The sequence below is a fragment of the Erithacus rubecula genome, assembly GCF_903797595.1.
Source record: "Erithacus rubecula genome assembly, chromosome: 2".
NCBI lineage: Eukaryota > Metazoa > Chordata > Aves > Passeriformes > Muscicapidae > Erithacus > Erithacus rubecula.
In genome coordinates, this window is record NC_136685.1 from 57,477,272 (window position 1) to 57,549,360 (window position 72,089).

A 72,089-nucleotide genomic window follows, 5' to 3' on the forward strand; every position below is an offset into this window, starting at 1 on the left:
AATGGCCCTGAGATCTGTAAAATTGCAAGCAGGAAATACAGCAATATCTTTATAGTATCACAGAATCATTTAGGCTGGAAGGAAGCTGTTGAGATAATCTAGATCTGTGTTTCAGTTTATGGCCATTTTCTCTTGTCCTGTTACTAGGAACCACTGAGAAGAGCTTGGATCTCGTTTTCTTCATTTTCTCTCATCACCTACTAAAGACACTGATAAGATCCATCTGAACCTTTTCTTCTCCAGGCTGTTTTGTCCTATTCTCTCATGCTCCAGATCAGTAATTATTTTAGTGGTCCTGTGCTGGATTCAGCAAGTGAATGTTCTGTGTTGTAAGCTGTATCTCTCTCACTCTGGGTAATGCAGTGCTGGACCCACCACTCCAGATGTGTCTCACTGGTGCTGAGTAGAGGGGAAGGATTGCCTCCTTCAACCTCTTCTTCTGAATGCTGCCCCAGAAGCTATTGCAATTAAAAGGTCATGTTTTAATTGAATCAAGGTTGGTGGTGGAAGTTCTGATAACTGCATTCTGTGCTGTTGTTAGGATATCTGCCTTTTAGTGGGGATCCTATAAGGAATAAACTGGCATCTTGTTTGCTGGTCGTCTCTGGAGTGAACTAAGTAATGTGAACTAAGCTCTTGGAATTTTTCCTGCCCCAGAAACACAGGTGCTTTCCAAGCCAACCTGAAGAGACTTCCAGCATACATCACTCTCCTCCATTCTGGACATGATTTTCATTGTTTTGAACTGGTAAGTGGAAAGTACTTTTTTCTTCTAGGCAGCTACAGAAGTGCACATAACTTGATTATTGATCCATAAAAGACAGGCTATAAGTAGACTTTCTCAAGTCTAAACCTCCATGCACTATGGTCACCACTGTTTGCCACCATCACCTTATCTGGGTCAGTATCAGTGTCTCTATGGCCTCATGGTAGGATCCACAGCTGCATCCAGTAAACCTGCCTTGGGTCTGTTACTCAGCTTTGGGAGTTCTGACTTGTCTGGTACCTGTGTATTTCCACTGTAATTCTAGCAGGTCTTTATCAAACTTTGAGATACAGCTACTGCTGCTAATCAACATGAGGATCCATAGACATTAGTTGTTGACTGCTCACAGCAGAATCTATTAAAGACCTCACCCTTCTGCCAAGGTCACCTCTCCTGAATCACTTTTAATATCTGCCATGATTCCCAGTGTGTTCAGACAGAAAAAACTAGGTCCAGCTTAGAAGGAGGAGCAGCCTAGAAGTTCAGGAGGGGTTGACAAAAAGCAGCTCAAGACCTTAGGTTTTTGACTCCTTTGGTTGTCTTGAAGCCCCAGTCAAAATTTCTATCAATTTTCTGTGTGTTATATCATTTTTCCAGAACTAGGGACATTGCCAGAAGCAAAACTTTCCTTTGTGTGATAAAAAACTATTTTGAAATCAATGATTCAATGCTTAAATTATCAGTAGACATCTGCAATGACTTTTCTACAGCAGTCATGGCACCTTCTGTGCCCTGTGTTGTGCACAGAAACAACCCATTTGCATCTGGGACATTTATGGAGACCAGAGATTACTCTGAAACATCTGTAAAGGAGCTACTGCCATGTTAATATTCCCTCTCTTTTTGTGACGTATTTGAAAAAGAACTATTGCTAGGGTCTCCAGCTACTTTACAGCCTTCTGCAGCTCATATTGCCCTACCATCCATTCTGCCACTGACCAAGGCCTTGTTGTCCATGTTTCCTCCACCAAGGGACTGATCTTCATCTCTTCTGACTATGACAGAGGATTGCCAAAGCCATGCTTGTTTGAATCTCTTAAGCTGGCTCAGTTTGCATGTCACACCAAATGCAAACACCAGGAACAAGACAATAATCCCACTTCAAGGCAGCCTGAGTAAGCTTTCCAGCTACTCCTGGTCGAAGAAAGAACTGTGCTTCAATGAACAATGGTCTCTAGAAATGCTGTGCCCCCCCTTGCAGTTCCTCTGCCCATCCCTTTCCTTTGACATCTTCAAAATTCCAGTGTGCTGGTTCCCAACACAGTTAAAGCCCTCATGCCTTTGAGATGGTTTAGTATTGAAAATACTAATCTATATATATCACATATTTATGTCACATGGATGCCTGCATCACATTGAAAGTCAATGTGATTTAGTCTCTTAACTCAATTCCTTTTGAAATGTTACCTTTGATAATCCCATGTATTTGATGAAAAAATCCAATTCTAAATATAATTTTGATGTAGTTGATAACCTAGACAACTAAATGTTCAGCAGCTGTAGCATCATTTAGAGACATTAGCAGATGTGGGTTTTATAGCCATATTAATCTGATCATCTTCTCCCAGCCTGAACACACACTGAAATCTTAACTCTTGTCTATTTCAGAAAGCAAAGTATCCAAACAAGAGTATCAAATGATTGTGAAAGCACTGTCATGGACAATGGCCCAAGTTAAAGGCATTTTGCTAAATGTGGAAATAACTTGCAAATATTTTAGGTTCATAGTCATCTTAAGAGTGATCTATGCTTTTTCCTACTCCTAAGGTGAAGGGATCTGCCCAGTCTAGCCTTGGTTTTTATTTTAATATTTTCATATTTATATTCTTGCAGACATCTACACACAAAAATTATTCTGCTTAAAAAATGGCATAGTTCACACTGTCAGTGCTGTCATTGGGCTTTGATACTTAGCTATTCAAGTCCTTTACTGAAGCAGCTATGTAAGGCTGAGAAGACAAAGGTACCTTTTCTAGAGCTTCTAAAAAGAGATGTACAAGGAGTAACACGTTGAAGATAATTAAAGATGTTTTTTTCAGAAAGTGCTTTTGCAATATAAAGTCATTCTGTATTTAAATATCTTAGGTAATCTCTGGGTTTAGGGAGATTTTTACTTTAATTGTTAATTTTTTCCCTTCCCATATCACAGTTTAATCACGTGCTCCATCCTTTTAAAGTGACTGGGTGGAATTTTAAGTGGCAGCATACTAAAAAAGTAATTCAGCTGTGGAGCTGCTATAATTCTGATGGTTTGGGTTCAACCCTACATGCGAGCATTAATTAGCTTCAGTTCATGAAGCAGGCTTTCAATGACTGAATTTCTAGATTGAAATTGTCTTTTAGAATAGTTTTCATTCCTCATCTTAACAGCATGCTCCAGTGCTTTGTAGTGCTGGCAACTACTGGAGTTGAACTTAACATAGTAAGGTATGAATTACATTTCCCCCCCCCTTAAATTTATATTATTAAAAGGGAATTTTGATAATGCATAAATTCCTTTCCTCTGATGAGCCTTGGATCTTTGTACACTAGTTAACACCAATCAAAAGAAATAGGATAAAATCAGCATAATAAAATGCCTTCTGTTCTGTTCTTCCCATTACAACTGCAAATGTTCATAAATGTTTTCTGATTACTTCTGTGGAGGGTGAAGTGTTCTAAATTCTTCTTTTCCTAGTATTCATATAATAGAAAATACTAGAGAATAGAATGAGAAGGAATGAATTTACTCTTGTAAATAGTATTATTGCAGACACAGTTTTAATATACCTTTAAGTTCAGCAATAACCAAATAATCTGAGTGACTATGGAGCCAATAAGTGAAATGATAAAGAGTCAAGATGAAGACTTCACATCTGGCTATTTTAGAATTTATTTTAAGCTGTCAGTGGATGATAGACATAAGAAATAACCAGGTACCCCTTTGCAATCTTAGAAAATTTTAGAAGTACAGGCTAGATGACAGAAATCAGAAAGCAAGTAAATGTGGTGTTGGTTGCCTCAAATGGTCATAAAAATGATGAGTGCATACCAGGAAGCTGAAGCAGAATGTTGCTTATTTACCTAACTTTATTATTTTTATTGCATATTCTTGACAAGAATTGCTTAAAGAGGAAGTTTAATACTTGAACATTTTCTGATATGCCCTACCTGAAAATGAAATCTTGGCTTTCCTGACGGTGTAATGCTGTCCTACCTGGTATTTAGCTGGACCCTGTTATGGGAGGCAACAAGAATTTTCTCAGAGTAGGATCAGGCTCAAGTCCAGCATCAAAACCTGTGTTCAGATATTTAATAATATTCCTTTGTAATAACCCCAAACCTTGTTTGTTTTCTGATAAATATTATTTTTGTTTGTTTTAAATATTTGAACACAGAAATCATTAAATGTCTACCAGAGGATCTACTTTTCATGTGCATTCTTTATATCATAGATAGAATTCTAGGAGTAACAAGTATGAATCATACTGGTCCTGAGAATCAAAACACTTGTCTTTCAAACCATGCTTCTCAATAACAATGAAACAGAAAATAATTCAAATCAGTTTTGTGTTCATTCAGAAACCTCACAGATATTTTTAAGGGTCATGTTAAATATGTGCGAAATGAGTCTATAGGAGAGGGAGATTGCTGTAACAGTTCAAGCTATAGCCCTTGTCCTGAAAGCCTTTTGAATCCTTGTCCTGACATTCTTTTGAGAGCTTGAGGCAAACCACTTAGCATTCCTGTGACTCAGTTCCTCATCTAAAACTGGAAGTAATGAATTTTCCACCTGACAGTGTCATTATGAGAAAACATACATTCAAAGCATTTTGAACTCCACTTAGATTTTATTCATGGCTATCTATATGTATAGCAATAGGACAACCAGCATGTACCAAAGAAATGGCTATTTCATTATAAACAAGTCAGACAGTTTTATTTTTTTTTTCTTTGAAGTTCAATATTCAATATTTGCAATATATCATTCAGCACCAGTATTGACTAATATTCAAATTCTACTGTCCTCATTTTGGCAAAAACTCTGTTTAATTTTGTTGTCTGAACTCCAGAGTTCTGATTCTGCAGAATGCTGAGCAGATACAGTTTATTTTAGTTTTGCTAAAAGCTCTTTCAGTTCAGCACCTCCCAGCAGCAGACCATTTTTAAAGTGTTTTCAGGCTCCTTTATGAAAGCACAATGTTATAGAAGGATGATGGGCTTGCTCAGATAGATGTAGGATGGCCAGAATTTATTATTATGCTTGATATTTCTTACTATTGATACATCTTTGTAATGCCAAACACATAATAAAATAGTTGATGTACATTCCTGTTAGAGAAATTGTACTTGGGCATGTTTGTATTACACAAAGTCCAGTTCAGTGAAATCTATGTTCTCCCCATGATTTGTATTTGAAGTAACTTCAGTGTTGACCAGTATCACAGAATACATTTGTTTGTTTCATCCTCAAACCTTTGATATTAAATTCAAAGTTGTCCAACTGTGCCTCTTAACTATCTTCCTCTTGCCAGCATGGTAAGGAATCTAAAAATGAGTGATCTTAAATGGCTAACTCTGCATTGGTATGCGTTCTGCATAGCCCTCTGAATTTTCTTAGCAGCACACAGACTCAGAAAATTAAATGGATATTTTACTAATATTAATGAGCAAATAGTGGGCATTCTTCAATCTAAACATTTTTATATAAATGTAATGTAATTGTATGGTAATGTGTAATTAATGAGTGTGATATGTTGCAGGTCGATTATGTGCCTGACATCTTTTGAATTTTAGTTTGAATTTTATTTTTTTAACCTTGATGAATTCCTAGAAACATGAGAACAAATACTTTGTATACTTGTTACAGTAAGAGGGAACTGTGTGTGTGATATCTAAAGCAGATAGGTATCTGCAAATTTCCTGTGTGCATCCACACTGCAAACTACCATGTGTTAAATTGGGCTCGTGCACACATCCTTATCTTTGCTCACAAAGTCCCATTTAGTTCAGTTTTTTGACAGTAATGATTTCTGTGAAGGTTTTTGCAGCCTTAGACAGCAGGAGGAGGAAAAATGTTGCTTTTTTGCAGAGCCTGTCTCGAGCAAGGGCAGAGGAGGTTCAGCATTTAAGGCAGTGATACTGGGGAATGGTCAGCAGTATGCTGGAGACCAGGAGTTCTGTCTCAGAGGACAGGCTCTTACCTGCCCCCTCTCCTCCTTATATGCATATATCCACAGAATAAAATGTTCAGATCTGCATATTCATCATTTGGCCAAAATTAAAAAGTATGAGAGCTCTCCCCAAGCACACTTTTTTTTTTCCCTTTTTTTTTTTTCTTTTTTTTTTTTTCCCCTAATAAAAGCTGTAAGACCATTAAAAACTAAGCCTTTTATTAGAGTGTATAAATGCAATCTTATCTGTGTACCTTAAGGCGAGCGTGACTGTAAGTTATCTTTCATATTCAGAATTACTGTACCAGAGAAATGGTCTCTAGACAAGTATCAAGACAGTCTGGTAGTGCAATAGCTGAATAATAGAGATCAGCCTTCAGGACCAAGCCTTGAGCCAGACATCAGTCCTCTGTGCATGAGCTTCAAAGGAAACCATATTTAGTCCTCTAGGACAGTAAAAAGATTGTTTGAAGTTAGTAAAGCACATGTGTAAGTATTGGCAGGCTCAGGGCTTTTATCCTCAATGAATACAAATGTCTTACCATGTTAGAAGTCATTATTGTTTAGAAATAATAGATGCAAATATTTGAAGCAGATAGCCTTTGAAAAAAATATGCTGGTTTGAGTTGTTCGTTATACTCTACAACTTTCTTATCTTTTAAAGAATTTAAGCTTTTTTTGTCCTTTCTTGCTTTGGAGAAAAAAAGTGTGTTTCCATGTCAACTAACACATTTGTTCCCATATATTAAGACCCATTGTGTAATTGAGATTTTTTTCACTGCAAGATATGACTTATTGAAGGATGAGTAGACTCCTGTTAAATAGACCTAACTGGTTAGAGTTTTAAAACGCTAATCATCAACCAACTCTCATTTGAACATATTCAGCAACATGCAAGTAGACATTCCTGGAAAATGTGGCTGCAGCTTTAATGAAATGGACACCCAGTTTTTTTCTGTAGAAATGCAGAATTTCTCAGACAATTAAGAGATCACACAGGAGGAGTCAGAGTTGCTGCTGCAGAGCAGAGGATCTGACTGAGGTGGGAAAGCCTTAACTCAGTCATGTTCCAGCCTAGGAAAGGTTAGGCCAGTCAGTCCTTAATAGGGTGTCCTCCACTTTGAAAGTGGTCACCAAGGTGACTTCATGCCTGGTACATGATTGTCTGGGAAGTGTCAGGAGACACCATGAAGTATTTAATGCACCTTCCAGCCCATCACCTGCTGTGCTGCCTTGACCCTCACAGGTTTGCATTCCTCATTACTTGGCTGACTATGCATCTTCCAATTAAGCTTTTTGTATTTACACAGAGAGCTGAGTGTCAATTTTTCTTTTTTCAATTCTCAGTTCCTGAAGAAATTCAGGTAATTTTCCATCAAAAAAAAAAAAAAAAAAAAAAAAGAAAAGTCACTGAAATTGTTGACCAGTTGAGATTATAAATCTACCGTGTCATTTAGTTTGTTACTTTTCAGAAGGCAACTAAGCTGCCTTTAAGGCAGTTCTTATAAAATCTCCTGCTAATCATAAGTACTCTAACCTTTGAAAAGTTTGTCACTTTTTTTGCAGTTAACAGTATTTCCACTAAGCCATTTGATTGCACCTAAAAGCAAGAAAGAAGCAGGAGAGTCCAAGAGTCCTTGTAATAGTGTTGATATGGCACAGACATCCTATGATGGATTTTTTGTTAAGAGTGGCAGTTTCTCTTCAATATTTTAGTGTAAACTACAGAACAAATTTACTAAAGTAATTTCTACTGCATACGACTTAGGAGAAGGGGGAGAGGGGGGGAAAGCCAGAACATAAAAGCCTGCGTATTTCAATTTACAATTCCTAGTGAATAAACTTAAATTATCATAACAAAATTTCAATCATTATAATAGCATTCTTTTTATTGTAAGAGCCAAAGTAATTAATCTGTATATTTATGATCCTTGTCTATGATTAGTTTGCTGTCACAGGATGTGGTGAGTCTGTGCTGTTATGACTATATTTTATTTAATAATATTTTCCTACACAGGGCTGAACACTTCCTGCTGAAGCAGCTGAATGGACAAATCCATGAAGATATCTTTCATTTTCTCTGACAGTGAATGATGTTTCCATATATAAACATAATAATAGAGTCGTTACATATGCACTCACATTATCATAGCTGCTGTGTGCTCAGTGTTATTCAAAACAAGGCAGGAAGCCAAGTTTTCCTAGTTCCCATTTTGATTCAAATTGTATTTGTAATAAAGGGATTTTCATTCAACCTAAATGCAGTTTCATCCTCGTCCAACAAACCTCCCCACTTTTTTTTTATTATTATTATTATTTTTCCTTTATTCTAGGTCACTCAGTCTTGATGCAAGAGAAATTCTCCTCTGGTGGTGATAACAGCAGTGCGACTCAATGAACTATAACAAGGGCTCTAAATGCATCTCCTGTAGCATACCACAGTGATTTGCAAAAGTGGGAATAAATCAAAGCAGTGAAGAGATGCCATGTTGAGCCAGAAGCTAAATGTTACATCTTGTTGCATGAGGCTGGGGGGAGAACAGATCCTGTTTTTCTGGCAGCACAATATCTTTGTGCTTGTTACCTCCGATCCAACCCCATTAAGACAATCATTCAGAATCTGCAGGAAATTGTCACCTCTTTCTTTCATGCAATGGCAGCTGGTATTGGTGCCTACACACATTTCTCATTTCCTTCAAGATTTTCAACACACATAAAAAAAAAGAAGCTTAATTTATATTAGAAAATGTGTCAGCTTACCCTGAGGCTCAGCATGGGCACCAGGGGAAAAAATAAAAGATAAATGCCTCTAGGTGAACTGGCAGAGGCTCTAATTCTCTTCTCACTCTACTGCTAACACAGTATGCTCTGAATTAATCATTTCACATAGGCAGGCATTTAAAAAAACTACAACTATTTTAAAACAAAGATGTGTTGCCCTAAACTTAACAATAATACAACTGTATATTGTGGAATAATTTCAGTTCACCCATACAATATCCCCTAGTAGAAGACATATAAAATAATATTGGAGTCTTCCCTGTCATAATTTTTATTGTTGTGTTTCTTTTGTCTATACAGTTATGTCCCCTCTAGTGGGATTTTTTTGTCTGTGGGTAAGGATACATATGTAATGTTGTCATCTGTTTGTCATTCAAATGCTGACATACACAGGATGTTTCCTATCTCCTATTTTTATCATGTGGCTGGATAAATTAATTATGTGATTCTAGTGAACTGTTACACTGAGTCCAACTCAAATATGGGGTGTTCTTACTCTCTGTGCTGGGATAGAGGGAAATATTTTTTCTCCCTTTTGTAGCTTATGGGAATGTTGCGTGATAGGGAGTGAGTGGATAAACAACAATCAAATCAGAAGGTGACTAGATCAACAAATGAAGTGTGCAGGATGATGTGAACAGGAGAGATGTCAACCAAAAAACAGGGCAGAAGAAGACCTACTCCAAGATATCCACACAAACTAAAAAGTGCCTATGGAAAATCAGGGTGGGGAAAGCTCTAACACCTCTTTTGGAAAACAGATGGCTGGATTCCTTTCTGAAGTGCATGTACACTAATACACATAGCATGGAAAGGACACAGGAGGAATTGAATGCCCAGAAGTTTCCCATTCAGTGTGGTCCTAGAGAGAAGAGGGGTCCAGGGGAGCTGGAGGATTTTCAAGAATCACCTTGTCCAGGTTCAAATATGATCCCTCTTGCTATGGACTAAGCTGGTCAAAAGTGGTAGGAGATCCATATGGTTGAACAGATGCCTCCTGACAGAACTGAAGCACAAAAGGAGGCACAAAAGAGGTGGAAGCAAGGACAGATGATGCAGGGAATATAGAGACAATGAGTGTGCAGTGATAGGGTCAGGAAAGCCAAAGACCATTGGGAGTTAAATCTGGTGAGGGAAGTGAAGGGCAAGAAGAGCTGCTGTGCATGCATCAGTAGCAAAAGAAAGGCTAGAAAAATGCTGCTTTGCTGCTGAATGGGGTGGGGAACTTGGCACCCAAGGCCACAGAGAAAGGTAAAGGTGTTCAATTCCTGTTTTGCCTCAGTCTTTACAGATAAGGCTGACATTCAGAGATCCCTGGCTTTCAGGCAGGTGGGAAGATCTGAAAAAATTCATGCTTACCCTCAGCGGAGAAGAGGTTAGTGATATTTTAAACAAGTCCATGGAAACTGATGGGATGCATCCACAAGTGCTGAGGGAACTTGCCAGTCTTTGTTTTTGAATAGTCATGGTGATGGGAGAAGGTTCCTGAGGAATGGAAGAATGCTGATGTCACTCCTCTCTTCACAGAATCAGCTCTGAGCAAGAGGTTTGGAGGAGAAGCCAGGGGTGCCTTCCCACCTCAGTTACTCTGTCATGAAACTTTTTCTGCAGTTTCAGTTGTATGACTCATGGGATCCATTTGCTGAGTGCAAAAATTTCTGGAGTTCCCTTAGCCTATTAAACCTAAGTGTGTATTTGTCCATGGGATACACAGACACCATTCCCATGGAAATCTCAGGTTTAAATGGTGCATAGCTTGGTAGGGAAAAGCAAATTTGCTCCTTTGGAATTTGACACAGTATAATGAAATAGTATTGATGTGGCACAAAAGGTATTGTGGATATGTATGCGTGTGCACTGGGAGTGTAAAATCAGAAATCCAGGAAGGAAATGCTTTCAATGGGCAGGATTTAAACAGCAGAAATGTATTGACCTGCAATCATACACAACAGCAAAGTACAGTTCTAAATGTCCATTTTACTCATGCCTTTTTCTTCAAAGGTTAGGTTTGTGTGTGTTTTCACACAGGTGTAGAGGGATTCACAACATCATTAATAAGCAATGAAAAGGCTAAGGAGAGGGTCCAGATCTTTAGCTGGCATAGGATGGCATTTTTCTACTGAAGTCAATACACTTTTTTCAATTTGCAACTCTTAATATCTGGCCTTAATGCTGCAGAATGAGTAGAGGATGGGACAGGATGGGGAAAATTTAGTCTGGTAATATCTATGATACAGTTAAGGAGTAAAGCCTAGAAACTTTCTTTGTTGTAATGAAATTGAACTCCTCTTGGATCAACAGACGAATATGAGTTGCATGTCTTCTGCAGGATCTTAGAGAGAGCCTTGGGTCCACAGAAGAATACACCAATGCTGTTGCTGTAATCACAATAACAACAAAAAACATGAGAGTAGCAGGGGAAATGGATACACTGTACTTTTTGGCTGCCTCCTGCTTTGCATCTTTTCAAATGGCTTTTGGAGAAACACATTTGAAAAATCTTGTTTTACCATATAGTTTGTGTTCTGTACTGTGTAATTTGTGTTGCTATATTAGAGTGTAATAATTCCACTTTCATGTTTATTATGTCTTATTACATTATTTATTAGATTACTATATTAGAGGTCACAAAATATTTTAAATGGTAACTCTTTGGTTTTGATCTTCACAGCTTTTTCAATCAGAGAGCCAAAGATAATGTTTGAGCTGAAAATTTTAAGTGCTTTTTCTCCAGCTGAGTTAATTCTTTCCTAAAAAAAAAAATACTAAATGCTGAATTACTTCTGAGTTTTGTTCTTTTCTCCCCCATGCCCCCCTGCCCCTCAGCCTAACACTTTTCTGCCTATGACAATTTAAAAATGTCTGATTCAATAGCAACATTTGTAAATAGGTACTTCTTATAAAATAAGAACATGACAAATGTAACAAACAATTGTGTTCATACATGCACCAGCACTTAGGGTGCTGGTAACCTTGTTGCCTGCTAAAAACTGCCTAAAATGTTTGCCTCCACATATACTACACATATTGTCTTAAAGCATATATGCAGATTCACGTGTGCTGTGCTGCTGGGGAAAGCTCAATCTGCAGAAATGCAGAGGAAGTGATGACAAGTGAAGCATGGGTTTGAAGAGGTTTGCTCCCATAAAGGAGGAGCTGTGGATATGAGTTTGGTGCCCAAGCCATAGCCCCCAGAAGTCGTGCCCATATTGCTCTGCTGCTCAATTGCACCAGCTTTAACCTGAAGTGGTGAATTCCTGCTAATCTGCTAAAAGATGCTGTTCCAGCCAGAGGGAATTCTCTCAGTTCAGGCACAGGAACCCAAAATCTACTCAGATCCTAAGAGCTGATTGCTTCATCACACAGTAGAAACTCTTCTGTTTGACTCTTGATCTTCTGTAACTCAGAGTGAGAAAAACCACCGTATCCTTTTCTCAGAACAAATCCTTATTTCATGCAAGGTTTTCTTTAAAAACTTCAACATTGACCACAAAAAAAATGGATATTTTTCTGTCAGTTTAGGACAAGCTTTCAATGGAACTACCTCAAGTTCCAGTATAGAAAGCTAATGCCCATATCCCCCTTGGGCAGCAGAAAAACATTTTTATCTCATCTGTACTTGCAGTTGCAAAAGTAACCAACAAAAAGTAATGTTTCAACTATAACTTTAAAAGCTCTGTTTATGTAGTAGAATCCCTATGAAAGGTCTTTCAAAAGTCATATTTTCTATTCTTGACTTTTTATGCTTTTAATCTTTCATATTTCCTGATTGTATTTATTTTGACCTCCATCAAGTGAATTCTCTATTACTGTTATTTTTGCAATTTTATGGTATTCTTGTAGCTTACTGTATTCTCTTTGATCTCCTCCCTTTCAGCTTTTTCTTGGGTCTTTTTCATCTTTTAAAACAAGTTTTCTCCTTTTTCTTTTCGTATCTCTGTCTCCCAAGTGCAAGCCTTTATTTTGCATTAGCAGGTAAATGTTTGGAAATCACAAAGTCACAAAGATTCTGGAATTTTCTACTGCTGAACACAAAATATCTCAAATTCTTGCTTCAAAGGCTTTCAAGAACAAAGAAGCTTTTCTCTGACCACTAGCAAATCCACCAAGTTCAAATGAACTGTCTTTGCCAGCAGAGATGAACTAATAACAGAACAGCATAGTCTTGCAAGAGCGGCCAAATATGTTAGGGGAACAAACATATCCTTGACATCGTAAGAAAAAAATCACAGTTTATCTCTTTAATAACCATCTTCAAGGGAAATTAATGCTACTTTGTCCTTTGTGCAGAACAGTAATTGGATTGTGTGTTTCAATTATTTCTGGACAAAGGCCAGGATATTGAAATACTTCTAAATATTAGATTTTCTTGTCCAAAAATTAGATTTTATTGGCATTCTCTTTCCGAGATTTCTTCATTAAAATCTTCATTAAGCATAAATCTTCTTTCCACACAGCAAAAAAGAAGAAATTGTTTTAAAAGGGTCATTTAGAAAGGTTTGCTCTCCCCTCCTCCCACTGTTTATGCTGAGAGAAGAGTTACTTACCTAACAAGGTTAGAAACCAGCCTGCCTTACCTAGGATGGTTTTCAGCTAGTTGCTTGAACTCATTGTCCCAGTTTGGCCTTCCATAACAGGTTTTCTGTCTCAAACCAGTAATTACATCCATCTTGTCATCACAATGTAGGGCTATGTGAGTAGCCTAAAGGCAAATTTACAGGATAATAATTTTAGTCAAAAACATATATTCCAAGTAAGAGGCAAAACTAATAATGCTTCTTTGCTGGGAAGGATGGAATGAAGGGAAAGAAACTTGCAATTATCAAATGGGAGGAGAGGGAGAGGGAAGGAGATAAGTATTTGAGAGCTCACAATATTACTAGAATTGTAAAAAGCATTTCCAAAAGTACCTAAGAGCCAATTCCAGAGCATTCTGGTGCTGATGGAAAACACAGTGGGTATACCAGCTCAGCAGGGGTAAAAAGAGGGTTCAGCAGAGGACCACAAAGATGATGAGAGGTCTGGAGCATCTCTCTTACAGGAGACTGTGGGAGCTGGGGCTGTTTAGTCTTGAGAAGGAAGAGAAGACTGAGAGGGGGATCTCATTAATGCATGTAAATATCTCAAGGGCAGCTGTCAGGAGGATGGTGCCAGATTGTTTTCAGTGGTGACAGGTTTTCAGTGACAGGATGAGGAGCAATGGCCATAAACTATAGCACAAGAAGTTTCACCTCAACTCAACAAGGAAGAAATTCTTTACACTGAGGGCAGCAGAGCACTGGAAGAGGCTGCCCAGGGAGGTTGTGGAGTCTCTTTCTGGGGATATTCCAAACACACCTGGGTGAGTCCTTGTGTTACTTGTTCTAGACGACCCTGCCTTGGCAGGGAAGGTTGGACTGGAGTATCTCCAGAAGTCACTTCCATCCCTAACTGTTCTGTGACTCTGTGTAAAACCCTCCATGTTTTGATTTTTCTCCTCAGGTAGAGGCAGGTGCAGAAAGTAGATCACCTTGGGGGAAGCACTGAACCAAGTGAGCTTCTCAGCTCCCAAGTGCCAGGAAAAAATTCCTGATTTTCATGGGCATTTACTGTCCTTCAGCTCCTATACTACACCCATTACCATGCTGAGTATTTCTCAGGTGCATTTAAAAACAAAAACCACTGTCACTCCTAATTGTACTGCTCCTGTGTAGCAGTAATATGCTTGTTTCCACTACGGGCTATCATCATTGCTGTCAAGAAATTAACAGAGGAAAGTGAGTTTAAAAAAGGACTTTGCATTTAGTGCAGGCCCTAGCATGAACTCAGTATCATTATCATCTTTTGCAGAAGTGGTTGCTGAAATTTAGATCCATTTCCTAGGAATACTATATACTTCTACTTCTAAGGAGTCTTCCATGTTCCTTACCAATTATTCTTGTCAAGTAAAGTTGTCACAAGAGGTCATGTTTCTAAAAGCTTGTCGTTGATTTGACCCACTCTCATGAAGGACTTGGAATAGTCTAAGAAAGAACTTAAAGTGTTTGGTAAGAGTGGGAGGTAGAAAACAGCAAAAATTTTGAATTGTTTGCAGCAAAATTGTCTCATTAAGAAGGAAGATGATCTGTTCTCATGAAGTGGAAGTTTCCTAGGATTTTTGATATTAGCCTTTGCAATAGCTCACAGTGTTAAGGTTGCCTAGGAATCTCAGGGCATTGCAGGGAGCTTGTCCAAGCAGAGGCAGACCATGTGCCTTATCTGCTTGACCATCTGTTGCCAACATGGAATCTGGAAAGAGCTCAAGGCATTGAACAAACATGTCTGAGGAGCAGACATGTGTCAGTAAAGGAGGGTGTACTAGCTTTAAAATTCCTATCCTCCTTGATTCAACATCACTTGACTACTGGTCATCTATATGGTGAGACAGGGAGAGAATGCAGAGAATGTTGTTTTGTTTTTTGCTGGGGGAGAAGTAAAATATAATTCAAATATTGCTGGGGGTGAAGCTCAAACTTTGAGAAGTGACAAACAGGAATTTACTAAAAAATAAGTAATTCCTGTAAGATTAGGGAGCTTTCTGTGTATCTGAAGAAGATGATGTTACTGAGTAGTTTCTGTAACTGCCATATACTTCACAATGGGAGACTTTTCTGAATACATCTTTATGCACATACCTCATTACTTGACAGAAACTCTAGGGAAAGGAGAAAGAAACAATGGGGGTTTTACATCAGCAGAGGCAAAAAAGGGAAAGCTCTATAAAATCTGTATTTTTTTTTTCATCTCTACTAGGCAGTCCTTCATTCAACAAAGACAGTATAGCAAAGACTTCCCTGCAAGAGTTTTTCTGGCAGGTGTCTAACTTATCACTACATGATCAGAGTGATCCATTAAAAACAGAAGAGAGAGAGAAAACCAACACATTTGTATTTAGGTAAAGACTAAAGAAGTTGAATAATATATTGACCCAGTCTAAGAATTAAGTGCTTGAGGCGTTATGATCCAATGAAATTATGAGATGGCAAATTTAAAGTCAATCAGAGAAAATGGCTTTTCAAACAACATTAACTAGACCATGGAGTTGGTTGCCAAAATGTTCCAAGTGCAATACTTCTCAAAAATGCACTGGAGATCCATACATATATATATTTGGATGTGAACAACAGAAGTTACAGTAAATAATAAGAGTGAATTAAACCTACACTTTTTAGAAAACCCTCCACATTTCAGCACAAAAATGACAGAATCTAATGAAAGTATGTTCATAAGACATAGATAAAATGTCCCTTGATGAGCTCCAGAAAGCTCTATGCACTTTTCTGTGAGACACCTGGTGACTATCCTTGCCCAAGACAAGATTCAGGACTGGAGGAATCATTGGCTTGATTTCTCCATTCCTGTTTTCCAAAATGTGAGATGTAAACAGACATCTTAGTATCTTCATATTTACAGTTCTTTGTCTCTCTGCTTCATCCATCATTTATTCAGCTGTTCCTGTTCCATATGTTGCCAAGGTACATTAACTCTAACTTGTAACAGTTTCATTATTACCTGACTTTCATCCCAGCCAGTAAGAAATATATGATAGCTTAGAAAATCATTTTTCCATTTTTCAGTCAATTTTGTTTCCAAATGGAACAGAAGATCAGCAAACCACTCAAATGCTGATGGGTCTCGACAAATCCAGTAAAAATAAACCTGTCAAATAAGGAAAAGAGATTTAACAAAATGCAAACTTTCAATAAAACTTCATAATTATTGGCTCAACTAATTTACCATTACTCATTGTGTGATTCTTCTCCACAATAAATTTATAATAAACATAATTTAAAATTTTGATTTTCATCTTAAAAAAGGAGTGAATATATTAATGTGCTAGTGAAAGTATGCAATGGACAGACTTCCCATGTATCCCTGCCAGTGCATCTCTTTTTTGATTTCTAATACCTAGTCCTTCATTTCTTGTGAATAATTTGATGATTATTTGAAATTTTGAATTTATTTAATTTCAATTTTATTCAACACCAAAGCAAGGATTCCTTGTTTCTCCAGACCTTATGCCATAGGCTAGCTCTTGATGTTGCCAAAAGTACTTATGTTCTTCAAGTCATATACTCTGTACAAAGACAGGTGAGAAATAGTCCCTATTCCTTTCTCAAAAAATATATTTAAAGTTTAAATTGGAGCATCTAGTTCCTAGAGAAACCTGGAACTAAATTTACAGTTGCCAAAGAGGTAAAATAACCACTATCCCATGATAGTTTTCTATTGTTTGAAACCCTGTTCTCTATCAAAAATTGACAAAATTTCTCTCATCCAGATTTCACTAGTTTCACTTTTCCCATCTGGGATCAAGTCATCCCATGTCTATGGCAAGCCAAACATTCCTGGGGTGTGTCACTGAGAGGTGTCCTTTAGTCATTCCTATAGCTTATTTTCCCTACTCTACTGCAGTAAATCACAAACATAGCAGAGTTTGTTTGTTTGATTTTTTAAAGAAAGAAGCTAATTTATCAATATCTTGGTGTAAGGTAATACTTGCATAGCAAAGACATCTTTCAAACAAGAAGGTTACTCATTTTCCATAGGATGATGAGTTTCTATTTAAAGAGTCCTTCCTCTGGCATCTTCAGGCGGAGCTGTGGGGGTCCACAAGAACCTTTTTCTGCACAGCTTTTACAACCAGCTGGCCCAGGGATCATTGTGACCACTCCTGCCTGTGCATGATCTATTCTGATCTGTTGTCCTAACTGCATATAGAGCATCTTTTAACTAATTAGCTATTTCTAGAAGGCTGTCCTATATGACCACTTCTGCAGGAACAGTTTCTGAGGACCATTTGCAAATGTCTTGCCTGTGTTCAAGTTAATAAAGTTAATAAAGTTGCAACAGCAACTGCCTCAGGACTGATGAAATTCCCTTATCAGGATCTTATCAATGCACTGAAACTCAGACACTCCTAGGCCCATCAGGAATTACCTTAGGGAGCCTTCAGCACCATCATGAATTCCCAGTTGGAAATCTCCTCTAGCAATGCTGTGCTGTGTAGAGGACTGGGACCAGTCTGTCCCCCAGTTTCAGCTTAGTGCCTTGCATGAAGCCAATACAGATGTGGAGACAACTCAGCTGTGAGTTCCTGTACTTCCCAGAGGATGAATGTCTGAAATTCCCAGGCTGTCTGCCCAGGCACTAACCTGATGGCAGTCTGAAGCACAATTACAATATAAATCTGATTGCAATTCTTATTACTTGAATTCTGTAGCTCTTGCCACACACCCTACCATTATTTTGTCTAGAGGGTGCTAAACCTCGAATGGGCCTCTGCAGGCTGTGTATTTTCATAATTTATCCAAAGAATAAATTCACAAACATGGAGGAAGTCTAACAATACAGTTTCAGATGTGAAAGGAACAGCATGAAAGACAATGTATAAGCTTACAAAAACTGGATGATTGGAAATTATTTTATTGTGACTGTGATTTTTATTTTGTTACAAAATCCCTTAGCTACCTTCAACCCATCTCCTTTTCTGCTCACCAGTCCCTCTGTCTTTTACTGTACTGCAATATCAAAGGTGATCTGGAAGGAATGTCCCCAAGGCAATTGCTGTGGTGACTCCAGTGTTTTGTAAATTGTAGCCCTTTTCCACAGGATCAATGAGGTAAAAATGCATATTGGACACTTGTGAAATGAAAAACCAGAGAAAGAAACCAGAAAGCTATAAAGAGATTTCCCGAAGATTTAATATACTGGGCTGTCAGACTTCTGGTAAGGTGGTGGGAGAAAAATGTGGTAATACCATGCTTTAGTGGAGATTTGGTGAAAGACACTAACAGTAATTTGAGATGTTTCCTAGATCTGAGTATACTGTAAGGGACCATCTGTGGTTTATGCAAGAAATATAAATGATGTATGATCCCAGAAACAGAGATAAGGCATTCAGGGTTAAGTAGGGTATTTTTGCAGCCCAGGAATAAGACTGTCTGTGGAACTTTAGTACTAACCATCTTGGCTGTTTGCTTTTTCCCCTTCTGTTTCAATATTTTGCCTTAAATATGACCTCATTGCTTTATGGAAGGAGATTGCTGCTTGTTTACACTGGCATAGGTTACGAAGAAAAAGCCAGCTCACTGACTTTATAGAATTTCATATTTGTGGCCAACAACAGCATTATTTTAAATTACCAAAACCAGGTAAGATTTATAGCCTTAACCTTTATGTAGCTTTTTTGTGTCTGACTCCTAAAATCCCCACTTGTTCTAGATATTCAGCACCTCAAAAATCAGCCCACTGAGTGCTGTCAGTCTGTATCACACCATAGCTGTTGATTTGTAGTGAGAAATTTCTTCCCCCAGACTCTACTTGATCAGCTTATTTCTCAAGTTTTTTCAGTATTTCATTTTATGAAAATTTATATTTAGTATGTGTGTATGGAGAGGAGATACTTATTTCTAAATGAATAAGGAATTGTTCATGGGGTAGCAACTGGGAGCATGTGGGCAGGACTGGGTGATAAGCACTTTCAGGGAAGAAGGAAGGAAAGCTAGCCAATGAGTTGAGACAGTGTGGTCTTCAAATTGGGGAACTGGTTTCCAGAACATCAGATTATGGATCTTGGAGGAATGCTTTTAGCTGTTTGCTGGCCTGGCTGTCACAATAACAGCCAGCCCAGCTGGTTGGATCAAGCCACCTCTGGCAGTCCTCTAAGGAGAGGATGCAACTTTCTGAAGCTGCAAAAATTCCTAAAGCTCATCCTGCAGTATCCATTACATTGCCTCTGATTTTCACATTAGAGGTGGCAGACATTTGGTGATGAAGAAAGTCTGTCATTATTTGAAGTATTTTTAACTGTGATTATAATCTTAAAAAGAAAAGAGATAGTGAAGAGGGATGGCCTATGGGTAAAAGGAATTAGTTTCCCTTAGATCAAAGAGGACTTCTAGTCTAATATCTTAAAATAAATGGTGTTTACAGAAAAGTCTTCCCTTCTTTACACTGGCTGCCTATAGCATAGCACAACATATTATATATATAATTAAAATACAATAAATGCACCAAAAAATTAATCCTTATTAAAACAGTAGACTAAAGTAGCTTCAGTGCATTTCTATAATTAAAACTTATTCTGGATCCTGTTTTTTTTCTTGTAAGCCTCATACTATTAACTGACTGCAATTATTTAGAGCCATTAAAAATCTGGTTAGATTTATGTTTCATTAGTCTCCACCCACCCTACTGGCATCAATTGCATTCATCAGCTTGATGGCTTTTCCAAGTAAACTGTCTTAAATTTTCCAAGTGCTCTTTTTGCAAATTGAGTTAGATGCAGTATTGCTATTAATCAGATCAAAGCAGGGGTTTGAATAGTTGCTTATTTCTGTAGTGCTCTGCTCCCTTGCAATTCATGGATATTTATTCCTCAGTTTCCCACATCCTGAACTTTGTACAAAGGACAAGAGCAGGAGCTGTGTTACCCCTTTCTTGTAAGGTGAAAGAACATTCTTTGTAAATCAGCTTGCATCATGAGGAAAGTCATTAATAATCATCTGTTGATGAGCATCCGTCTGTTTCTTCCTGCTCCCTGAAGGCAGAGTTGGAGCTGCAGCTCTGGGCAAAGCCAGCTTTTCACTAAAAGGGTGTTCAAGGAGGACACCCCTCATCCCTGACTCTTGCTGCTCTCTCTTAGGAAAGAATTTCCCTGCAAAAACCTCACCAACAGGTGGGACATCCCTGCAAGTATCCAGTCCTCCCTGATCTTGAGTTTACTACATTACCTGTGGGCTGTAGCATATTAAAAAACCCCAAAAAAACAACCTAAAAAAACCCCAGAGGTGTTCCTTTGAGTAATTAATTCAGGAAGCCATTCAGGGAGCCATCCAGGTAAGGCACAGCAGTGGCAGCAGCCAGGGGCATGCAGGACGTTGGGCTTTGGCAGCCCACAGGAGGCACTGACTTAGGGTGGCAGCAAATGGCCTTTCCTATAAATGCCTAACAAAGTTCAAAATCATATTCCTAAATGTGAAGCAAAAATCTTAAACTGTTATCAAAAAAGATCAGAAAGAGGGTTACATTTGACAGAAGAAAGAGCTCAGGTTTTAGGTCTTCAAGACAAGATTTTTGTGCAGAATGACTGGGGTCTGGGGCAGAGATTTACCACAGGTGGGGAAGTCAGTCTTAAAGCAAATGAAAGAGGCTGATTGTGTTTTCCTCTCAGTATTTACATGAACTTGCTGCCACAAGATGCTGTGTTTGTCTAAGGTCTGCATGGGTTCAAAAAACAATTAGACTACTTCATGGAAGAAAAAACCACAAAGGGATATTAAAGACAGAAGTACAGCTCTTAGGTGGTACTCAGTAGGACCTTGCTTATGTCTTTTGTAGGGAAGAGAAAGTGGATGTTTGCTAACACTAGAATCTGATGGATCAGAACAATTTTATCAATTTCAGTAGTAACTGATCTAAAAAATGAGACCACTAACATGAAGGAAAAAAAAAAAACATATTATGCATAACTAAAGCCAGTAGAAACTTTCCAGCCAGTAGAACATGCAAAAAATGATGGGGAAATGAGGGCTCTAAGGCTATTTAATTGTGAATAATCAATTAGATAAATGTATGGTCCCTTTGATTTGTTGGGTTTTTTAAATTATGCAGCTGCAGACATTATGGAAACTATGAGTATTTATATCTCAACCATATGTGGGCAACACTAAAAAATATTAGTTCAATAACTGTAATGATAGCTGTACTCAAATCAAAATGAAGTTGTTAAAAAAAAGAAAAACCTCTTATTTATTTCCTTAATAGACATTTCTATGGTACTCATCATGTCAGAAAGAGAGTGCTGAATACTTGGAGGAAGATTAAATTATTTGTAATTATGCCACAAGTGGAAGCTTTTAACCAATGGAAAAAAAAAAAAAAAAAAAAAAAAAAAGTGGAGCTACCCTGAGATTAATCACTCTCACTGTGATGACTGCAAAATTTTTTAAAGCATTACTGTGAACTTCCCCATGACCTTTCATCCACACTTTCAAAATATTTTGCAAGCACCGATGAAATTTAGCCACATAACACCTGTGAAAAATAAACATCGCTATTCCCACTGCACCAATAAGGAAGCCAAGATATAAAGAAAAGTAGAAATCCTGATAATTTTGTATTTCACAGGAATTCATAAAAACTGAACTCTATTGCAGAAAACCATGGCAGAATGCAAGATGCATTTATCTTTGCAGGCAAACTTACCCAAAATTCTCCCAATGAATGAACACCCTCAAGTATACTGTTAATGCAAAGTTAAATTCTGTTCTTTTCCCCTTAAGATAGCAGCAATGGCAATAATAACAACACTTTTACTTGTATACATGTAGAATATACATAATCTACATATATACATATAAATATACATACAAATATACATATAAAATTTGTATGCATATGCATAGCTCTCCTTCCAGTGAAAAAGTTCATCCTGGTACAATCATAATGTTTGCAAAGACACTTCTTTTCTCAAATAGCATGTATTTTCATTTTTATTTCCCTCTCTTCTCAGTGCTTTTTCTGCCTCAAAGATCCCCCCTGGCAATTTGAAGCTGTCCTCAACTCCTCAGTTACTAAAATCCCAAATGCTTTTTCAGTGGCAGCTTGTCATTAAGATGCCAGTTTTAACACTCTTTCATTTACAAAGATCAGCCCCTTGGTCCTGCAATCAGCTCCATTGACCCTTCCAGAGATCTGTCCCCTCCAATGCAATTTCAATATTTGTCCTTAAATGCGAAATGTTGAACAGTTCCTGATTCAGCTTTTACACTGGAAAATGGCCAAAAAGAAGCTGTAAGGTCCACAAGCTACCCCTTGCTATGATGGATATGGAAGAGTTTAATGCTGATTTTTTTTTATGCTACCTTCTTCCCCTATTATCTCTTCTTCACCTATCCTCCCCAGTGCTGCCTCACATGCCATTAGCAGAAGGTAATGGTTACAAAATAGGTTACAAAATTAAGAGTATGTTAATTTAATTGGTGCCATCTTTCCCTTATAGATCCAAACATATTTTTTCATCAAAACAATTGGAGTGTTTTGAGGGACTAATATGTGTCTTCATACATGCATCTCATCCAGAGCTTAAATGCCTTTTATATTCCTTCTGTGCTGGTTAATATCCTGACTTTGCAATGTGAGAAAAGCAGCAAATGGTTGCTGAATGCAGCCTTCTGGACCAGGACATGCTGCTGAAGGATCCTCATGAAACTCAGCTGGACAAAGAGCAAGTGCTGCCCTTCATTCCGATTGAGATGACATTTGCAGGATTTATTTTTGGTAAGAAGGAGGGTGAGTTTCTCTTGTAGCTCTTTAATGATCTGTCTAGCTATGAAAGATATTCCACAGTTATCTCCAGTTGCTATTGAAAATCTGATCCTTCAGCTTTTACTAAAAACACTGCAGCTAGGGCTCCCTTCTTAGGGAATGACAGTGAGTTCAAGAGACTTCATCCCACAACAGCTCCTAAGGCAGCTGGAGAGGAAGGGGCTGCTTCTCAGAGTGAGTTAAAGCACTCATGTGAGCCTCTAGCTTTGAATTGCCTCTCTTTCCTGGCTAAGTAGGCTCACTTGTGGAACTTTTTAATGAAGCAATAAACTTTCCCACCTACCTTCTGCAGTGCCAGTACTGTGTTAGGATTGCAACATTTATACCAAATGGATTTTAAAATAGAAGCAAATGGTGTGACTCCAATTCCTGCTGCAATGCACACACTGACTCGGTAGTGGAAGATGTCTGTGGTTGCAGATCCATATGGTCCATCCACAGCCAGTCTACAGCAACAAGACATTTAGTCAAGAGTCAACAGCACATAAAGTGACAGAAAGGTTAACATTTGTTGGGCTACACATTGTCAAAAGTGAATTTCTGTTGAAATAAAAGAGAAAAGACGTGTCTAAGATGGCACATAAATTGCCCGTACAAACACATTTAATTTTCAGTGGGTTTCATTTAATAGAAAAGCAACTGTCTTTTCTGAAATGAGAGAACAAGAGCACCCATGTGGATTTGGGGCCTGGCCATCTATTTAAGCATGCAATTGCAATTTTCTGGCTTTCTGAAATGTGATTAGTCATATAATTGCCTGTCCAAATTTAGCTGTGGAATTTGCATATTTAATTATGAATTACTGAAAAGCATCCTGTTTTAGAGCTTTATTTGTTATATTGTACATATCAAAGTAAAGAGGAACAGATTATAATAATAATTTTTAGAAGTTTTGTATTTGAGTTAAAGTAATAAAAGAGAAGGCAAGAAAAAGGTCATCATATGCAAGGGAACTACTATTTTCTCAGCTCTTTCTGAAAAAGCAGCAGGAATACATTTTTGGCATAGTACTGTACTTAGTGCCTGATGTAAAGGCAAAATGTGTAAGGAGAAATGCTTGTTGGTATTACTACCTCTTGTAATCAATGTTGCTGATGCCAAGAAATTAATTTTGGTCAAAATTAGAGATGGAAAAGACTACTGAATAATCAGATCAATTCCTTTAGCAACATGAAATGTAAATACACACAGTTCTTTGTAGTGCTCTTTCCAGCCCTGTCTTTATACAGCATACATGCTCAGAATATGGTTTCACCAACACACAGTCCTTAGGGGGAAAAAAAAATTATCTTTTTAGATTTGTTTTGTACTCTTTATTGCATGAATCAGCCTCAAAATTTACCTTTAAATAGTACAAACAAATAGACACACATAATTGAAATGAAGTGCTTTAACAGGAAAATAAAGGGCAACCCCCAAGCAAGGCTACACACAAATATAGGGGCACAAGATATTTCAAACCTTATTGTTATTTCTTAAAAAGTCCAAGCAAACATTTTCCCTTCTATTTTAAATATTTGAAATGCCCTGTAAGTGAAATAGCAAATTAAACAGTTACTCCAGCATAACTTCTGGAAATATGACCCTAGACATAAAGAATTTTTTTAAAAATATGTGCAGTTATTTAAATTATTATCCAGCCCAGTGTTTTTTGAGCAATCAAAACTTCCTGTAAAATATGGTTAATTTGTGGTATGTATGTATAGTGCCTAAGAACAGCTTTCAGATAAGCTTTCTATGTAGCTCGATGTGAGGCTGGAAGCAATTCTCATTGTTGTCAGTAGATTGAGACAAAATCGATCTGGAAGAAATTTCAAGGATTCTCTAGCCTGTTGTGGTGCTATAAGACAGGTTCAATTATTTCTGAATCATCCCTTGAAGAGATTTGTCTTGTCAGTGTGCTCCTAAATTCTCAGGTGACAGAGATCCCATCATTGGTTTGAATGCCTTACTCAGCCATAGCTATATAGCTTAGCCACATACAAAGCCTCAGAGAAGCAGGCAGGAGAAAGAGGAGAAGGAGAAACAGCTCTGCAACTCATTCATTTGTTCTAGCTAGAGTGGGCAAAGGTAGGAAGAGAGGAAACAAGGAGACAAAAAAAATTATTACAGTTGAATTTGCCAAAGAAAAGTAGAAAGTAGGGCTATGGATTTTCTCACTGTGATTTGGATTGTCCATATTCTTCCTATCCATTTCATTAGAAGAGAAATTAGATTTATGGGGAAGGCTGGAGAAGTTTGGTTTTGAAAAAGTGTTATTAACAGATTCTATGATTATTTTTTAGAATTTAAACATTTGCTGATCACCATGATGATTGTGTAGTACTCCTGACTGTAAAAGCAGTTAGATTTTGGGGCAATGTATTAAACCAACAATTAAGTCAGCCAAAATCCTGAAAGAGACATAACATGGAACTTGATTATTTTCACATGAATAGTCTATTCTATAGTTTTAGCTCTCAAATTTGTCAGAAATCACAACTTTGATACCTATATATATATATATATGTGTATGTGTGTGTGTGTATGTGTATGAACATTTTATTGTAATCCTCTTTAAGTATTTAAAAACCACTTATTTTATTCTTAATCCTACCTTATTATTCAGTTGCTATGTCTTCTGCAGTTTCTGCTATATGTTATTTTTTAATATAGTCACCAATTTGGTATATGACTCTAGATATTGAAACTGTGAAAAAGACCTGGTTTTTGCTTTATTGCTAATTTACTGTTCAAATATTCTTTTTAGTATCTTGCAAGAAAGACACTGAAGGATATCATTAGGAATCCTAACAAGATTAAAAAGAGGAGTGTGTGTATATGACAGCACTGTTAATTTTAACCCTGCATTGTAGCAAGCAACATTTGATAACTTTTTCTCTTCCTCATTTTTTACACTTGCTGTCAATCACTTTGAACAATTTTTGCTCCAGTTCTGCTGAAATTACATACTTCTCATTCCAGTTGCTTTTAACAAAGGCACTGATTTCATTTCTAATTCTTCTTAACTGATACAATGCAAGGACTGGACCAGACTTTCCTGTCTGCAGCCACCTTCTAATAATCCTCTGCAGCTCAGTGGTGTCTATGAGCTTCCCAGGGGGAAATCAGTCCCTCCAGTCCCAGGCCCTACATACTCCACCAGAATTTAAATGATCCTATGCTGGGCTCTTCTTTGCTGAAAATCTCCCCTATTCCTGCAAGCAGTGCTTGAGTAAAGCTATGTGGTTTGAATCTGTTCTGTATAGAGCTGGATCCTTGACTGGAGTAACTCAGGATGGCTCCTTTGACTGCAGAGGATCCCTGCTAACTTGGAACAACAGACAATCGACTTTTTGCTTGTATTAAGATACCAAAAATACATAATTTGAACACAAATAACCTTTATAAAGTGGAGTGGGGTTTGGGAAATAGTGATGAGGTTGAAGGTGACTGTCAGAAAGAGGTACGGTTTAGGCAGATGTTTCAGGGACCACAAAATATCTAAGGGAAAAACTGGAATTTTGGATGGTAACTGATGGGTACCATCAGAGGACAAACATGGAGCACAAATCTAGCAGATATCTTCCAGTGTCATTTATTAAACAACCATCTTCCAAAATAGATATCTTTAGGTGTAGATATAGGTGTTAGAGATCAAGATGGCAGCAAGAGAAAAAGATATTTGATATGGACTTCAAATCTTGGATTAGTCATTACATACTCTTAGTAGCTTTTGACCCCTGTTCTGGCTATTTGCTTGTGGTATATTTTAGCATAATTTTATATTTTTGAATATGGAACTACAATCTAATAATATATCATAAAAATGTACACGAAGTTAATTAAAGTTAAAATGCTAACATTTATTTTAAAATGTAGAAATAACATTTTAAAATATATAATCTCTTGTTCAAACCTGGGTAACATCCACAGTTCCTTGAAAGCTTTTTCCTCTGCTCCAAAGGCCTTGAAAAGGGCTGCAGTCCAATCCCCGACCACCCTCACATGGATGCTGAAGTAATCCTCCTCGGGAGCTGAGGTGAGGGTGAAAGGGTGCCACTCCAGCTGTGAGACAGATGGGCACTGCAGAAATATGTATTGGCCAGCTCCCATTTTAAAGCCATGTTTCTTCATGTGGAGCTCAAGGACTCCAGAGGAGTGTGTCACCACCTGAAGAATGATAAAGGGACTATTTTTCTCTCCATTCAGAAGGGTAAATGTTTGTTTTCATTAGGCCACAGATGTCCTAACCTATGTGTTGCAGTGTTGTTGAACAAAGGCTGTAATTCAACAATTTGTCAACTTTCTTGGTATAACCTGTGCAAAAATATTTCTTAATTGATTAGAATAATTCCTTAATTCCTAGTTTTACTCTCATGTGGCACTGCTAACTCTGTGGGATTACAAGGAAGAAAGCACAGTGAGCTCAATTCTAATACATTTTTATAGTGAGGTAATCTCAGTTAAGCAGCAGTTTGTATGTCACATGTAATATACTGAGATTCTCAGATCAGTCAGTGAAATCAGCAGCAAGACTTATCCAACATCCTGTTCCCCTTGCACAAGATACACCTGCACCTGATCCCTGCCTTGATACAAGTGGGCTCAGCTGCTTCAATAGCAACATCCTCAAGCTATTCTGATGTGACCTAAATAGCCCCTTGGCACACAGCTGGGAGAAGTTGTTACAGTGGTATTAGTGAAGCCTCAACTATATATGCTAAGTAATCATATAACCCTTCATCTCCTCGGAAGCCTCCAGATTTTAAAATAAAAATCATGTACTGCTACTGAAGTCAAGGTAGTATCTGGTGTTAACTGCAGTAGAACATGTTTTTAATTCATTAAAAAGAGAGACCACAAACAGATGTTTGTGTTATGGTGGTATAAAGTCTGGCACTTCATTTATCAAGTTTGGTCCCATATGGAATATTCTTATGGATTTGCTATTGGAATAAATGCAAAACATAAAATCAATACTTGGCTGAAAACAGGGTAATGATTGAAAAGTTGCTGAAGCTAGGAGTGAAAAATGAGGTTCCTAATATAGAGAAGTTACCTAAAAACAATGAAAAAGTCATTGATGTAATGTTTTTTTTCCAGATATGCAAGCTATGTTACGTACCTTAGTAACAATGACTTCCTGTTGAAATCTCCAAAGCCTAACAATTCTTTCACACATGTACAGCACCAAAGGACTTAAAACCCACTTCCAAGCCTGTAGAAAATTCCATATTAAAAAGCAATGTTTATTTGAATGTCTACAAAAATACTTTGCTTTTCTGGTTTAAATCAGCAGATAGCCTAAAATTAAATTACTTGATTTTCTGTGATTTTTGGTTTGTCTTTCTCATGAGAGTATTTGTGTTGCTGGTGTAGCTGTTCTGGCTTTCTTGTGGAATAGACATATGGGACTCCCTCACAAACACACTCCAAAAGCAGTACTAATATCTTTCTGTACTCTGGCCGAGAAGAGTACTTTAAAATCTTTTCCTATTAAAAGGCAAAGAATTAATCTATTTGGATGTTGTTACATTAAGATGTCATTGGACCTGAAGCTGTATAGATGTATACAGTTATATAATATTATCCATAACCTTATTTTTTTTCCCATTCCAAAGCAGTCAGGTAGGAGTAGCTTTTATTGTCAGCTGTGAGTTTGCTGATGGTGCATGAGAAAACATTATTCCATTAGAGAAATGGGATACATTTCCATTTAATCCATTAGTCAACTCTTTAACAATACATGTGTTTGGTTTTTGTTTTTTCTTTAATCTGGGATACTGAGTTGGTCATACTTTAAGTATAGCAGATGCTGTGCTTGTACTTGCTAATCACATGTACTGATCACTGTAACAATCAGAGATATTTGGTTATTCAAGTATACGAGCTGATCATTTCGCTGAGTTGCACTGATAGCTAAGATAATTAGGTATAATTGAATCTTCAGGATTTAAAAAGAACTCGGATTTTTTCCACCCGAGGAAGAGATACTGTTTTGTTCCCACTTCTGTTAATTGCGCATCTCATTCTAGCAAACTGAATACTACACAATCATGTGGCCTTTAAAATCACCAAAGAGTAACTTTACTTGCTGAAACATTGACTTTGCTCTGCAAGCTGGGTAACAGGCATTATAAAGTATCTTTTATGAGAAGCTAGCCATAAAATTATGTGGCTTCCTTAGAAAGTGCTAAGAAGATGGAGTGGCAATTTCCCAAGGTTGTCTTGAAAATTAAAAAAAAAAAAAAAAAAAAAAAAGCAGCACTATTTAATAATGGGAAGAAACCAGCATAAGCCAGAAGATTCTCAGCTAAAGCAGAAACTCAACACATCCGTTGTCCCTAAATACTACAGGTGTCTCTGCTCAGTGGGTAATCTCATGTCTTGAATACATTTGCATATATCAAGGCACAATAATGATGAGATCTGTTTTTCCTCCCTTCTATTTGTGCTACCTGTAAATAAAAGCATGTGACAGGAATGATAAGGTTGCAGGCTACCCTGAGAGAGAGCTCAGCTGGGATTTCAAATGTGCCATCACTCCAGTGCAATGGAGCATTAAATCCAAAATATCTCTTGGCTGGGTTGGGACAATGAGGTATCCACCAGGAGAGCTGGGCTCCTAAGATCCATGGCTCCTGGCTGGCTAATCAGGGCATCTGTATTCTTGCCCAAGTAGTGCTTCCACCTGTAATGAGAATGAACTGAGATGGGGCAGTGGTGGCTCAGGCCAGGCTGTGAGGACACAAGTTTGGATGCCTCGGGTGCAAGGGAAGTGCTCCATCATCCTCAGTAGGAGCCAGGCTGGTCTGCATCCCACCTGCTGGAATATAGGGCAGGGGAGCAGGTGTGGGGTGACTGAGAGAGGGGCTCTGTCCTGGCAGCTCCCCCAGGAGCCATGGCCAGCATGGTGCCCTCTGGTCACTTCACAGTGTCCCAGCTGTGCACAAGGCTGTCCCCTGCCTGCTCCAAGGCTGTCCCAGCTCCACCACCCCTCCCAGTCCTGCACAAACCATGGTTTTTCACCTCTGAGTGAGTCTGTGCTGCTTGTCTGTGGTGTCTAGCAGGAATCACACCATAGCACATCACACATCCAGCAAGGCACTGTTCGTATAGATGATCTATATGCCATATGGTATTATCACAATTCATTTAAAGTAATGTGACTTTACAAGTACGGCCCTGGGTAGGCAGGAAAGTGTGACAAAATAGGCTTAACACAGAGAAGTGGAAGTTCTTTCCAGTTAGTTTTATGATAATGAATGTCAAGACATGCTGTTGGAAGCTAGCTTGTGTCTGTATTCATGGTGCGTAGCCGTGTATTGATTTTTATGGTGACATTGTAGCTGAAATTTTTAGAGAAGCATTCATTTTCTCATTAATATGCAGGTTGGATAGTGGCTAACAATAGTTTAGTTTAAGAAAAATCTATGTCAGCCATTAAAAGAGCTACCAGACACTGAATGCTAATTTTTCTCCTTTACTTTAGGATTTTCTTTGGTATGTTTTTTTCTTTTTGGAAGAAACAACAGAAACTTGCATATGAGCAACCTAAATCTTGAGCTGAAAATGTTAAATGATTTTGTTTGTATGCAAGACATCTGACATACTGTACAAGTCTGCTACTTAATTACCCCCTGTGGATTTGCAGTCTTGTTCTAGCAAAATCACCCTTCCGTGGGAGATTTTTTTCTGCCTTTTGCCTTTCCTTTTCATAATTGATTGTTTCAAATTCTCTCCTTTTTACCTAACTTAAGACATCAAGACTGGACAAATGAAGTGTGTGCCCCAAAGCAAGGACATTATTTTCCCTCCACTTTATTCTCCCTTGGTATTTAAATTATCCATACTAAAGCACTATTAGTTAAAATAATAATATTAATTTGCATCCCCAGCTTTACAGTTCTATTGTATTTTCTGTATCTCTGCCCCCATAAGGTTTTCACTTCGAGGCTATCTTTGTGCAATGAGCACATCAAGGATATTGGTGATACTGAAGTATTCAAAATAAATGTACACAGCAAATCAGAGAGTGTACAATTTTGATATTCATACCCGTCAAAGAGATTGATAGTTAGTGTTCTCTAACTAAAGGATCTTCCAGAAATAAAAGTTGTTGTAAATGACACCAAGACTATATACAATACCCTTCACCTGCACATGTCTGTACTGATTACAGAGGAGGTTGGGATCGGTGTCTTAATGCACAGGGAGAGGTCATGGAACAGGAATGTGAAACTACTCTCTGAACATGACACTAAGTGCCAGTCACTGGCACACTCCAGCCCCCTGCTCCCTAAGACATTTGACCTCCCAAGAAAAGACAGTAAGTTACAAACAGAAGACAGACATCACTCTTACCACAGGTTTGTTGCCAGAAAACTGTGGCAAGGGGCACTGAGTGGCGTTCTCCCATTCCCAGTAGTGATCTTTACAGTAAGTGACATTGTGAAGCAGCAGACTCTGGGGTGTCTGACCTCGGACGAGCTGGCTTAAAACAAAAATGTTCATCAATGATGTGTTTCTTCCTAAGGTTTCTGTGTCTCTCTAGGTTTTGCAGTAGTAATCGAATGCCAGCTCTGAGATAAATGAAAGTTTGAGAACTGGCAATTTCAAACCTCTTCTGCTCTCCTGTTCGAATTACCTCTCCTTAATTTTACAGTGAATTTTTGACTGAAGGTGAGAAGTGTGCTATAGCATTGGTATCCATCAGTGCAGCTGAAATGGAGAGAGCCCTTGCATAGAAAATATACATTTTACTGTATGTGACAAAATTTGATTTCCAAGTTCTTTGGAGTAGGCTCTCTGACCTCCTCTGTGTTTGAGCATCTGGTAGTGTTTAGTAAAGTGATAAAATTTAATAGTGACAGACCTTCTTCCTTTACTGCTTTCTAAATGTATTTTTAAAAGCTATGGATAAAGTTGGAGGAGTGTAATTAGATGTGTACTCTCTAAACAAGCTAAATTCTAGCTTCCTTACTTCTGAGAATGTTAATGATGTGAATTTTTAGAAATATATAAATCCTGACTGTTCAGTTTAAATGGGTTTCACCTGGTGTTGATTATGGGTAGAGAAGGAAGATTTTTATAGGGAAACCCTGTTTGTTTCATGTTGTTTCTGAATGTCCCTTTCCTACTTAGGTTGGCTAAGTTCAGACAGAAAGGAAAGGAGTTAGTCTTGAGTGAGGTTTTTGCAGCCACCTGGGAAGGAGAAAGAAGTGGGAGGTGGATGAACCCTTGGGGTTGGAGTCTTTTTCATTAGCAGGGTAGTGGCAGGGAGTTTCTGGGGCAGGAGGAAGCTCTGTTGCAGTGCACTCCCAGCCTGGGACAGGCTGATAGTGTTTTTAGCAACCTGGTCTAGGGGGAAGTGTCCCTTCCCATGGCAGGGAGATTGGAACTAGATGGTCATTAATGTTCTTTCCAACACAAACCATTCTGTGATTCTGTGAACACCAAATGACTGTCCTCAGATCTGAAAAGATTAACTACAGCTTGCAGCCATGTGCACACAAGCTAGTCAGCATGAAAAAATCTGTGGAGCAAAGTAATCTTTGTTGAAAGCCCCTCACAGGACATGATTGAGGGCTACCTGGGGCTTGGGACTAGGTCTGGCTTGATCCTCTGAATGGATCACTTGTTAGTTCTTGGAACACAGCAAGGTGTTCTGTCAGTGTATTTCCACCCCAAGCACTGGGTTATGCAGCCCAGGGATTATACCATGGTATGAGCCAAGCTCAGGGGGTGAGGAAAACCATGAAATTTACCTCAAAACTGCACTCCCTGAATTGAAATGTGAATGCAGATTAACATGAATGCTATCACACAGAAATGAGAAAAGGAAGTGGAGGATAGCTCACAAGGGAGAAGCAGATGATGCCAATGGAGCTGGAAACAGAGGATGGAAATGTCTGCTCTCACTCTGCATTGTCAGAGGATTTATCAGTCCCTGAGCTTCTCAGGGAAGGTCCCATGCATCTGCTGTCTGTCACTGTAAGAACTCCAGTCTTCTACTGAAGGACTGACCTTTCTTTGGTGCTGAGGAATAGGGAGACAAACAGCAGCCAGGCAGCCATCTCTGTCCATAAAAGCCACTGGCTGGGCTAGTCGTAAGCCTGAGATTTTTGTTACTGCAGTAAATTAAACCTGGTTTATAGTATAGTACCTAGCACTGCTACTTAATGTATGTAATACTATGTTTGTATGGTGAGGAAATTTGGGGTTCTTGTCCTTGTAGAGGAAGGTCAAAATAACTTTACATTTATGGAGGCAGAGAAGAATGGCCACAGAGACACCTGCCATAGGGTAGATGACATCCTGAAAACTACTCAAGCTTCTACAAGGTCTTTTGCAAAATGCTTTACAAGAGCTATGAGCATAAGGTCTATCCCTTACTGATTTGAACCCACGAAGTTTTGATTCCTCATCTGTGATGTCCCCAGTTTCCAAGCATGAAAGTTCATTCATTGATAAGGTACAGGTTGAAATGGTAGAAGACTGGCTGAATAATCTGAAGGACACTTTCATTCCTCAGAAAAGTGAAGTATTTTAATTTCAGAATGTTTTCATTTTGTAATCTCACCAAATATCCCAGCAGTTTGTTAGTAGAAAAGCACAGGATTGTAGATTTGGATGGTATTTCATCACAAACTGTGTACATATACTGTTTGCACAAACACTTACCCCATACCATGGATTATTAAACCAGTGAAGAAAACCACAAAGAGGTGATGGGTGTACCAGAAAACCTCATAGTATGACCTTCTGATGAGCTCAGTGGATGAAGTCATGATCAGAATTAAAGCCACAGTTATCACAACTCCAGTTATTCCAGCTATTGTGGTTAGTACTTGTCCTGTTGTGTTCTAGAATAAAAATATATTATTAGTATTAGTAGTAGTAGCTATTGTTGTTGCAACTGTTATTTTTATTACTATTTCTGTTACTTTCTGCTATTGCACCTGAAGCCAAAATCTTCAGAATAGGAACAAAACCAGAACAATACACAGAGGCAAGGAAATCCCTCATTTTACCACAGAACAGCATCAAAAGAATCCCTTTGCTCCATTTCTACTCAGGCTTATTCCAAACAGATATTTAAATATTTGCTGCCACTTGTTTCAGGAGTTGAAAGGAGGAAAATAGACAGTGTCATTCGTCCTTTTATCAATTTTGATTACTTACTTAATGAATGTGTGTCAGAAACAAAGAGAAATTATTAGAGAAATGAGAAGATTAAACCTAGAAGTCTAGTAAAGAGAACAGCACTAGAAACCAGATTATTTATGTGAGGGTGATAAAGTGAGGTGCTAAGACACCTGCAACAATAGAGGTGTGGAACTCTCTGTGCTTACTTCACTTCAAAATTTGTGGGGCTGTAACAGCCCTGAAATGGTACACAAAGGTGGCATACTCTCATTTACCTAAAAAAACCTATCTTATTTACCTGTTCCTTACATTTACCTGGAAATAAACTGCATAATGCTTGGGTTTATTTTTTAAAACACGTATTTGTATTAACATTTGTACAGTTGTCAATAATGAAACATTAATATGCTGCTCCTTCTTGTTCATGACTCACAGATGCCAGCACAGGTCTGGTAAATCTGTCTAAACCCACCAAAATAGACTGAAATGAGAGTGAAGATGTATTTTGAACACAACTGTCAGATGTTGATTGCAGTTATAAAGTGCAAATCGTGAAGAACAACAGTAAAAATCTCACAAACAGGATGAGAATCAAGCTAAATATGCCATCAGAGTGTAAATGAAGTCCCCATTTGGCCTACAAAGCATGTCTATCTTGTTTTACCAGTGCTGATGCACGGGAATGAAGGAACTCAGCACATCTTCTGGGTTCTGATTTGGTTCTACAGCTTAATACATTAGGAGGAAAAAAAACAAGCCTCTATTGTATTTGTAAAGTGCACTCATTTGATATGGAAATCCTGGAGGTTAAAGGAGAATAAAATTCCACAATGCCATTTTTATAGTCACTTTTTACTGTAAAATCATTCTTTCAAATGCTCATACTTGACAGCACACAGTACATTTTCAAATTGGTACCTGTGAAGAGTGTGTTCAGATCCTATTACATATTAACAGGATTGATCTAGGTGATATTTTGAACATTTCCACTACAGTGGCTAGTTTGGATGTTGAGATGAAAAAAGGTAAAATGTCGAAGAAACTTAGTACATTGCTTCAATAGCAATAGGATGAAACTGAAAAGAAAGCCTGAATTGTTGATCTCAGAACTTTCTTCTCTGAATTTAGAAACAATCTTTTGTTTGCTTCCCTTCATAATTTATTAATTCTGAGTTTAGGTACTGAGACACAAGTGAGTGATAAAAGAAATATAAATATTAGAGGTTAGAGTAAAATCTAGACTGTAAATTGAAAGGTAATTGTGGAGTGTATGGCTGTAAGAAATCTGAGAAAGAATCTTAAAATATTCTAGCCTTCCTCCTCAAGGGTATTTAGGATCATAATGCTAATTAGAGGCCTACCTCACAATTATATCACTATGGGAATGCTCAGTGGGGAAAAATAATGCTTACTGAAAGATGGCAAGTTTCTGCTCAGAGCTAGGAGCTTTGTTCTGCTCCTGGGGAGCACCTCACAGGCATGCAATGGAATTGGTCACTGGGTGTCCTGGAACACTGGGAAGCTGAGCCCGTGGCTTGCTGTCCTGTTGTGATAAACCTGACTGTTTGTCAACACTGACATGGAGACTTTTGCATTCATACCACTGACTGCATCCATTTGCTTGATTTTCCTCAAATTTGAAATTTTTTGCTTGTTGATTTGGAAAGATGAAAAACCCCATGCTATCTAAACTGGAAATGAACTGAGGAAAAGCAGGACAAGCATCACAGCTTAAAAGCACTATTGAATCCTATCAATGGCTGTCCAGCCATCTTCTCCCTTGGTTTCTTTTTTCTTGTTTAAGTGGAGCACATCACTGCTCAAAAGAACCCCCATCCATGGTGTTCAGGCAGTCCTTATTTCATGCTGACTGTGTGGGCATTTTCTAAATAACAGAACAATATGCATGGGAGTCTCATTGGAGCCACTTCAATCCTGGAATATATAACTATGAAACAGGATACACAAGGAAACATAAAGCATAAATGTGATGTGTGCTGTAATGGAATACAGGAAAAAAAAAGCTGATTAACTTTTGCATGCATCCTCTGTATGCTCAGCTTTATGTTATGAATATTATAAGGGAGAGCTTATAATGCTGTTGTGGGTTATCCAAGGAAGTGGACAGGAGGCAGTCACTTTTTTCCCCAAAACAAGCAGAACCATTTATGGGTTGAGGATCCTAAAGCTCTGCTGGGCTCTGAAGAGCACACAGCAGCTCTAACTTCCCCTGCACTGTTTCCTGTGAGCAGATACCCTCTGGGTGGTTTTGAAGGTGCTGTAGTAACCCTCTGGGTGTATTGAAGGTGTTCTTCCCTGAGCAGCCACAGTCGACACATAAAAAGGCAGAATCAGCCCCCAGACTGAGAAGGTGCTGCACCACCATGGGGAGAGACAAATAGTAAATGCCAAAGAGTTATTGTGAAGTGTTATTTCAGTTATTTTTCTTTCTGGAAAGAACTTGTGTTTGTTCCATGTATTGATAGTTTAGTTTTGGGGTTTTTTAAAATTCTTTGAAGGTTTATTTAATTGCCTGCTCTTCACAACACTCCTTATCCTCCCCCCACCAGCTGTCTCCTGACAAGCTAATTAAAATACTATAGACATTTCTTTGAGCTTAGTAACCTGAAAATTGCAGCTCTGAGTAAGTGTTTTCAGCTGAAATTGAGGCTAACCTTTGGCAGCACCTTCTCACTCTGGTTAAAAGGCTTTGAAATACACTTTTACCGACAAGAGAATCCACAGAGGAAAACTTTTCAGATGAGGAAACCTAAAAAGTGACATCTTACTGTTTCATAGGTCCTGATTGGGTTCAAGTAGCTTTCATTTGGGCTCTTGCCAAGACCAGAAAGTTTATTCCGTAACCCCCCAGCTTCCTTTGCCTGGCTGGAATGATAGCGCTCCATGTTGATGGAGTGGGCAACAATATGGATGGCTGCAGGAGGGAAAGAGTGGTGTGAAATTACAGGCACACTTGTATGTGCCCACAGTGCAGAAGGAACCTCATTATGCACACTGTGAGCTATTTGAAAAGCTCAGGCATAAATTGAGAGTTTTGCATGGATTAAGCTGACAATAAAAAGAGAATTTTATCAACTGCATGTCTAATATGAAGCGACTGCTTCACAGTGGAGAGGACAGGAACAGCTCCAGGGTCACCTCCCAGGTTTGCAGTCAAGTGCCCTGCACTCTCCAATGTCATCAAAGGAGGACCTCTTGAGAGTTAATATGAAAGTACATGGTCTGACTTTAAATTGTTCAAAATTAGGTAAACTGATTAAAACTCCTGTTTTTAATTAATATACTAGGATGTGCCATGGTTTACCCTTGATACACAGGAGGTTTAGGCAGGGACATGTTCACAACTTGCACTAGAGATGCTTTCAAAATCTGTCCCCTATTAACAAGTATCTGTAGCATTATTTTATGCAGGTGAAGCCTGGGGAAGCCACAGGAACTATGATTTAATGGGAGAAGAGCAAATTGCAGTGTTAGATCTGATTTGTCCTGAGTATTATATATTGCCTCTACTTCTGGCCTTCTCCCAAAAGGTATGTGAAATGATCAGTCGAGAAAAATACCTTAGATTGAAGTAAGAACTTCCCTGTAATTATTTTCTTGGATGGAAAGAGTATAATTTCCAGAGTGGAAAAGGAAGGAATTTGTTTTATTATTGGCTAACATAGATAAAGTTGTAATCAAGCTAGGTGCAGAGTTTCATTTTTCAATATGAGAGATTCTCAAATCCATTATATGAAAGTTGTAATTAATGCAAGATATTAAATGCCAAAGGATGAAAAAAATGACAATGAAAGATAATTGTATGTTTACAGCACAGCTATTTCTAGTTTTTCTAATTAGCTTCCTGTTATAATCTCTCCTTCAGTGGTTATCTGTTTCTGTCCCTGACCATTTAAAAAACCTTTCTAAAAGGCAGTATTTGTAGTAAACCAATTATGATCTTCTTCCCTGAACAATATTCCCAAAACAATTCTCTCCTCTCCTCTCCTCTCCTCTCCTCTCCTCTCCTCTCCTCTCCTCTCCTCTCCTCTCCTCTCCTCTCCTCTCCTCTCCTCTCCTCTCCTCTCCTCTCCTCTCCTCTCCTCTCCTCTCCTCTCCTCTCCTCTCCTCCTCTCCTCTCCTCTCCTCTCCTCTCCTCTCCTCCTCTCCTCCTCTCCTCTCCTCTCCTCTCCTCTCTCTCCTCTCCTCTCCTCTCCCTCTCCTCTCCTCTCCTCTCCTCTCCTCTCCTCTCCTCTCCTCTCCTCTCCTCTCCTTTTTCTCCCCTTCTGAAAATTGTGACTACATTGGTAAAAGCAATGTCTTACTATACTAGTCACTGTTTAACCATAGATGTGAACACAGGAGTAAATGCATAGGTATTGTTGATTTTTTTTGTGCCTCTCCACTTAGTGGGCTCCCTCACTCTGCATGCTGGAGTCCAGCTCCTCTTCAGCACCTGGGGACAGCTTGTCCATGGGAACATGAGTTAAAGTAAGATTCTGGCCATGGAAATGGTTAAAGCAGCCAGTGCAAGAAGGTAAAACTTTTCCCCCAACAGTAGGTTATCCCATGTGTCCAAGAGGACAGAGGCTATTTTCACTCTGTACTTCTGAGGTGGTCCTTCTACAGCAGTAGATGTGCTGTGGTTGGTTGATTGTCAAGATGCACTCCATTCAAAATGTAATGTTAACATAGGGACTCCCCCTGCCACTCTTGACACCTGCTTCACCTCATTGCCTCATGCTTAGATATCCACTGAGAGATGAAAGACCTGTTTTAAAATCCTTGTTACATTAAATTTAAGGCAAGGCTTAAAACCAAATCACATGTCCTACTCACTTGGTTGACTGGTTCTTCTCTTTTGAGCTGTCTCCTGATGAAGCCTTAATAAAAATAATTCAATATTTATTGACATAGGCATCCCAAATTAATATCCTGAGCACCCAAACTGCAATATCAACCTCTCATTTCTCCTGAATCTTTGGCCCAATGAATAATAAATTATTTATACAATCTGGAATAGCTTCAGCAGGATGGAGGCTGAATCCAAATAGGTATGAACTGCAGAGAGATAAAATGAGCCTGGAAATTAGAAGACATACTCAAGCCATCAAAGGAATGAGACTCTAAAATAACATTTCAATAAACGGGATAACGAGATCAAGCAATGTGAGCAGCTTTCAGCCGAAGGTTGGTATTTTATGAGAAGGTGTGTATGGCACGGCTGTGAGCACCAGAGGGTATGGGCTCAGTGTCCTGGCATGTCCTGCAGTGGTGTTATGGGTTAGGTGCTGCATGGGAAACAGCCTTGACCAGGTGAGAGGTGCATCCTGGAGCCTGTGCATGGGAGTGTGCTCCAGCACCCCGGCAGTGCTGGGACACTGGAAGGAAGGCAACACTGGACCACAAGCAGCAGATGAGATGTGTGGATTTAGACTGTCAAAACCCAAGAGCCCAAGAAGCTCTGAGCTGCATGGTTTAGGTGGCAGCTCTGTGAAGGCTGTGGCAGTCTGTTCCCCAGTGTGCAACTGATGTATAAGCAGTGTATAAACACTGTTTATGTATTTAAGTGTAACAGCACATTTAAGTGCTGAGTAGGAAGGGGAGAACTGTTCCTACAAGGGGCTTCTTTCAGAACAGATGTGTTGGTCTGGTGAGGATGTTGTCTGATCCAGCTGGAAGGGAATCAAGTCACTGCCTGATGAGGACCTCATTTCTTTGACATCTGAAAGAGCTCACTCATGGTATATGAGTGTGGGGTAACAGATTGCTGTCTTTGGAAAGTTGTGGAGTTACATGCTGCACATTGTCTGGTATGGGCTAAGAGAAAGAGGAAAGAAAACTTTCAAAGGATGGAAAACCCTCACAATGAGTCTCTAAGTAGACTTCTACTGAGAAGTTTTATTTTGGCATCTACCAGTGATTACTGTAACTTGGGCCTTTTGCCCTCTGTACCCACAGGATGCTCTTTATAAATCTGGTGTGATGTAATTGTCCCCATGGCCTCGGGACCAAGGGAGTTTCACACAGTTAGGACCATAGTGCTGTTTTACCAGAGCCTGCCTGCAGTCTGTCAGCTATAGGTTTTGGATTATGTTTGTTCATTTAGAATTGTGACATTGACTAATTGCGGAAGTTAGAATGTGGGTTCAGAACAAGAAGCACTTTCTCTCTTTCACCTTCAAAACAACAGATTTTTTTTAAGTGATACCACAGATTATAAAATATTTGCATGAAATGATGACATTTCTGTTGTTTAGAAAGCTAGAAAATCTCATACTTTCCCCAAAGTCAGGATTTACATGATTTGCACAAATTCTAGTCATGTCAGCAGTGACAGGATATCTGATGCTATCGGTTAATGCTGAGTGTTGAGAGTGAAATGAGGTGCTAGTTTTCTCCAGACAGAGGTCCACATTTCCTAACACAGTATTTCTAGTCTTGGACAGAAAAAAACAGGTCAAATGGATATAGTTTCTCAAGAAGATCTTGAGACTATAGTTGACGAGGAGTAATCCTGTTGCAACTTTCCCTTGGAAGAAGAAATTTGATTCTGGCAACTAGCCTAGTGAGATTTTTCTGCAGGTGATCAGAGGACATCATCTTTTCATCTGCACATTGTTCTGTTTCCCCTTTTCTGTCAATGGAAACATCATCATACCTTCTTCTTTGGGATCTACCTTCCCTTCTGTGTGACATTCTCTCCAGGTTCCATATAGAGGATATTACAAATATAGACTTCCAGAATGAACAGAACAGTTGTTGTTGGTTGTTTTCATTTTCTGCATGCTATTCTGTGGTAGATGTTAACATACAAAACGTAATGATACATTGAAAAATATTACATTTAAAATAGTGATGTACTGAATATGTTGGTTTACCTGAGTCTCCCATGATCTTATATATTGCCTTGAGGGTTATTAGATTAATGCTTCTGATGGGTTTCTTTGTGCTGCTAGCAAAAAATGACGCAATCTAAAAATGAATTATAGCTGGATGGTAAGAGTAAAGCAAAGATCTAATTCCATTTTCAGTGTGGTTCATTTAATGTATAATAGCTGTAGCAGAATAAAAATTCTGGCACTGAACACATTGCCATTAACTAGAATATTTTACATCCCTAAAGTGCATTTTCTGAAGGTCTTTGCATCTGCAGTATATAGAATTTACTAAGCAATTCCAAAATTGGTATGCAGATTTCTGAAATATGAGCTTACCACAGTTGGTAATTCTTTCCTCTGCACCGCTTATCTAAGTTAACCATGAGGCAAAGTTGAAGGGACTACATCTCATAATTTTTGGTTCAATTTTTCCTCATTTTGCATGTCCAAACATAACATATGGAATAAATCACCCAGTCTTTTAAACAAAGTTCTTTTTTATAACAGTTCATGAACACTGAAGGATTTTTGTTGTTTTTAATGACATCTGGAACCTCTGAAGCACTTAACATACATTAATTTGTATTTGACCCTGAGATGTTCTATCTAGTCCACCTCAGATCAAATAAAAGGCTTTATTGGAAGTAGAGAGGGAGGAAAAGAGTTGAGATTAGATCATGGTGTTTACTGTACATATCCTTAAATACAAAGAGAAGTAATTAAATTATCTTGAAAGTATGGTCAATTTAGCTACTCTTATTCAGCCAATTGTGCCTTCAGTGAAGCATGCACAACTCTCATTGAACTAAACAGACATTTCATGTGTTTATCTGAGGACAAGATTTCACTCTCTTTTTTCTGCATGCCTGTACAGGAGAATAATCAAATTGGAGCTTGCTGCTCGCAGTTAAACATTTTGATTAACCAGCCTATCATGCTAAAGTCAAAGGGTCAAATCCTGGCCTTTCTGCCCACAGCAAAGAGAGCAATTTTGCAGGCAGATAACCCAGGCATGGAGAATTCTGCTCCTGACTAAGGCTGGGGTTCTTTTTGTCACCCACTGTCTTGTGTCATTCCTAGTTATTCAGAGCCCTAATTCAGCTTCATGATGCCTTTGTGGACTAAAAAGGTGCAGGTAGTTTAAAAATTAGAATAGTGTCCACATGTGTGCTAGCATTGTATTTTGTTTTGAAGAATGGTTATAAACATCAAATAAGAACATGACTTGGACTATTTTTTATCTTAGCTGGAAGCCTATAATCTTCAACTTAATATTGTTTCCTTCCTAGTACTTGTTTTGGATTTAAACAATCTGACTGGAAAAAAAAAGACATTTCATGGAAGTTTGATTTTCTGTAATTTCTGGAACTGCAACCCTGAGGTGTCAGCTAAACTTCTTTTGAAGATAAGCATCTGCTTCTCTGAAAATTTAATCGCTTACACAAAAATGTGACTCAGGTCACCAAAGCCATTTACATAGTTTACCAAAAAGTGGTTGAAAATGGAAAGGTTTCCTGGTATTTTTAGCTATAGATTTTTCAGTGCTTGCCAGAAGCCAAGCACACATGGCATCACCATCTTTCTTTATGCACTTCGCATGTTCTTAAAGAAGAACACATTGCTGGAATTTTTAAGAAGCAGGAACCACCATTTCAAACAGCCTAACTCCAAACAACCTTGCTGTCCTTCCCCTGATTTCCCTTAATTGCTTAAACTTTATTAATATCATAATTCAAAGATTGATGAAGCAAAATATCTATATGACCTTTCTGCGAATACCAAAACAATGCAAGTAGTTTCTTTTTTAAGATAAGCCCAACATATGAAGTAAAGAAAGAAAAATCCCCCCAGTATTCTCCACTTCAGAAAATGCATGAATGTGCTTTTTTTAGAAGGTAAAATTAGTACAGTAAGAGGTAGGTTTTGTAGAAAACATTATTACTATCTCTTGTAGTGTCTTTAAATTTCAGGCCACTGTGTCTCAGATGAAAAGTCTCTTTTCCATTACAAAGCACAGAATTATTTGAACTGATCAAACTGAGAGTGCATGAAACTCTGATTTTATTCTAGCAGAGTTACAGGTCTATAAGGAAGATTTATTAGTGGCTGAATAACTCCCAGACAGCTCTTATCACAGACAGGCATGCAGAACGCAGGAAGCCAAACTAAGCAGAATTCCCTTTACTGAATTTTCAATGATGCCCTTGATTATAGATAGCATTGTTTACTGTCTCTCTTTCCTCCAACTTCCCTCTTCCACTAGTCTCTAATTATATCCCTTTATGACTTCACCAATTAAAGTCTGCTCTTGAATTTGTATTAGAGCTGATGAAAAATTAAAGGTACAGATGTACTTTTTCCAGGCACACCTCAGCTAGCTGCCTGTTAGAATCCAGACAATACTGATGTTGCACTGACTATTTTTAGCACACTATTAAATAAATATGCTGTAAAAACACCACCTGGCAAACCAGAATGAATGCATGTTACTTTAATAACAAAGAAGTTTACAATTTTATATTGTGAGGCTAAGCTCACTGATCTGATCTTCAAATTGGTTTAACTTCTTGCTGCCACATTTAGTCTATTGATCATACAAGGGTGAACATCCATTTAACTAAGAATTACTAAATTGCAAAAGACTAATGGGAGTTGACTTTGTTTTGGTGTAATAAAAGGCAGTATAGGTAGTACTAGGATAAATAATGTGTCAGTTGAGATGAAAATGGCATCTATTTACACATCATTTTAACACTGTTAGATTTTATTAAAAAGGATTCAGTGTACTTGTGGGTACCACTCTGAAATGTTGCTTTTCTGTCACAATGTGTTCTGCAGATTTTATTTTTCTATGAACTGAAAATTGAATTTCAGGCCATTCTTTACGCAAGTCTGACTATACAGTGATGTAGTGCCAAATGTGATGAATGTTTCTCACTTCATTGTTAAGGAAGCAGGAATTCATAGGTTGTCATGCTTTTTTTATTAGACTTCCCTGTGTTGTGTTTTCTTTCACAAATATCTCATCAACTATTTTTCCATTTTATATTTTAGGAAAAAAAAAATCAACCAACCTAAATAAAAACCAAAAAATGAACCCTTGATTTCTCCCTAGAGAGTGATTTAAATGAGAATTGCATGATCTGCTTTCTGATTTTATAATTATATGATTATATGCTTTCTGTCATTTCACATTGGCTTCTGTGTCTTTTTCCTTGAAATTAGTGAAACCATTAAAGTAATCACTTTTCTGATAATTTGCACTTCCCTAACTGTCCACATTAATGCACTAGAAAATATTTTAATATTATTGTAAAAACTAAAAATATAAAAGGTTTAACTATGCAGTTTTGCTTTCTTTTTGGAACATGACCTATTGTGCACCAATTAAAGTTGATTAATTTATACTCCTGGGTTGATTTATTAATTAAAGAAGCAATGTTGCACTCTATAGGAATCTGCTCTGTTGTGAAACTTGACTCTGATGAATGAGTGGACATGACAGATTAGTAATTCATCATAACACACTGTAAGATGAATGTTTGCATCTGTAGCCTTCCCTTAGGAATTCTTTGGCATGACATACAGAAGGCAAACTTTAGCTATTGGTTCCTGTTGGCAATCCTGACTTCATATTCTTGTCTCACTGCATGAGGACATTAACAGCCTGTGCACACAAAAACAGCTCCCTCATGCAGGCTGAAAAAGATATTGGGACCAGAATCCACCCTGACAGCCTGGGGGTAGAACAGTTACCCTGCAATGGCTCATGCCTGCAAATAGCCCTGATTAATTCCTCTGTCTCCTTCCCATTTTCTGAGAGATCTATCTATCTATCTATCTATCTATCTATCTATCTATCTATCTATCTATCTATCTATCTATCTATCTATCTATCTATCTATCTATCTCAGATACCTCTCCACCTCTGTGCACTCATTTCCTTCTTCACGCTGGCTTTTGTTCAGTCCTCTCTGTACATCCTTCTTCCTCAAACTATCTCCTGTTCCCCTCATGCCCTCTGAATTCCTACAAACTCCAGTCTTCTCCAGCTCCTTTTACTACTTAGAGAACAGGAAGGTGCCATGTCTTTTTCCCAGCCAGGTGAAAAAACACCTCAGTAAGTCACTAGGACCAACGGAATAGATAAATTTTGGTCTCAAGTTGCTGTTTTTCCATCAATGGGGCCAACAGTTTCCTGGACCAGCCACCTACTAAAAATAAATATCTAGAAATCCATTGTTTTTGAGACACCTGCCTCTCTCAAATTCAGATCAAATTTATTACCTGGTTGAAAAATTAGTGAAGATGTATTGGTGGGCAGATGTGTGGTGTCACTCATAAACATCATTTCCTTGCACATCTCACCGAACTTCTACCCTCAGGGTTTCAATGAAAGTTATTTACTCTAAATTTTAAGAGCATACAAATTGGCCAGATGAACTAAGTGGAAAGTGGTGTTTACTATTCAGATTGAAAGTTCATTTTCTTAACAGTCAAACTTTTCTCAAGCAAAAAACATTACAAATGGTTAATCAGATGGGACTCCTACACACGTTTAAAACTGCAGTCAACAAATGATTGCACTAAAATATCACATCTCAGAGCTGATGGGGATTACAGCATTAGGCAGAATCACTGTGAAATTCAAAACAGTTCAAATGCAGAGAAGAAAAAAATAAAACCAAAAAAGCTTACTTGCATTTAATGCAATTCCATAGGCAACCATCTTGTGAAACGTGATGTTTTTGTCAAGCTGTCTCCTCAGTGCTCCTCCACAGTACTTGGTGAAAAAGCAGAACTTGTTTTATATCATTCCTATTGGTGTTTACAACTCACATTTTGGAGAGAAGAATTCAGTACACTTGAAAATGGAATACTGAAGGAATTCAGTGGAAGTTTTGGGTTAGTTTTAGGACTCAGGTAACTTTCCTGAGCGACACTCTAGGGTTTCTGAAGCTATTCATCCAATATAGGGGCTCATAAAAGGGTTTGATAAAGCTCTGCTGCACTCAGCTGTGATTTGTGAGTGGTTTATCTGAGCTGACATTAACTCTTTTGCTGGTGTAAGTACACCAGGCTGGGCCACGACTGCTTTGTGAGCTTAGCATAGCAGAGCTGAAGTGCTGGTAAAGCCAGCTTGCAATGCAAACATTTTCTCTGCTTTCAGGAAATGCAGAGCCCAGGAGAGTGAGGCTGTCTAGACCTCAGGTGGCTGCATGCTGATGTGTTACTGAGCCGTGCTCCCATTATTGGGAGGGCTCTGCAGCAGTGTGCTCACAGCCAGCTGGGTGCCCCTGCACTGAGCCAAAACTAACACGCTCTGCTGGAGCCCAGACAGCACTCATGGGCAGAATTCACTCTCTGAGTGGTGCTGTGGGTGTCTGGATTGCTCATATGACCTGGCATGCATCCATGTTATTTCCCAGCTAATAAGTCTTCTAAAAATCTGGAGCACCACAGGGTGGGATGTCAACACACAGCACCTCCTTGGAGAGGCACTGGATCCAGCCTGGTACTGGCCATGCTGGAGCACTCAGATTGCTTTGAACTATGCTCCTCAAGAGCAGAATATTGTCCAGAAGGGCAAAACGCTATCTGTGGGAAGAGTTCAGTCCTCTGAGCTCTTACTCAGCATCTAAGTGGGCACAAATATACTCGGTGTGAATTCACGAACCGATTCAGAAGGCCACGACACCTTTTCTCTTTTTTTTGTAAATGTTCAACTCCTGAACTCAAATAATTATATAAGTGTTGACTCACAGCCTAAACACTGCTTAACATTTAAGCCTAACAATCATAGAAACAAAAAATGGCAGAACTGAAATAAGAACCAGCTTACTGTAAAAGAACTGTACCTTACCATTTCTAAATTCCTGTTCCTGGAGTCATGAAGTGGTCAGCGATTTTTTTACCCAAACGTGGCATTGGGATAGCTCTGACTATAATAATTCAATGCAAGTTGAAGTTATAGCTAATAGACCTAAAGCCTTAAGTACTTCCAATGCACGATTCCAAGGTTAATGTGAATGCCTCTGTTACAAAAATGCATTTACCACAAATGAAGACCAGAATGTTCTCAGATAGAAGTGTTTAAACATGTTCATTATTATCCTTAGAACATTTTTATCTATCTGAACATTTTATTTCTCCAATTTTCACTTTTCAGCTACAGAGAATATACATGATGGATAAGAATTTTCTCCATTTGGCCAAGCATCATTATTATGTCCCTTTTTTGTAACTTCTCACTTTTCTCTTCATGACACCATGCTATGCAGCAGCTGCCAAAATCAGTGTTGCATTTAGAGCACTGTGTTAAACAAGTCATTTGTTTCTCTTCAGTCATGAATACTGACAATTTAAATGGTAATAACTAGGCAATAGTGTACAGACTTCTCTATCAAAAATTAAAATTCCTTGGAAAATGTTTGATGTGGACAATACTGCTGAACTACAGAAATAAAAAAGAGAGGATAATATGGCTATTTGAGAAATTATACTTACAATGCTTGCTCCTCTTAAGAATGAAATAAGGTTTCTACAGACTGGTAACAGGATTAGCATGCAGTTAAAATTAAGGCACGTTGCAGAAGCTCTTGCCCAAGCCAAGGTTGACTGTACATATAACAGCATAAAGAAATTAAATTACAAGCTTGGTAAAGGAAGGGCAAAAGAAAGAAAATACTATATTAAGATACTACTATTCTACGAGAAAATTACTTTTGAAGCATCAAAAGTTTTATGAAGGATGTAAATAAAATCAGACTATATTTTTCCTGTTAAGCCCTTAAACAATCAAACTTATACTTACTCCCAGCATGATCCGTGTGTAAATGTAAGCATTGTCATCTTCATACCAGTGGAAGGTATCAATAAACAAATAGAAGTTCAGTCCCAGCCACACTAGCTGCAGAGAGGCTGAAGATTAGTGACATTTACAGTATTTTTAATGCATATAAAATTGGTTATGGTTATTGCTTTAAGTGAATCTGAGAGATGTTTCAAAACCAGTGTGCAATACAGTTTTTAATCACAGATGATAGAAATTAAAAATGCCTGCTGGAATGAGATTATATTCAGTCCTACACCCAAATACCCTGGAAAAGATATAAATGATGTTTACTGTGTCATGCTTTTAATCACAGACCTTAACCTGGTCTCTAAAAAGGAAATAAATGCTAAAATTTTAAAAAATCACAGAAATTGAAGGAATTAAGAGCTAAGGAAAGGCCTTTCTCTGCTCCCCATACACAATTGACCAAACTGTCTGAAAATAATTCAGAATATAATTTCAATTAGATTTGCAAACCCCTGCTCCCTGTATCTGAGGACTAAAGTACATGGACTTAAAAACAATTAAAAATAAAACACTAAGACTTTAAATTGTTTTTAAGACTAGTTATAAAAAGGCTGCTGAATATTTTATAGCAAGTTTTACATTAAGCTTGGGAGTATTACTGTAAGCAAACCATAAAATGTCTTTTAAACAAGCTTAAAATATTTATACATATCCAATTAGATTTTTTTAATGCTAAAAATACTCACTAATAACAGCACTGAGAGTTTTTCATTCAAAATCCAGCATCCCATCCTGAGTGCCTCTCCCTGTGCTAGCAGCAGCTGACTCTTGTCCTTCAGTGTAACCTGAGTTCTCTGTCCATTCCTTGGGCTTTTCTACCAACTCCTTTTGTTTTGAGTTTTTAATAAGCACCTACTGGAACCATGAATTCTCTCTAGGAATTTTGTAATTACAGACTGCCTGACAAGAACAGATCACCTGAGTGACATGTCTCATGATCTGTGTAAATAAAATGCAGATCATTGTCCAGTCCTTTTTCTCTCCAGAGTTATTTCCCAGCAAATGATAGATGCTGTCATTAAATTGTCCTCTTGTACTAGCATGTATTTGGGTGGGGTATTTTTTTTCTTTCTTTCTGTCTTTTGAACAGGGTGCAACATTTCTTCATGATTTGTCTTTTAATTCAGTAGCAAAGAGCAACATCCCTGATGTGTTTTTAGTATGGGAGTGTGTCCTGGAGTGGGCACTGCATTTACCCTTGGTTCCCCTTGCCAGAAGCTGTGCAAATTCTGCCTGTAGTAATCTCATTCTTTCTCTAGTAAAACCATTTCCTTAAGGCTTTCCTGACTTGCTTGTGAAGGAGACTTTTCTGTGACAAAATAACTGAAAATTTCTGAAAGTTGAAATGCTATCAAGCTCAGCTACTTTTTAAACCAGTGCTAATGGCTGTTCGTATGAGTTAGCAGAACCATGAGAATGTCATTACAAATGCTTGGAATGCAAACATTTACAAGGGATTTGCTTTGAGCTTTATTTTTCTTGGATGTAAAATTATGTATTATTTAACAAACTTTATGACAAGCCATGTGCAGTAATTGGCCACTGTCCATTATGTAACTTGATATAGGCTGTCCCCCCAACCACCCTCTTTATAGTAGCTATGGTAGTTCAGGGGCTAACAAGATAGTAAATCTTGCTGTATTTTTCAGGGGTCAAAAGATGAGGAAATAAGGGAAAAGAATGTGCAGATGGTAAGGAAAATACTAGTAGGGTCAGATGCCAGCTTTAACTACTTAAAAAAAAAAAGAGGGAGAGAAAATCCACTATCTGGATTAGCTGTACTTCAAAGGGAAATGCAGCACTGCGATGTTCAGCTTTGAAGTTCAGCCGATCCAGACAGCAATTTTCTAAACTGAGTTAAAACTGGCATCTAAAATAGATTTTTTTTCAGAGTACAGCAGATTCATATGCTGGTGTAGGCTCCAAAATTTGTCTGGATCAGCAGCTGTACTTCAAAGCAGCACATCTCAGTACAGCATTTGACTTTGAAGTGCATGTGGTCCAGATGCCAGTCCTCTTAAAGGAGCCAATGAATCAACTGCACTTTAACTTTTGTCTGTTGAAATAGCTAGGCTTTTTCTCATCTATAATGGTAATGTGTGTGGTCTCGAGTATGGCATCTCTCAATAAAAACATAAAGTTAACAGAAAAGCTCTTTATTGCTTCATTTTGTACAAAGGAACTGGTCAACATCATTTTATTATACTGATTTGCAATGATCACAGCCAATTTCTAGCACAAGCTATTCTGACAAGACTCAGGAAAGCACATTTTATTTATTAAAAAGGTAATGGTATTCAATTTTGTTATTGTTTTATCGTTATTGTGAGCTACAACTGTCCTAAAAAAGACATAGAAAAATGATTAGAAGGGGTTCATTCCTGTGTAAGTGTAGAAAGCAGTGCTGGGCGTGCTGAGTTCCAACACAAGAGACAAGCAACTCTTTCATTAGCTTAAAAGGTCAGTTTTTGCATGGAAAGAGGTTTATGAGGTGCTGAATTCTTCCATGTAACTATCTCAGCATTAATGTCAATGTTTGTTCCAATTACTGCTACAGACCTCAATCACAGTTAGTTCTATTCTATTTGACAGCAGCCTCTATCTGAAGTTGTTAGTAATTTTTTCAGAGTACTTTGCACAGTGCTTACCCTTTGCCAGACTAATTACTAGCATAAGACTGCATACACATACCTATACATATTTCATTTTTCTAGGCTATCCTATTTTTACTATTAGATATGCCTGCCTTGTTTCTCAAAGGCAAAATAATTTCAGTTAGCTCTGAACTCTGCCCTAGCCCTTTCATATTTTTCCTGTGTTCTATGTCTGTTAGTAACCTGGATTAACTTTATAAGCTTCACTGTGCTACTTACAGAGATGGATGTAGGTAAACAAGTGATCCTGGGAGTCAGAGTGCTGTAAGTTTTCAGACCAGCTGAAACCATTTAATTGCTGACTGCATCAGAGGATATGTTTTGTGTTAGACTGTACAAAGTGGTGGCACTGCTGTGTTCTCTAATTTTTACATTACCTTAATATTTCCCAAAAATGTTCAAGAAGCAGAAGGCAGATTTGTCTCTGATGAATGAAGAAGATGAGCAATATCTTGGATAAACCATTCACTTTTGTGGATAGAAAAATTGCTGAAGTTAATTTGAGATCAAACCCCTTCCTTTTTTTGGGGGAGGGGGGGCGAGGGGGGAAGTTTTGTTGGTTTGGTTGGTTGGTTGGTTGGTTTTTGTTTTGTTTTTTCGGGAGTTTGTGTATGTGTTTTGGGGTTTCGTTCATTTGTTTGTTTTTCCCTATGGAGACAACTTTGAGGTCAAGGTTCATCTTTGGTTATGCTGTAGTCCTCTGATTCTAGTTTTACAAAAAGAACAGTGAGTTTCCATAAAGAGTGGCTGAGTGACTAGCAGCATTAAAAAACAGCTATATAATTTTTAGAGATTTTCTCATAGTGGGGCTTTATTTTTTATATTTAACTGCCTCATTAATGTTAATGGATTTTTTTTCTTTTATGAACTGCACTCACATTATGGATGGGGGAACTGTTTTGCAGTTTGAGAACATTCATAAAATCCCCAAAGCTCTAAAAGACTAATGTAATTCCAGCCTTGTCAGTGCCAAAGACTCAAAAATCATCAGATTGTTCTAAAATTCATGAAAGTAGAAAATAGAGAGTGTGCAGTCTGGGGGACAGTACTGAGACTTCAAGGGCATCTGGCTTCCCATTTACAGCTTTTCGTCAGTAACTGTGTGTTTATTTTTTAATAAAATATTTAAAATCTTGGCCCTAAACATGGGCTTGAGCAACAACAAAATGCAGTTTCCAAAAACACTTGTGATGCTGCTGGCAGAATTAGCGAGTGTATAGAAAGTATATATCCAAAAACTCAGTAATTTGTCACAAGGCACATTGAGAGAAGAACTGCTGTTTCTATCTAGAAAACAGAACAAAGTTTCATAACCCCATTAAAAAGAAGAAGAGAGTTCTGGTTGTAAATGCAATAAAGCAGTTCCTGTCCCTCTTTTAGCAGATCTGATACTGGTATTAGGGAACTCTCAACTGATGGGCAGTGCCAGGATCTTGAACCACAGTGTTTGCCAGGGATGCCTGCAGAGTCAAGAGCAGGAGTCAATAGCAGGGCAAAATGCAAAGGGTCTGGGATAAAAATCATGTTGGAGGCTAAAAGAGTGTTTGTCACTGATCAGTGTGGGAGCAACTATTGTTTCTGCCTAAAATGGGGCTCAGCACCCTGTTTGCAGACTCTGGCTCTTTCCTCAAGCCAATAGAAAGTTTTATCAATGAGAAACTTAACAGCTCTGTCTTGGGAGATAACCAGCTCCCAGCCAAAAAATATTAATATTTGAATCCAGATATTTTCTCTCTCAAGGGACTCTTCTATTGCCATGCTCACACTGTAATCTAAATATATTCAGGAGCAATTTCAAATGTTCAAAAGCTATTTGTTTCAGTAAGTGCCAAAATCTCACAGCTCTTGACTGTGCATCTCCAGAAATAAAGTATCATACATTCCTAATTACATATGCAAAATTCTTGTTTTCCCACAAGAGCTGTTTTGCACCTTAAAAAAAGGAAGCAATCCTTCAAAGCAGCTGAAATCTCATATTAATAGATGTATCCACAGGTTACTCAGAATTTTCCTCTTAGCTATTTTGTAGGCAGCAAACTGTGGAAAACAGTTTAAGGATGAGTTGAGGAAAGGGAAGAACAAGGAATAGGAGGGAAAAGAGATGAGTAGCATCAATGATTCACCTCCCCAGAGCCAGGGCATCACCAACACAATGGAGAAATTATTGAGAGAGACTCCATATGGATATAAAAGGGTTATTCAGGTTCCACATCAGCACACAACCAATTCCTTAATACTACTGCACACATCTAATCCTCTCCATGCTCTCTAGCACTGGTCAGATTAAGGATAAGACCTGGCTACAAAGGACATGGCAGAGCTGAAGAGCTCAGACCCTTTTTCACTTTAGTTTTTACTGGTAAAACTGACTTTCAGTTATTCCAGGCCCCTGAGGCAAGCTGGACAGTCGAGTATCAAAGGTGTACTTCTGGTGAAGGAGAGTCATGTTAGGGAACATTTGAGTCAATTGGGCATATGCAAATCTTTAGAACCTAATGGAACACACTCAAGGGTGCTGACGTGGCTGGTGTCACTGTGAGAACACTCTCAATCATCTTTGGAAGGTCAGAGCCACTGGGCGAGCTCCTGAGGGCTGCAAGTGTCACTTCTGTCTTCAAGAAGGGCAAGAAGAGCATCTGGGGAACCTGAAGTGGTCAGCCTCAGCTCAGTCCCAAGGAAGATGAAGGACCTAATCTATCTGGAAACCATTTTGAGACAAGATGGGAGCAGTTCTCATGACTTTACAGTGAGCTGGGCTCATTGTGCCAGTGCATCTTTCAGTGCATGAAACGTGTACTTACTGGAGTGAGTCCACCCAGGGCCACAGAGATTATTAAAGGCCTGGAGCATCCTTCACGAGGGGAAAAACTGAGGGACTGCTCAGCCTGGAGAAAGAACAGCAAACTCAGGGGGACGTTGTTAATATGTGTAACTACCTGATGGGGGGTGCAAACAAAATGGAAGCAGACTATTCTCAGCCATAGTCAGGATCAGAGGCAATGGGCTCAAACTGAATACAAGAGGGTTTTTTTCTGAACATCGTGAAACTGTTACTGTGACAGTAACCGGCACAGATTGCCCAAAGATGTTATGGAGTTCCCCTCCTTGGACATACTCAAGGACCATCTGAACACAGCCCCAAGCAACCTGGTGTAGAGCTCTGAACTCTGAGAAGGGAGGTTGAACAGGGAGATTTCCCATGGTTTCTTCCAATGTCAGACATTTTGGATGTCTGAATTTTCAATTTAGTTTACCAGAACAAAGACTTCTGAAGTTTCTTACCCTAGACTAAGTGCATATTTAATTTAACTGAATTAATTTGTCTTTTGTTAAAATTTTCATGAAGAAGTTATTAGATTAGTGTGACTTTATTTCTGGCTCTAATTCAGAACTTTGTGATCTCATTAGCAGTCCGTTTTTATGAGGAGGATATGTTTTGGAGTGTTAGACTGAGTATTTTCAGTGAATTATTTGATAGCATTTTTGGTTGATGCAGTGCCACATTTTTGACACACCAAAAATAGTAAGAAGTTCACACAGGTATTTAAGAGACTACATAAACCCTGAAAATAAATAGCAATCACACAAATAAAGACTTCAATTGAAATAATATAAATACTTGTGTAAAGGTATGTTTTTATGACTGTGTGCTACAAATCATTTTTCAAAAAACACATCATCATGCAAATTCCTTATTTGCATAGTAGCAAAATTACCAGAGTTGATAAAACGGTATGTTATCTGAATGGTTTTCAGTGAATGATTTCTCCTCATTTAGACTTTATATTCTTTCCTAAATTCATTCTGAGATTATTATTAAACCCTATTTCATATTAAATTAAAAATGAAATACAGTTTGCCCAGCATAGGAGCATTAAAAGGTCACTTCTATGTACTCCTTGGTGTAAGTAGTCATATGCACATGCAGGAAGAGTAACAATATGTACAACCTTTCCAGATGGCTGTTCACAAGTGTGCACAGAACAGAGGTCAAGAGCTAAGAGTTCACCTAGTTGAAAGCATTTTTCTAAGATGTTCAAAGTGGAAATTGTATTTTGAAGCAATTACAGCCCATCATTTTTAACACTGCAGTATAGCAATATGTAAAAGCAAAGCTGTAAGTGTTCTTATTTCTCTGCCAGTAAAATGTTATTTGCTTCTGTTACCTGAAATTCAAATAAGTCTGTGGCACTGTCTATAAAGTATCTCTGTTGTGGGAAGAAGCTGTGAAGAGGCATAGCAGGGGTGAGTAATTAGGATTGAATATGTGAAGGAGAGGTGAAGAAACAATGAATAAAGACAAAATGGTAGGATGGCATATTTAAAAAGTATTTTCATAGTTTAAGCAACAGGACTCTTGTAAGAGAAGGTTTCCAATCGATGCCTTTCTCCTTTCAACATTTTCTCCCCTCATATTTCTCCCCTATTCTAAATCTACTCTAAATGCAGTGTTTTTGCAGCTAAGAATAATTAGCCCTATACCAGACTTCTCCAATGTCTCTTGCCAATGGGCCAAGTAGGAAAGAAGCCTTGCAATTTGTGGCTCATTTGATTAAACTTGCTGTGGACAAAGAAATGAGTGAAGTTTTAGGATTGATCAGAGCAGCTTTCTTTCCACTGGATTTCAGAGGAAAACCAGACCTTTCCACATTATCACTGGACCTTCAGAGGAAAACTGCACCCTTTCTACAGGAGCACTGCTTCAGCTGAACCACATCTGCTTCTGCAGGGGGACTGCATCCACCATTTAATGGGACTGCATCCACCATTTAATGGGACTGCTACCAACACCCTGACTGACAGGGTGTCAGGTTGTATTCTGACTGTCAGTGTTTTGGGTTTGGGGTGTTTGTTGGTTTTTTTTTATATTACTGTATTTTTTTTCCTAGTAAAGAGCTGTTATCCCTATTCCCATATCTTTGCCTGTGAGCCCATTCATTTCGAAATTATAAGAATAATTTGGAGGTTTACCTTGCCTATTTCAAGAGAGGCTTCTGCCTTTCTTAACAAACACCTGTCTTTCAAACCAAGACAAGGATAAAAGCCTTAGTGGCCGCACATGTTTAAATCACCTCATTCTTTTGTCCTTGCATTTAAATTGTGAGTGGTTCCTTCTAAAAAGACCCTGATTTCATTCACTTTTCATTTCATGCATTTGTAATGGAGTAATTCCTAATCAGTGGAGGCATAAACCTAAGTATGGAAAAGGAATCAGTGGACCAACTCAGGCTCTTTTTCACCTCCCTTCCTCTTTGGGTGTGGTGTGGGGACTTCTTCCTACCCACAGCTTTCACAGGCTGGTCCCTTGCCAGGCTTTATTCAGAAGGCAGCACACAAAAAAAAAAAAAAAAAAAAAAAAAAAAAAAATCAGCAAAATCAGCTCCCATCTCCTCCAGCCAGCCAGTGACCAGCAGTGTCCCTGCTGATGCAGCAGCACCCCACTGCCCTGCCCCATGGCCTCACCCCATCCACAGGCATCGCCCCTCGCAGGGATTCCGGGAACTCAGCCCTTACATCATGGTGCTCCTAATTCACATTAATGCTGCCAGTTCTTCAAGGCTTTGAGATGCCTGCAATTTCTGTGAACTGTAAATTTGCCTTATTGCAAGTATAGACATAAAGGTAATGGCAAGGATGTGGTGATTATAGTATTTAATGTATGCCTGTTTGTATTGTAGTTACGACTTAAGCTAATGAATTCAATTTCTTTAAAGGCTTTCCCAACATAGTGCTTTAAACCAGAGGAGATTAAAGTTGGTTTATATTCAGATATTGCTCATTTCAGATCTTGTAAAGGGTCTAACAACTGCCTATGGTTTGAGAATAAAGAAATTAAAAGACACTTAAAGGACTATAAGTAAACTGCTATTAATTTAAAAGTTGAGCAATGCTTTTATAATGTATTTTATAGAAATATAACCTTGAGGGAAGCCTATTTAAAAATCATGCTAATTTTTATATTTTTTAAGAGCAGTTTGGTTCAAATTCTCTCTTTCATTTACTTCAATATTCACTTCATTGTATTTGAATTGTACTTACTCTATTACACAATTTTTAAATCCTATAATAATATAATTTTATCATACAATAACGTATTTTTCATTCAAAACATAGACTCATTTTTGGTGGCTCTTGCCACACTAAAAGTGCTTTTTGAATATCCCTATTAGTCTTGATATCAAACTCTGTAAGACAAAGATGAGTTATTATTAAAATAAAAAATCAGAGAGATTAAGGGACTTGTCAAAGTCACAGCAACTATGAGCAGGTTGTGGCTCATGAGCAGTTCATAAGCCTTTTGCTATTTGTATGTTGTTTTGTAAAAAGTTGAAACATTCTTCTTTAATGTCTTAAGACATTAAAACTCCACTCTCAGTTGTTCTTATAGTAAAGAAAATGGTAATATGTAATCACTAGACCCAAATATTTTTAATGTGATTAGACAGATCACTTGAGAGAAAGGCAGCAAGAAACAAAGAGGAAGATGACGAGATTTATTGCTTGATTTATTATTTGTCTTCTAAAGATTTTTGAGCCCATGTATTACTAATACTTTTTAAATGGGAAACTTCTACCACAGCTTGTGAGACCTGCTCCATCATCCCTGTCCTGACATTATGGCTGATACTGGCTTTGGAGACTGGGAACTTTCCCTGGGACAGGATCTACTGCGTAGGGAGCATGTCCATCCCATACCCACCTGGGGAGGAAACACCAGACATATTCACACAATGTTTCATCCTGGGCCATTTCAAACAAAATGCACTCTGAATGTCTGTTTATATATGTAAGAATAAGATTGTATGCACAGCATGAAGCTTTGGTTCCTAGCATGCAGGGACTTCAGAAAAGTTTGTGGTTTAGAGCAGAAAACTGACTCATTCTGAATTCCTATTACAGTGGGCGAGACAATGGCTAAATGGTTTAGGAAGCCCTGAGTAGGAGTAGGAATATGACATTTTTTTTAACATTGGTAAAAGCAGTAGAGGAAAATGTGCCAGAACCAGTAGTCAAAAATTACGTAGAAAAATTGGTAACAGTAGAAAAGACGGCTACAAAAATCAGGGCTGAAGATAATGCTGTTCTTTGAAAAACTTCTGCACACACTCAGTTCTAAATATTTTTCACCCTTTCCCCAGGAGCAGTGTTCAGGAATGTCAGTTTTCAGTTGACAAATAAATGAACCACCTCCATGTCACCTTATTGTGGTGACAGCATTGAGAATATAAATCAAGAGTAAACTGATCTAGTGGTGTTTTCCCAACCTTAAAGACATCATGGGATGATTGCTGAGGAACATGAAGCATCCTACACATATGAATGAATTATTAAATCTATAAATGACAGCCTGTGGTACACTGAAAACAGAAAGTGCATGGACAGTATGCAATAAATGTAATTTCAGACACGTCATGTAAATCATGCTGTGCACAACATTATGTACTGCTATATTTAATAAAATAAAATAATCCTTAAAAATAAACATTAGACATAAAATTTTTACTGTATTTCTAAAATCTTAAGTAGCTTTCCTCAGACCATGCTTCCAAGACAGAGTAATCAGGGCTGTGGTAAAGTGAGTGGTTCTTCCATCAAAGCTGGCCTAAGTTTAGTGACTTCACAAAGAATGGCAGGCTATAACTTGAGCCTGACAGAGAATGAGCATATTTATTAAAACATTAATTTATCCCTGAATGTAGGTGCTGAACCAGACTGGTGTAAATAGAATGAGGTGGGGCAGAAGGGCCTTCAAGAGAAAAGCAATGATGAGAGTAGATAATTAAAGTTCTAAAGGAACAGATTTTGACTTACAACATCCCTTAATCTGCTTTTCCTTTAATGACTTCCCTCAGTGTCCTATACATGTAAATTACACTCTCTGAATGTCCCCTGAATGCTAAAATGTACATTTGCCCCCTTCTTCATTCTCTTTCATTCAAAATCTGGTTCTCTAAGCCATTTGAAAATGTATTGATTTTTAGTTTTCCACCAGAGAATTATATTTGGTCCAGTGTGTATTGATCATAATTATGGCACTACATTTGGCAATATTTGTTCACACTGATATTTTATATTCAAAACAGACATATTTTTTTAATTTTCCATTTTTATTTTTCTCTTTGAAAAGAAAAACTATCAGGAATTACATTAAAATAGTCAAATCCAGATGCTTTTATTTTGTATAATTAAAGTAGTTTAACTGTCTTAAGAAGCTTTGAAGATAAGTTTCATGAAAATTGTTTGCTCACACCATTTTGAATATAAAACATTTCACAATCTGATTTTTTTTTTTTTTTTGCAATCCTGTTTATATATAAAGAAAACTGATCATTTGATATGTTTGATAAATGTGATGCCTCTCACTAAAACTGTGTGGCACCTATAGTCATCTGCCTGATAAAGATTTCATAATTGTGACTCTGTTTTTGTTTACTAGTTTTGGCTTTTATCCCTTAATTTTACAAATACTTGGATGATTTTTTTTTTATGTGAAAAATGCATTCAAGAAGTCAAGATATGAGGTTATTTGTGTCCGGTGTTTATTATTTTCCTGTTGATATTGAATTGATCTTAGACTTTCTGCCTATATTTTCTTTCTTTTAAAAGAATGGGCTGAGGATGAGCTGGTTTATATTTTATCTACTTCTTGCCCAGCTGGCAGTGAAAAATGCAAATCTGACCTCATCCTGACCTGATCAGTGTCCTGCTTGGGACAATGGTTTAAGGAACCTGTCCATTTAGTGTCCTAGTTTTGGCTGGGATTAAGTTGATTTTCTTCCTAGCTGGTACAGCACTGTGTTTTGGATTTAAGATGAGAATAACACAGTGATGTTTTAGTTGCTACTGAGCAGTGCTTACATTAACTCTAGACTTTTCAGCTTCTCTTAAGTGCCTTCCCAGCAATTAGGCTGGGGATGCACAAGAAGTGGGAGGGGACACAGCCAGGACAGCTGACCCCAACTGACCATGGGGATGGATATTCCACAGCCTATGGTGTCATGCTGAGCAATAAAACTGGGAGGGAGCTGGCTGTGGGGGGTGGAAACCTACTGCTCATGGACTAGCTGGGCATCAGTCAGCAGGTGGTCAGCAATTGCACAGCTTGTTTTGTATATTCAGTTAATATGATTATTATTATTTTCCCTTTCTTTTTCTGTCCTATTAAACTTTCTTTATCACTATCCACTGTTTTTACCTTTTCTTCAATTCTCTCCTCTGTCCTACTGAGAGGGAGTGATCATATGGCTGTGTGGTGTTTAGCTGCCTGCTGGGATAAACTGCAATAACAGTTTAGGAGTTAAGGCTGATGCTAAGAATTTTTCAACGTATTTACTTGAACATAAAGCCAGTTTTCTGTCCTGAAGAATTAAAATGAGAAAGATACAGCCACCCTGTGCCTAGACTGAGAGTTGTTTGTCTGCACAGATCCTCAATGAGCCAAAATGTCTTTGTGAGAGGAGGAGCTCAAGTTTTATGAATTTTCATCACTGTCCTTCATACTTAGCACCTAGCTGCTGTAGGACAGAGGGGGATAGAGCCAGGCTGCAGGGGAAGTGATCTGTGCAGTGGCACAGGAAAGGTGCTTCTGTAAAGGAGGGACACTTCCACTTTCATTTTTACATGTAATTATTTTGACTTCTGTTATTCTTTGGCCAGAGAGGGTTGCATTAGGTTAAAGATTGCCTTGTAATTGAGCAAAACAGCATGCAGCTGACAGGCCTAAGCTTGTTGTGCAAATGAACACACCTGTCTGAATATCCACCATGAGCTGAGTGCTCCATCATGCCTTAGAGAAACCTGGACACATCTCATTGACTCCCTGCAATGTAAGGAGGTCTGCTTGTATCTGGCCAAAAAAGGTGACTTGAAGGGCCTGGGTTGAACTAAATATAGTACTTTGAAAATCACCTCGAGGTGATGGAGGAATAAGTTGAAGAACAGGCCATGCAGGAAGAATTTGACCTTTGGTTTTTTTGTATTGAGATGCACCTCTCTGAACAAAGACAGGTTAGAAAAGCTGTGAATTTCTTGCATGTATTTTTAAACATGAATGCATAAATTGAGAAGGCTAAAGTGGCCTAAGTTATACTATTTTCAGGTGGTTTGTTTTTGAATGACTTATCAGCTTTATCTTTCTGAGTCAAAAGTAATGATGCAAGCAAATGTAATCCATTATGGCAATCTATGGTGCAACTGTATCTACCTATAGCTTCATTTCTCTATTTTCTGTGTGTTTATAGTGTACCTTCTAGAGAACTGAAGGAGAAACCAGTGAGTTTACAGGTTTGACAGGAATAATGGGAAAGGGCAAATTTGCATTATGGTGGAGAATGATAAAAACACTGGGTGCTAGGAACAAAACAAGATGACAAAGTGCTTCTTGAGGGCAAGCTCGACAGAGGCTCCTGACCAGCTCAACAACAGCCCCAGAATGAGCAGGGGAAGTAAAACAGGGACAGCATTTGGCTTCTCTTTGAGTTCTTGAGGCTTGAAATATTTGGGTGATGGAGTAGCTGCTCTCCCTGATGGCAACCTGGTGAGTGGTTGACAGGGAGGACTAAGTCAGATTCTCCTACAAAGGGATGTTTTTAATGTAATAGCTAGAATCATGCATATATTTAATTAATGGGTACTATTTCCAAGGTTGACAGTGAATGCACCCTTTAATCTTTACTTCTATGCCTTTCATAAACATATTGTGAAAAACTTGCCATAGTTTTTTTTTTTTTTTTTCGGATTGAAAATGGCATTTGCAACTTACTTTTTAAAACTACTGTCTTCTCATGGGAAATTCTGAAAACATTTCCTATAGAAATAATTCTGTTTCTAGAGCATATATGTTTTTTTATCACATTTCCCTATTGATTACCAGATATATTTGCATAAAAATATGCACATAAGAATTTATCATCTGCTGCTGCTTTTTTCTGACTTGAAATAAAAAATCCCTGGGGAACAAATGTACTCCTAAGCAACAGAAATTTTCATAGGAGTATTTCATTTAAATAAAAACAAGCAGAGAAAAAAATACCCTGAAAATATTACTTGTTACTTTTGGAAAATAGTTTTTACTAATGGCTTCCACAAGGCTCTTAATACAATAATCATGCTTTTAAAGCTCTCTCCTAATTTAGTTGCAACCAGCATAGTACAATGCAGAAAAATTGATAGCCTGTGCCACATTAGTATTGTTGTGGTTTGCTCAGAAAATCTTGCTCAACTTGCCAAGATGCTCTTGCAATTAAATTTTGTCTTCCATCTAAACTTGGTCAAAAAGGTAATTTTGCAAAACTGCCCAAGCTGGGTGGAAAAACAGTGCTATATTTTGTGTATATTTTCCTGTGATATATGTTTAGTATTCTCATGCAATCTGTAAAGGAAATTAATGCAATCCATATATAATAATTTTCTTGTCTGAGTGGACCCAGGCCTTTCTGGTTATTTTACATCTGTTTCTTTAGCAATAATTAGCAAAATGGAGGCTCCTAATGAGCTAAGCTATATCCTTTTCCCCTGTTATAAGGGTTGGTTTTGGTTTTGGGATTTTTAAAATTCTTATCCTAAACAGGAAGATCCTTATTCATTGCCTGAGACAAGGAAAAAACAAATTCAGAAAAGATTTCACTGTGGAGAATTCTAAGGTTTTAGAAAGAGGGCTAGACCAAATACTTCTGACTTCATCTAACCTTCCTGGCTTTGCATTGGCAAGGATTCTGCTCGCTGATACATTCAGCAGTGACATTTTAAAGAGCTGTTCCTTCTCCTCTCCATCCAAGCTCCTGTGAGATTTCTCTGCCAGCCCACCCTCAGGGCTGCTCCAGGGGCAGCCTGAAGGCACAATTAGAGGACAAAGTGTGATCGTCACCTTCTGACAGTGTGCATGATGGGGGAATTAGCACTGGTTTGGCACAACTTCTCCAGTGAACTTCCATTGATTAGAAATGAAAGCTGAATCAATATAACACTCACTAACTATCACAGACATGGTGAAGTTTTTGATCTTAGCAGAAATATCATGTGTGTTTGGAAAACTCTGAAGACTAGAGCACACCACAAATAAATAGCACATCCTAAGAAAGATATTTTTACACCAAAAAAAAAACCCCAAGAATGCTAATAACCAAAGAACCCTCTTCAAGTTTATTTCCAGGCTCCAGAACTCTGAAGTAAGAGCAATTGGAAATAGTTTGGCTGCATAATATCAAGTGGCACCCTGGAAAGCTTACCAGAGTGATGCAGCATTGTTCTGTTAAAAATTTTTAGTTTAAAAAATACTTTTTTGTTATTTATTGATTTATGTTCTATTATTTTATTATTATTATTTATTTATTAAAATAATAAATTATTCTTAATTTATTTATTTTAGAGGATGAAATTCATACCTTAGATTTGGATACTAACAGACTAATCAAGAAGTTAAATTTAAAGATTGAAGATGTGACACCATAAATTCAATGAGCTTAAGGCAGAAGTACATATTTGAGGTTTATCCTCTGACTGTCTTTGGTTGTGTTCTCCAGAAAAGAGAGGAAACCAGTGCCATGTAATCCTAGCAAGGAACAGTCACCCTGAAGTGCATTCTGCCAACAGAACTCAAACCAGAACCCTGTCCTGTATTTGCTCTAGAACAATGCTACTCATTTTTTAGCTTATCTCTTCTTTGAAACAACTGATTACAACTATACCCTACTTCCAACTCCTTGATGTACAAAAGAGTAAAGAAAGTGAGAAGAAAATTCATCTGAGCTTCATCCAAAAGCACAGACAAAGGTGTGTGATGACTTCAGCTGCACTGTAACTGATGAAACTGGATGACATCAACTCCTTGACGTGCTGAAAATGTCTGCTGTGCCATTCATTTCTCCCCCTAATGCTTCTGAGGGAGGTGACAGCCCATGGACACTTCCCAATGTGTGGCCAGTTGAAATTACTTCCTTGAACACTGGAAAGTGCAAAGATATCACAGCTGTTCCCTAGTGTGCTGATGTAACTTAGAAAGAGATGGGTTTAGACTATTAAATGAACTTCTCTGTATTAGAGGAAAATATTACAGAACTCTCAGCACTTGAGAACAGCACAGGAACTCTTAGTTTTAATGAATTTTAAAGAGAACATTGATTCTCTTAGTTCCACTTGCTATCGAATTAACTAAAGGTTTTTATGTGATTATTAATTATATCTAAAACAAAGTGTAATTACATTTTGCAATTAGGTTAGGAATAAAAAGACTTTAATTTGGTGATTTTTTCCTAAAAGGACAATATGTAATCTTTTTATATTCAGGTGAGTAATAATGGGCATCTTTGTAAGCCATTCTTCTGCTTAAGACCAGTTTAAAGTACATATAGGTAATATATGACCTCATATATTGTTTTTAACAGAACAGAACCTCAACAGGATACATTTGGTGAATTAGTAAATGAAATAATTGCATCTAATTTTCCAAGATTCTACAAAGTAGAAGTAAAAAATTTAGTCCTTGATATGATGCTAATATCTAGTACTATTGAGGCAGTTTTTGTCCTCTCTGGCAGATGAAACAAAATAAAACCTGGAACATTAAAATTCTGCAAGACACCTTATGGAATGTCTTGGTACTCCACACAATGGTCCATTAGATCTGTGGGAGTAAGATGTCTACAAGAGATTTCTCCCCACAGAGTTCTTTTTTCAGTTGCTGACAGCTCTGAAGTCAATCATACAATAGACACAGGACTGACTTTGTGTGAATTAAACCACCCAAAGTGATCTTTAATCTCTGTAAGTGCCTAATGTAAATTCAGAAGTTTATAAATACAAAGGTATTTCTTTCTCTATTAAACCAGTATTCTCTGATGTCTGAAATCAGATAAGAACACACACTGTATGTGTAACTTAGAGGATTTTGTCCAGTGACACCTGATTTTGTAATCATTGAAAGATCTCTCAGTCCTTGTACACTGTGTTAAAAATCTCATAGTAAATAATACAAAGTGCAAAATTTAACAAAAATTAGCAAAAATTACACAAGTGTGCACTACTGACTTGGCTGATTCCTGGTACCACTTGCACAGTTTAGCACCTCATTTTCCAGTCAGTATTTCATGTGGTTTGGATACTGAATTACTGAAAACCTACTTCACTATGATAGCTCCAAACTCAGGGGGTTTTGGAATAAAAGAACAGAAGGACACATTTATTTCACAATTTAGCTTCATTGTGAAGTGGTAAGGGAAAGATTTGTAGTTAACCATGGTCCAAATGTGTGATTGAAATTGTTAATTTAGAACAACAATTGTAGTTAATCAGCTTTCACATAGGGAAAGAGAAAGTATGTACTCAAAGCTGGAGTTAGGAAGTTATTTCTATCAGTAAAAAAGATCATAAATTTGTCTCACAACCTTTCAGCAATTTAGATGTGTAATTGGGCCTTCAAGACACACTCTGCCTTGACATGTGCAATATTAAATTTCTATCACCGTGATTTATATACCTAGCTAGTAGTTCTGAGAGCTACTAAGTATAAACATTGAATTTAAAAGCATGTCCCTACACACAGGGATTGAAATTCTGTTACCTTTATCATTGACTCAAGCAGAGCGGAGTTATCACGCAGTGGTTCTCAACTTGCCATGAAGGTATCAGGGCCTTAAAAGAAAATCAAATTACATAAAAATGGTGAAGAAGTTGCATACAAAACAGCGACTATTTCACTACCCATTATAAAAAATGGCAATAAAGGAAAGGAAAAATATAAGAAGAAACATTTTTTTATGCCTCTTAATTTCTGAATTGTAAATTCTTTCAAGAAAATAGGTAAGTTTAGTAAGATTAAAAGGTACTTGAGACCATCTCCTGAAATCTGACAGTGAAGTAATTCAATTGCAAAATGTTTCACAGAATAAATCTGGTAGATAAGGCCTGCCTGTGTTCTTTCTGCTTCATACTGTGTGTCATGCTATACTTTGTCTCTGGTATTTCTAGTATTCTAAAGGGTAGTGTATCATTAGATTAAATTTTGTCCTCTTGAGATAAATAAAACAAATATTATTTAAGAAACCCAAAACAATAAAATATACTTTTCTAGCTATAATTCTGCCTTTAATGCAGTATAGAAGCACTGATTGTAGCAATACTGAGCTTATTCCTGAATACTTTTGTATTTTGTATGCTTTTTTTGTTAAATATTATCAACATATTATTCTGTATACACATCTATTTGTATTTAAATCAGTTAAGATAATATTCAAATGCTTAAATTAATTCTATGATGGCTATTTTTCTGAATGGACATACTGGTTATCCTGATGTCAACTTACCCGAACCGAGCAGTGAGAACTTGATAGAATTTGTCTAGGAAGGCCATTTTTTCCCCTCCCAATATTTAAAAGTATGATGCAAGTGCTTTCCAATACCAGAATTACTTTGGGAGTTTCCATTGAGACACTGCTCTGTTGGGAAATAGGTAGGATATGTGGTTCTTGAGAACCGCTCCAGGAGCTGATTGTGTTGTCTGGAAAGGTTTAGGGAAGTTGAAGTGAGGTTCAAATGTGCTTCCCATCTTGTGGAGGACAAAGAGGGGGAAGGAGAGAAATTTGTTCCTGGCAGAACAGAGTTCACCACTTCGAGAAGAAAATAGTTTCAAACTGGGGCTTTGCTGTGAAGAGTTTAATTGCACTGGGTGACCTTTAGAGCTCATTTCCAACCTAAACTATTATATGACTCCATGAAAATGAGCTCCTCAGCCATAGTTTGTGAGTCAGAAGCCATGATATATTTGAGATCTGGAAATAAATGTTTTATGCGGGTACCTCCAAGATGTTTTCCCTCATGAAAGTGAAACAATTTTACAGGGAAACCACATACTGACAGGAAAGAAGGTACAAAACCCTGTGAGACATCTGCTTTGCTTTTCATCAACCTCACTGCCTTTAGCTGTTCACTCTAAGTGAAATCAGAACTTTTGAGAAATTATTAACTATATCAGAATGTGGTGAGAAAAGGAGCACAGACAGAACTGCAGGCAGGTTCATTGACTGGTAGAACTGCTCAAAGTTTCTCAGAAATTAGGTTGCTCAAAAGGCACAGATCAGGGGAATAAAGTTCTATCCAGCACCATGCTTCCAGACTTGTGCTTCCTCTGGTTTATGTATAGTCTGTGATGGAGGCAGCAGGCTGTGGTACATCATACCCAAAGGAGAGGGAATCACTGTTGTTAGAAGATGCACACTTCCACTGACAGGAAAAGTTAATATTTGCTATGATAAGCTGCCCCTATGAATAAGTCTATGTGAAGTTAATTAAATGGTTAATTTTACTGATAATGTGTTTGCTAAAAACTTTAAATCTACTTGTTTAAAGGGCAACTGGTTACAGAATCACATCTCTGGCTTGTACCACATGCTTCAAATTAAGATTAAGATCAGTGCCAAATATTGTTTGGAAGTGATTTTGAATTAATTTCTGTACCACTGATCCCTAGGGGAAAAAAAAAAGAGAGAGACACTCTGGTATATGCAGCTTCACTTAGGTGGCAAATAACATTTTCGTGAATAAGCTTGAGAATTCTTGCTGCCTGAAAAAAAAAAAAATTGTCTTTAGGGCTCCATCTTTATACATGCAGTCATTTAGAAATAAACATTTTACTTCTCAAGAAAAGATCAAGAACTGAAGCTCTACACAGGGGGTTTCAGAAGAGAAAAATTATTTCATCAGCTTCTCCTGCTTTGAAAGTAGATCCTCTCAGACACCAGGTTATGACTGAGAAATTTGCAGAGATTTATGGAGAGCTTTATTATATCTTCCCTCTTACTTCTTTTTAAGCACTTCTGGGCAGGAATTACAATAGATGAGTGGGCATTAAAAATAATCCATAATACTTGTAAATTGAGTCAAAGCCTCTGCCTTTCCCTCTTCTATCTTCATTGCCATTACAAAACATGCATATGAACCTCTCCCATGTAGGAATAGATTTGTTATTTCTTCTAACAGAAAAAAAAAAAAGAAAAGAAAGAGTTGACACTGATTTCTCCTGCTCACACATTCTCCTCTCCACTTAAAAACAAAGGAGGGGAACTGAATACACATATTTCTCACTGATGACCTACATATATTTCATTACTGGAATAACTCATCTTCCATGTGGTGACTCCTGCTTCAGTAATGACCATTCTGTAAACCATAAATTCACTGATACCATCAACTGCATTCACAGCCTCACTTGATAATAACAAGTCATTTGTTTTAACTGAGGCTGCAAGTACCTCTAACACACTCTGGCTTGTTTGTGAAAATGTCACAATTTCTTTATAGTGTAAATGGAGCTGTTTTCTTTGCTAGGTTTTAAAGTCAATATGAACAAATCACATATAATACAGTACCAACTAAGCCAATCTGTAAAATAATTATAAATTACATTGGCAAAATTTCACATTCACAGAACAGATTTTAGACCATATGTCTGTTGATGATGCAACTGAGAATTCATCTCTAGTTCTCAGACAAGGTATGTGTAAAATTACTGTTTCATATGGCTTTTTATGTTAGGCATTTCCATTACAACATTGTCATGCCATCATTTTAGATGCTTTCAGTCACAGGACAAGTTCATTTATTGACCATACACTCACAGCAAGATATATAGATGCCAGAATTGAAGCTGAAATCCTACAATTCTGTTAATATTCTGCATGGAAAAATGCACCCCCCAAAAAAATAAAAAAATCTTGATGCTTCTAAATAAGGACTGCACAGAGAAGAGGGATGTTGGGATCAGCCCCAGGAAACAGACCACTGAAGTAATTGAGCAGTAGTAATTTAACTCCATTTTGTTGCTCCATCTGTGAAAATAATTCAAGTACTTAAACAATATAGTAATGAGGTACATAAGCATACAAAGAAGGGTGAAATATTTTGGCTTACTATACCAGTCTCCTGCAGGATTAATAAAGAAAGGACAGAATTGCCATTGATAGAGAAGCTACTGCGGTCTTTAAGAAGAGCAGCATCCTTAAGAAGTCTTGGAAATAATAAAAACTAATTTCTTAGCATGGAGAGATGTACAGATTTCATTGAAACCTGTGACTAAAAGCCTTGAAGTCCACTTTTGTCGGGGAGAGGGAAAGCATCTTTTCCTTTGCCTCCACTTTGTTTTGTAGGAAATGGTAGCAAACTCTTTTGTTCTAAAACAGCCTAATTCATTTGCATTTTCAGAGCCCACACATTTGTCTAGTCTTAATTCTACAGCAACAAGAGCAATTAATCTTTGAGACCTGGGAAACAATTCTATACTTGCAACCAAGTTTTATGCACCTGCCTATGGAGACCCTGTGGTCAGGACTTGTGCAATGCAAATGTCAGCAGAGTTGGATGCAGGTTCTATGACCTTCATTTTCCTGGCAGCTGGAAGAAATCTGATTCTGTTTGCTATCTGTCTGATCTTCCTTCTTCTGAAGCCCCTAGTTATGCTGTCAATTTTATCAAATGCAGCTCACATCCTAGAAGCAAAATCATTTGCCATCATTTTTAGCATTTAATTTTATATATTCTTGTGTGCGGTACAACGAAAAATGTTTAATGTTAAAGAAAATTCCTGTGTTCATCCAATGAAAAAGAGAAGGATTGAGTTGCTGCCTATTTTTGATTTTTGAGATTTTTCTATAATCCTATTTATCTAACATTTGGTTCACAATTGTTTCTAAAAACATATATTTGGAATGTCATAAAAACTAGTTATAATCAGTTCACTAACAAAGGTAAAAGATTACTTTTATGTTTTTCCTGTTAATTATTAGCAATTCAGAGTCATTTCACTAGCATGCATTTTAACTTAAACAGAACAGCTATTACTGGGTAAATGTACTCAAAATAACCACATTTGAAAACTGGTAATTTCTTTGCACTTAATAACTGCTTTGCTTGATCGCTGAAAGGGATCTAAAAGTAAGATGTTCCAGCCTCTATTTATAGCTGCAGCTTCATAACTTTTTTATTTATTCACTGAATATTTTTCCTAGTAGTTTCTGAAGTATGGTATTTTGTCTGAGTGTTCAGACAGGGACACTTCATGTATTCTCATGCTAATCAGTCCCAAGAAGTCCCTAGTTCCTCAGAGAGGTACACCTGTGCATGTAACTGAAAAAAAACATGTAAGTAACCTTTCGCCTTTGCTAGTGAGCTGATGGAAAGTAAGGGGTTTTAAATCTGTCTATCTAAAATGCATGCATAAGTCTATTGGTCACTCTTCCTGCTTATTTTATTTTAAGCTTTTGTCGTGATAACTGTCCATGGAACATGACAGATAGATCTGAAAGTTGTTTCTACCTTTTTTTAAAAAATAGATTGATTACCTAATTTTTTTCAGTTACACGGAAAATTTCTCTTAGAACAGAAACACAGGCTAAAAGTGGTTTTATTTGCTGGCATATAGCTGTCTGCCAAGGAACCACTGCCTTTTGTTATTTTGGAAATTTTTGCTTTTTTTGCTAAGAAAACACTGGGTCTTCAATAACATCAAACCTGCGTACACTGCAATCCTCCTTGTGTGGCTTGCATGGCAGCACAAAAGAGGGGCAAAAAAACCCTTGAGGGCCACTTGTGCGGAAAAGATGTAGCACTGGCCACTGGCTCCTCTGCAGCCACTCTTCCCTCCTGACTGTGAGTGACAAATTTGCACTCAGGATACCCATTCTGCAGGGTTCCATTCCATTCCTGTCCTAAGAGATGAGATTTTATGCTCAGGGTCTTCTTTCTTTTCATTAAGCTATAATACCCAATGGTGGACAGTACATTTGAATAATCATCATTTTGTGAGGACTAGAGTGAAGGAAAAAAACCAGAAGTCTCTTCAAAGCTCCTTAGGTCACAAAAGCCTTCAGGAGTCAATGGAAGTTCAGAAGCTTGATATCTGAAGATATTTGAAGGTCTGGGGATTAGTCTGTAAGTGTAAGCCTTTGATTACAAATTTCTATATATATATTCCAGTTTTATAGAGACTGTAGATAATATGGGCAAAAAAATTATGCAACTTTAAAGGAAAAATGATATGAAAATTTCCTGACTGCCCTTTATTTAGGGAAGGGCATTGCTGTGTGTTTTGACATATCTCCAGGAAATATAATGAGATAACGTCTGGATATCAGGACTCTTGTAGCTCTTCCTTTTAAGTTGAACAGATGCATGAATTTATAAGGAAATCTTTCAAGCTTTTTGATTTCTTTTTTCTCATATTTAAATTAAACAAATACAGAAAACAAATCATGATCCCCAAAACTGATACAGATCAATTATTATGAGTTAGAGTTTTTTGGATATAAGCTGAGTGGTGATTTAATGTATGGACATATTTAGCAATCTAGAGCAACAAGCAAGTCTACTAAAAAGGGAATATTAAAATAACTTGCCTAAGAATAGTTACACTACTCAGATAGAAACATTCTGTCATGCAGGTGCTCATCTAAATGTTGGCAGACATTCAGTTCAGTACTGGAGGAATCCTGAGGAGGAAAGAATATCAAGATGCCACCCACCTACCTAATAATGTGTAGCTTTTGCTGCATAACTTGCTATAAGTACTTTGAGGCAAAGAAGGTCCCCCAGAGGTAAGGACGGGAATGATGGTCCACCTATTGTTTAAGAAGCAATTACATTGTCTAAGCAAAAAATACATGCTGCTAATAACCCCTTATTGAAAGATCTTTTAATGGTAACAGAGTTCCCAGAGTCTCACTTTATTACATTTAATCCCGCAATATTTCTCCACGCTATTTCGCGCCTCCCGTTACAGCAGCGATGATGCGCGGGGTGTGTGCAGGCACAGCATACATTGATATTCTCTGCCTCTGCTCAGCTGCACTCAGTGCACAGAGGAGGGTGGGGGATGCAAATGGCCCTGTCCTGCTGTGCCCACAGCCCTGAGACAGTGCCCTGCTCCATCCAGCTGCGGAGTTCTCTCCTGGGAACGCGCTCTGCTCGCGGGGCTGCGCAAGCACAGGCAGCTGGTGGAGCCAGCTCTGATCCTGCATCACAGACATTTGGTATTAACTGGTGCCCTCAGGTGCAAACCACACGTCGCTTGCAGAGCCTCGTCCAGTTTCAGCTGTCCTCAGAAATTCAGACAGGCTGCCTTCAGTTTATCCTGAATACCGATTTCATAGGAAATGGGAAATTAAGGGCCTTGATTCATCTTAGTACAAAATCTAATCAGAACTTGCTATAAAGCAGGAACATGAGGGGGTAAATCAGTTAGTGCAGCAACAGAGAAATTGTGATTTTCTACCTATTGTTTTATAGTAAGTTTTCAAAACTAAAAAAATTTCTTTTTTTTTTTTACATTAGAATCTTTCATAAATGGTTGTATTACAACCCATAATCCAAGATGTGCTAAATTTTTATCACATTTTGCAGAAACACCAATAACTCCACATTCAAGTTACAATTGATAACCCCATTAAGCCCAATTAAGTAAGATTAAAGATTGACTGTGTATGGATAATGTATTTGTGAAGCACTACCTTTACATTGTTTTTCATATTT

General features: G+C 37.9%; 1 protein-coding gene across 1 annotated transcript; it reads right to left on the reverse strand.

Annotated features, from left to right (window-relative positions):
• Positions 1-10,951: 10,951 nt before the first annotated feature.
• On the reverse strand, positions 10,952-48,653 carry NOX3 (NADPH oxidase 3; the record flags this gene model as incomplete). Its single annotated transcript, XM_079299089.1, has 13 exons — positions 10,952-11,078; positions 13,278-13,402; positions 16,231-16,377; positions 23,333-23,495; positions 26,948-27,201; positions 28,157-28,249; positions 31,396-31,525; positions 33,715-33,896; positions 36,969-37,114; positions 45,759-45,843; positions 47,568-47,678; positions 47,875-47,970; positions 48,609-48,653. The coding sequence occupies 13 exons, from the start codon at positions 48,651-48,653 to the stop codon at positions 10,952-10,954; spliced, it is 1,704 nt and encodes a 567-aa protein (XP_079155215.1).
• Between the last annotated feature and the right edge of the window lie 23,436 nt (positions 48,654-72,089).